This window comes from Oncorhynchus mykiss, chromosome 8 (genome assembly GCF_057628025.1).
Source record: "Oncorhynchus mykiss isolate SJ-2025 chromosome 8, ASM5762802v1, whole genome shotgun sequence".
In the NCBI taxonomy this organism is placed as follows: Eukaryota; Metazoa; Chordata; class Actinopteri; order Salmoniformes; family Salmonidae; genus Oncorhynchus; species Oncorhynchus mykiss.
Genome location: NC_143029.1, coordinates 24,352,725 through 24,422,690, shown reverse-complemented (window position 1 = coordinate 24,422,690; position 69,966 = coordinate 24,352,725). Strand labels below are relative to the sequence as shown.

Below are 69,966 nucleotides of genomic sequence, written 5' to 3'. Positions count from 1 at the left end.
TCCAACTTACGCAATGTGACTACAAATATCTCAAAAGTTATCTGTAAACTTTGAAATGTTTTGGCAAACTACTTTTGTAATGCAACTTTAGGTATTTTTTAACGTAAATAATCGATAAAATTGAAGACTGGATTATCTGTATTCAATACAGGAGGAAAACAAACTGTAGCTAGCTTTCTGGTCACGCGCCTCTAACAGTACACTACAAGTGACCCTCGTTCTGAACAGGGCTACTTCTTCATTACACAAAGGAAAAACCTCAACCAATTTCAAAAGACTGACATCCAGAAATCTGGATTCCCAATGAAAACCCATTGAAAAGAGTGACCCCCCAAAAAATCTGAATTGGTTTGTCCTCTGGGTTTTGCCTGCTAAATAAGTTCTGTTATACTCACAGATATGATTCAAACAGTTTTAGGAACTTCAGTGTTTTCTATCCAAATCTACTAATACTATGCATATCTTATCTTCTGGGGATGAGATCTTGTTCGCATAGAACCGTCCTATTTTACATCCTCGCCTCTCTTCAATTTAGGACTTTATTTAGGTTTGGATCTATGAATTGGATCTATGGTTAATTTACCATGTTAACCATTTAAGTTATCCTATTTGCACAAAATCACTGCCCTATCTCATATCCCTTGTTAATAACCTCTCAGCCTTTTCTCACAGACCTCAATTATTAAGCTAGTTTTATTTATGGTAGTGCACAGGTACCTCAGGTCTTTGCGGACCTGATTTGATTTTGTTAATACACAAAGTATTAAACAGTCACGGTGAATCTGTTTAGAATACCTAAGTTCCTATCCTTGATTAATTCTAGGTGTTTAGAATATCAAGTCCAAGATGTCTTAAAATATTCCCCCAAATTCGTGAATAAAGATTTACTGACCTTCGTCTTGTAGGCTGGGAAAAGCAATGTTGGTTGGATTCCGTCACTGTCTCTGTCGACCTTAGAAATGTATACCGGCCTGTTATGGAACCCCAATGTCAGGGGACAGGTATTTAATTTACGGGTCAACGACCTGCCCGTGCACGGTTTTCAGCATGTTACCTTCGGACGACATGGACCGGTATCGGAATCCGGCTCGAAGGACCAAATTGTTATCAATGTTCATAAACCTCAATTAATCTACTCCACAACCCAGAGTTTGTAAGATTTTGGTTTAAATGAAACAGACATATTTATCAGCTTACAATAGTCAAAATGTTTATTCACGAGGACATCCTAACATAAAAAATGCAAACCCAGTCTTTTGAACTTGTTTGTGTGTTATAATCTTTAGCTACGCCTTGCTTAGACAGTCTGTTTTTCCACTACATAGATACATTGTTTAATATGCAACATATTTAATAATTTTCATAATATTTCAACATAAAATAATTTGATCAGTGACAACATTTTATTTTAATCCATTTGAAATCCAGGCTATAACAAAATCTGGAAAAAGTCAAGGGGTGTGAATACTTTTTGAAGGCACTAATTGTCAATGTAAGCTAGGAATGGAAACACTGTGCACCATCATGAGACCAAAAAAAACATTTTCTGATCCATCAGGGTTACAGGACATACTGTGTGTATGTGCACCATATCATGCCAAATATTTCAATATAAATACCATCCATTCAGGAGCTATTGATATTCCAGAAAATGAATTTCATGCCAAGAAACTGCATCTCGGGGAGGGGGACATGTTAAATAGGAAAATATTCTGAATGTATCAGCACATATTTATAGTACTGTATGCCATTGCTTCACTAGTCTGTGCTGATGTCGAGCATTTTTAGACTGAGCAATCCCTCATTGGCATGGTGCATTAGGGCAACAGCACAGTGTAATAGCTTGTCTCTGAGTTATTTGGAGTAGTACATTGATATTGACATAAGAACCCTGAAACCAATGAGATTTCTGTCTTACCCATCTGTGCTTCAGTTGAGGGTGTCTGCCAAATGGTAGCATTTATATTGTTCACAATGGAAAAGAGTTCTGGTTCAAATTAGAAAATGGATTATGTCAGTGTGAGAAATCATCCTACAAGCTCACTCATCTCCCTCAGAGAAGGAATCCTTAAGACAGACCAATTTACAAACGGAGTTGGTCGATTTAGTTTTAGCATTGTGGGCTGTGTTCATCTATGCTCCGGGATATGCCCTAGGCAGATATAGCAAATAGACTGGCTGATACTCACAGTGCTATATTCCTCATTTGAAACTCACTGGAGGTAGGCTACATTGGAATGTGTTGAATTACCCCTCCAGTTATGCAGTTTCGTCATCATAGCCACGCCTGGACGTTTTCTTTCACTGGTTTGGGATGACACAAGCGAGAGGTCAAATGAACGAATCCCATCTCTATACTCCCACCTATCCACATTCTCAAAAAGCGTACCCATACACACTCCTCACCCACTCCCACGCTGTCATAGGCCTTACATGCCATGGAGCTTTGCCCAGGGTTTTTGTTTGTAGTTCCAATGCCTCCACACTGCCTCAACAACCTTCCTACATTCCAGAGAGGGTCAGTCAGTCAGCCTTCTACTCCGTACCTATACACTCCCACCACATGCGAGCACGCACACCTGTCAGCATCATAAAAACAAACCAGCAAATAATAGTGCATCTCTTCAGAAAACGTACAGTGATAAGTGTATTGTACAAAAAAAGTCCAACCTGTGACACGCTGACACTTTGAAATATAAATGGCACTCGCCATTCTTGTTGTACTTTAATGCCTGCAGCCAAGTGTCAATATTGTAACCTGCACTGAAAATTAACAGAAATGGACACATTCTTCACCGAACACTTGCATGAGTGTTTATCATTCAGATTGTGTAATAAGGATATCTTCATACGACTGCTCAAATGACTATTTGGGAGGGATTACGCTTCTAAATGTCACTGAACTATCCGCAAATCTATTTGGATCACTTTTGATAAAAGGAAAATATATATTAAATCAAATGTAAATATTTTATTTTCATTTGTGAACCATATGGAAATGGAACAAAGCAACAGGTCAAAACAACAGGAACCAACTGCCAGTGTATTACTTTTGGACCAGAAAGTGGTTATAAAGCATCTTTCACCCAGGCAAGTCTACTCAAATTTAAAATAAATAACATTTTGTTCACCAACTAAGTGTAATGTTTCAGAATGCTGTCTTGTATTGTATGAAAATTGCAAATATCAGTATTGTTTAAGTGTAAATTAATTTGATTTATTGTATAAAATCAGTCTGAAGTCTTGTGTGTAAATGTTTGGTGATATATTCAAATGAGTGGTTGCTGTTTGATATTTTATTTATTTTTGGTGAGATTTTTGTAAAACTTAAAATAAAAGTGTGCAGATGATAACTGGTGGCTATGAATTATTTCATTATTTTCAGAGCTGTAAACTTTACAGGCCAATACTATTCTTCATTAGTGTGATCCAGATAATGCAGTCATACATCTCCAGTCATAATCAGGACAACTAATTACATCATGAGATTACTGTAGTTTACTGTACAGAGCAGCAGCAGGAATTATTCACATATCACCATTACTACGGCTTTGTTCGAGAGCATCAAATCAATGATGTATCGTGGGTAAATTGTGACTGACTGATTTGCAAATAGTAATGAGTCGGTCAGTTACAATGTCAAACAAGGCCAGAGGTGGCTATCACTTCCTCACCTACCTACACTTTGGCCGTGTTCGAGAGCATCAAGGCGACTGCCGACTGACTGATCTACAAATCACCTTGCATCATAAATAACGACTCATTATTATTTGTAGATCAGTAAGTCAGAATTGACTCATGATACATTGTGGTTTTGATCCTCTCGAACATGGCCGTAGTCATGGTGATATGTGACTCAGTGGCGGTCGGTGCCGTTTAAGATGAGCGAGGTTGATATTTTTGTTAATGAGCATGGCCTTAGTTCTATTATAGCATATTGGATGACTGTCAGTCATATTCATTCACCCAATTCAATGTAACATCGATAGGTTTAGGCTACTACATGATAATCAAATTTTCCCTGCACCCACCATGAGGTTGCTACAACCTAGCCTATGGATGAAAGTTTACAACGTAGGTGCACAGTTCGAGGGAATTTTGAGTAATCTGTACCCCTTGTATATAGCCTCACTATTGTTGTTTTACTGCTGCCGTTTCATTATGTGTTAGATACTTTTATTTGAAAAAATATATTTTTTTTACTTAACACTTATTTTTCTTAAAACTGCATTGTTGGTTAAGGGCATGTAAGTAAGCATTTCACTATCTATACCTGTTGTATTCGGCGCATGTGACAAATACAATTTGATTTGATTTAATGGTGACCGACAGTTACACATTCAATACCGCCGTGACGCCGTGAACACTCTGGCCTGCATCTAGCTTCTCTAGGGTGTAATCATTAGTCCATCAGTTGCAAATGAGAATATCTATTGGACAATGTTTATGCCCGTTTACTTCCATTTAAGAAAAGTTTTTTAACCGTATCGGTGGAATGAATACACCCCTGATCACACGCAAACAGTTCACTTTCATAGTAGCCACATAAAATCAGAATGATCACTTTGCTTATTGTATATATAATTCCTTCTCGCAACTATCTACGTGCTCTCCTCCTCTCACCTTTTCACTTTGTTTGTGGACTTCAGTGCACAACACATCAGCTGTCCGTGACCAGGCAAGCCAAACTTTCATATCATGACCGCTAACCGCTACACATCATTGTCACGTCATAGTCAACCAGAACTACTAGAACTAACACATTAGCAAACCCGCTACAATCATGCAGTACAGTGTACAGTCAGAAAGCAGTTTAGCAGGCCCCAGTGGCAATACATTAATACAACCAAAAGCTTACCTTGACTTGGAAGAGTTCCAATGCTGGATAGCCATAGCCAGCTAGCTAACATAGCATCCCTCTCTGTTGGATAGCCATAGCCAGCTAGATAACATAGCATCCCTCTCTGTTGGATAGCCATAGCCAGCTAGCTAACATAGCATCCCTCTCTGTTGGATAGCCATAGCCAGCTAGCTAACATAGCATCCCTCTCTGTTGGATAGCCATAGCCAGCCAGCTAACATAGCATCCCTCTCTGTTTGAGCTGGGTGTTTCAGTAGACTAAACTTGCTAGCTGTATTTTTTTAGAGGTGAATTTTTAAAAGTAGAAGTTCAAATTGTTTGGGTACGTACAGTGCCTTGCGAAAGTATTCGGCCCCCTTGAACTTTGCGACCTTTTGCCACATTTCAGGCTTCAAACATAAAGATATAAAACTGTATTTTTTTGTGAAGAATCAACAACAAGTGGGACACAATCATGAAGTGGAACGACATTTATTGGATATTTCAAACTTTTTTAACAAATCAAAAACTGAAAAATTGGGCGTGCAAAATTATTCAGCCCCTTTACTTTCAGTGGAGCAAACTCTCTCCAGAAGTTCAGTGAGGATCTCTGAATGATCCAATGTTGACCTAAATGACTAATGATGATAAATACCATCCACCTGTGTGTAATCAAGTCTCAGTATAAATGCACCTGCACTGTGATAGTCTCAGAGGTCCGTTAAAAGCGCAGAGAGCATCATGAAGAGCAAGGAACACACCAGGCAGGTCCGAGATACTGTTGTGAAGAAGTTTAAAGCCGGATTTGGATACAAAAAGATTTACCAAGCTTTAAACATCCCAAGGAGCACTATGCAAGCGATAATATTGAAATGGAAGGAGTATCAGACCACTGCAAATCTACCAAGACCTGGCCGTCCCTCTAAACTTTCAGCTCATACAAGGAGAAGACTGATCAGAGATGCAGCCAAGAGGCCCATGATCACTCTGGATGAACTGCAGAGATCTACAGCTGAGGTGGGAGACTCTGTCCATAGGACAACAATCAGTTGTATATTGCACAAATCTGGCCTTTATGGAAGAGTGGCAAGAAGAAAGCCATATCTTAAAGATTTCCATAAAAAGTGTTGTTTAAAGTTTGCCACAAGCCACCTGGGAGACACACCAAACGTGGAAGAATGTGCTCTGGTCAGATGAAACCAAAATTGAACTTTTTGGCAACAATGCAAAACGTTATGTTTGGCGTAAAAGCAACACAGCTGAACCCACCATCCCCACTGTCAAACATGGTGGTGGCAGCATCATGGTTTGGGCCTGCTTTTCTTCAGCAGGGACAGGGAAGATGGTTAAAATTGATGGGAAGATGGATGGAGCCAAATACAGGACCATTCTGGAAGAAAACCTGATGGAGTCAATTATCAACACAATTATCAACACAAAAAGCAAAATCTACAATGGAATGGTTCAAAAATAAACATATCCAGGTGTTAGAATGGCCAAGTCAAAGTCCAGACCTGAATCCAATCGAGAATCTGTAGAAAGAACTGAAAACTGCTGTTCACAAATGCTCTCCATCCAACCTCACTGAGCTCGAGCTGTTTTGCAAGGAGGAATGGGAAAAAATTTCAGTCTTTCGATGTGCAAAACTGATAGAGACATACCCCAAGCGACTTACAGCTGTAATCTCAGCAAAAGGTGGCGCTACAAAGTATTAACTTAAGGGGGCTGAATAATTTTGCACGCCCAATTTTTCAGTTTTTGATTTGTTAAAAAAGTTTGAAATATCCAATAAATGTCGTTCCACTTCATGATTGTGTCCCACTTGTTGTTGATTCTTCACAAAAAAATACAGTTTTATATCTTTATGTTTGAAGCCTGAAATGTGGCAAAAGGTCGCAAAGTTCAAGGGGGCCGAATACTTTCGCAAGGCACTGTACATACCTGGATAGTAGGACAGAACTCTGCAGGCTATCTTTGCAGTAGATTGCAACACCGCCCCCTTTGGCAGTTCTATCTTGTCTGAAAATATTGTAGTTTTGGATGAACATTTCAGAATTTTTGGTGGTCTTCCTAAGCCAGGATTCAGACATAGCTAGAACACCCGGGTTGGCAGAGTGTGCTAAAGCAGTGAATAAAACAAACTTAGGGAGGAGGCTTCTAATGTTAACATGCATGAAACCAAGGCTATTACGGTTACAGAAGTCATCAAAAGAGAGCGCCTGGGGAATAGGAGTGGAGCTAGGCACTGCAGGGCCTGGATTCACCTCTACATCGCCAGAGGAACAGAGGAGGAGTAGGATAAGGGTACGGCTAAAAGCAATACGAATTGGTCGTCTAGAACGTCTGGAACCGAGAGTAAAAGGAGGGGGCGATAAAATAGCTTCAAGGTATAATGTACAGACAAAGGTGTGGTAGGATGTGAATACAGTGGAGGTAAACCTAGGTATTGAGTGATGATGAGAGAGATATTGTCTCTAGAAACATCATTGAAACCAGGAGATGTCATCGCATGTGTGGGTGGTGGAACTAATAGGTTGGATAAGGTATAGTGAGCAGGACTAGAGGCTCTACAGTGAAATAAGCCAATACACACTAACCAGAACAGCAATGGACAAGGCATATTGACATTAAGGAGAGGCATGCTTAGTCGAGTGATCAAAAGGGTCCAATGAGTAGTGAGGTTGGTTGGGGTCACGGCGATTCAGACAGCTATCCGGGCCATCGGTAGCAAGCTAGCATAGGATGGAGGTCTGTTTTTAGCCACCTCGTGCATTTCCGTCGGTAGGATTAGTGGGGTTCAGAGTGGTAGATATAGTTATAGAGGCCCAAGAAAAAATAAAAATAAAAATACAATTGTCCGATAGGTCTATTCAGATAGCAGCCGATAAGACAGCTAATGATTAGGGGACCGCAGATGGGCGTTCAGGTAACGTCGCGACGGAGAAGCCAGCCGGATAACTCCCTCGGGCAGATAACGTCAGTAGTCCAGTTGTGAAGGCCCGGTGGGGCCTAACTAGCTTCTGATTAGCTTCTGGTTAGCTTCTGAATTAGCTTCTGGCTAGCTTCTGGCTAGCTTCTGGTTAGCTTCTATGGAGGATTACAGATTTGAGGTAAATAATGCTTTCTTTTTTTAAAATATAAATTGGTGAGGCGGGTTGGAGGGGAGTATTTTGAAGATGAGTTTATGGAAAATAAAAAAATATTTACAAAAAGGTATGCAAAGAAAGTTGTAAATATATATATATATATACGGGACACGACAAGACAAGGACAAAAGACGTCTGACTGCTATGCCATCTTGGAGATGTGATATTTGCTAGCGAAGTGAAAGTAAACAATAATACAACCAAAACCAACCAGCTCTTTCCCTCATGCTTCTCCTTAAATTCAGAAGGAATTAATTTGTTCAAAACTGTTCAACTATTTCTCTCTCTTTGAGTCAACAACTCATCACATTTTATGCTCTGCAGTACTAGCTAACTGTAGCCTATGCTTTCAGTACTAGATTCATTCTCTGATCCTTGATTGGGTGAACAATATGTCAGTTCATGCTGAAAGAGCTATGATAGGTTGGAGGACGTCTGGAAGTTGTTATAATTACTGTGTACATCTATGGAAGGGGGTGAGAACCATGAGCCTCTTAGATTTTGTATTGAAGTCAATGTACCCAGAGGAGGAGGAAGCTAGCTACACCTGACAGAGTGCTTATGTGGCTACTGTAGATCTTCCTTGCAAAACAATATTTTAATCAATTATTTGGTGATGTGAATATATTTAGTATAGTTTTACCTAAAAAGGATAACTTTAACGTTTCACTATTTAGTTTTTTATTAAATTCAATGAGGATGGTCCTCCTATTCCTCCTCTGAGGAGCCTCCACTGATGTGAAAGCTTTCATACTATCATTACACCTTAGCTAGTGTAAAGCACCGGCAGCAGTTTTTCAACTAAAATGTTTTGGGTGATACTTAATTCTCAACCTGGAAGTTACCATTGTCTTCTCAACTACTATCGCTAGTTTCAGATGGAACTTTGGAATTAAAAAAAGGCTCTGTCGCTAAGGGCTCTATTCAATCCGCATCGCGGATGTTCAGCTTCACAGTGTGTTAGAAATTTACAGGCAATGCTCCTGCTTTAGCCCCAAATGAAATATATGTTTGCCCCATGAGGTAATCCAACAGTATAGAAACTGCCATTTTAAGAGTAGGCCTATCATTGGGCTAGTTTGAGTGGTAAGACTGAAGCAACTGACTGCAGACGGAAGTCGAGAAGTGAAAGTCGGGAAGGTGCACCTACAAAACTGATGTGGTTTTCAAACAGCGAGGCTCAGTGCAACATGACAGTGTTTTCATTGTTTATAAGAGTATTTCTTCGTAATGTTGAAATAAACATGTTTCCAACCCTATTTCTCACCCCAATCACCAATGTCCATTTGGTTGATCAGTGTCAGTGTTTTTGTCTTCCATGCTGAATAATGGACATAAAGTAAAACATTGAGTTTCGATTCAATCTGCTGAGAAAAGATCAGGCTTCACCACTGATATGCAGCAGCATATACAAGCAGGCTGGTCTCATATGCTAGACGTAACATAGTAAAGGTAAATTTGAGACGCTCAATTAGTAGGATATGTTATGTTTGGTATGATTGCATAAGACAGATGGTCACTTAAAGGTGCTACACATGATTATATCAAAACAAGCATTGCAATTTCTGAAAATGTCCCTAATACATCTGCATTAATAGTGGAATGATAGTGTTTCACAGTATTACTTACCCTCCAGTGTTGTGTGATATTCACCTATTGATTTCTCACGCCGGAGCAGCATCTGTTGTCAAAATGGGAAAGCTGTTTTGACTTTGTGGCTGGGTTATCTAGTGGAAATCGGGTCAAGAGGCCAATGTAGAAATCGTCTACCCCTGAGTCCAGGTTGATATAAGGCAGTGCTGCTGATAGTATTATACTGCTGCTTTATTACCTCCAAGTCCATTCCTCCCTGGACCCTTTCCCACCATCAACAGCTCTCAAATGGGGTAGAAGTCAAATGGTGGCTACATTCAATCAGACAGGGATGGATCACTGCAGATAGCCCACGATTACACACATTAGGCGTTCTTTACAGTTAGTTACTCACTACAGGCTTAACTACAGACTTTCATTACAATCACTAACTCCCGGAGGCCTTGACCTAGGTCCCTGGTACTACACTATAGGGGAATTGGGAATACGAGGAAAAAGGGCTCAGAGATTTAGAAAGGACAGAAAATATGTATTTTTATAAAATTAGATTGACAGACAAACCCTCAGACAAAGTATTAACTCATTGGCTCAGAGACAAATGTAAAACATGGTGTATGCCTGATAAACAGAAACGGTGCACCTGAAAGTGTGAGATAGAAAAGGAACGGTGGCAAGAAAGGCAGAAGATAAGAATGAATGACCAGAAAAACCCTAAAGTGCCATGGCGTTGCAATGACGCAGTGTATGGGTTCTATAAGAACCTTCAAGTGAGTCCTCAGTTTACAATGTATTCATATACAAATAAAAGTTCTAGTAAAATAGCATTTATTTTTCCTTCTCAAAAAAAGCTCAATATAAAACAATTGTGGTCCTTTGTAGCTCAGTTGGAAAAGCATGGTGCTTGTAACGTCAGGGAAGTGGGTTCAATTCCCGGGACCAACCATACGTAAAATGCATGCGCGCATGACTAAGTCACTTTGGATAAAATAATCTTCTAAATGGCATATACTATTATAAATTAGAATGGGCTTACTGTCCAAACAAAGCAGCCAAGTATATTCCTTGGGGGCTGGATCCTACCTTGAGATCCCCTCCTGTAACTCAAACTTCCATGCAAATCTTATTTTGACATGTATGTTCCATGTGTGAATTCCAATTTAGAATGCAGCCCTAATATTATTCTTTAGGAAGTGGAGAGAGGAGCACATTTCAGTACTGAGGGGGAGTTACAAGGAGCAGAACTCCAGTAACCTATAGCTTCTCTGTGGTGTCTGACGGTGCTGGCGTCCCCCTGGCTGTTTGTGGCTTCCAGGCTGAACATGGTGCTGAACTAGGCCTGGGTCTCCTGCACCATCTTGTTAATGTGGGAACTGTTCAAGGCCCTGAGGCAGTGGTCTCTCACCAGGTCTGCCTGGCCCGCAGACAACACCCAGCTCCGGGCACACAGGCTGGGGTTGATACTGATCTACAGAGAAGAACAGGGTGAGAACAGTCAACGCACACTGGGATGATGATTTATGTTGATTAAGAGATGGCTCAGTAGTATGGTTGTAACGCCAGACCTGTAGGTTTTATTCCTGCATGGGCGACTAAGTCAACTGGATAAAAATGACCATATTATATTTGTCCTTTCAAGGAGAAATTATGTCCTCAATTCAACAGTCACACATCCACAACTAGAAATATCCCTCACAGGCTAAAAGTAACCAAACATGTACACAGAGATGAGGGATTAAGGGAAAACCTGTCAACCTCGATACCAGGCTTCCCCAACTGGCGGTGGTTTTATTTGGCCCTCTAAGTTTAAAAAAATATTTTTTTGTTTAATTATCATTGTTGGACATAAAATACTGTAAAAACACCAGAAAATCAGCTCCAAGTGATTTTAATTTAAGAAATCTGTACCCAAATATTCCCACACATAAGAGAGACACGTGATCGTATACAAATGTAAGCAAAGTTGTAAATGATTATGTTTTAGTCAAATATGATACATGTTTGGGCTTCTTGCAGTCAATTTGCAGTCTACAAATTATTTTTAATTATGTTGTTTTGGCCCACGACCATTCGCTCAAGGAAAAAAATGGTCCCGCAGGTGAATCTAACTGCTCTATACAGTACCAATAAAGAACAGTGCTTGAGAGACAGTAGAGATTGAGTCTATCCCGTTAATGCAACCAAATTGCCAGCTGTGGTCTCTGAAAGTATGGTCTCTGAAGGCATGGTCTCAGAAGGCAATGACTGTCAGAGTTTAGCCAGAGGGCTAACACATCCTGACAGTGCTGAGCTCCAGTGCAACTCTTTACCCAGCCGATCGATTACAATCAGAATATTTGCTTAATCCACAGTCTCTGCTTCCCTACATGGTCAAGATCTAACACTAAGCTAGAGTGACTGGCTCCATGACCAAGCTATGGGTTGCTATCACTGTTATAGCACTAGGCCTACATTATTGTAAGTCGGGAAGCAAGTTCAGGTAGTGAATCATTTAATAATGAAACATAATTACAAAACAAGAAACACGACCAACGTACAGACGGGAAACTGAAACAGAAGCAATGACACCTGGGGAAGGAACCAAAGGGAGTGGCATATCTAGGGCAGGTAATCAAGGAGGTGATGGAGTCCAGGTGAGTGTCAATATGCGCTGATGCAAGTGTACCGATGTCGACAGGTGTGCGCAATAACGAGCAGATATGACTGTGCCTTGATGACTAGTGTCCCCACCCGCTCCCCTCCCCTGTGTCACTTGGGAGAGCGCCGCTCATCTCCATCACTCTATCTGTCACGACCCAGACACCACGCATCATGACTATAGCACTCTATTGTCCTCTCATCCCCCCATCTCTCCACTGAGGCCCAGGGTGACATTTTCCTCATTTTACAGCTCATTACTTTGTGTCTCTCTTTATTTCTGCCTGGTCATCTGAGAGTATCTCCTCCTCTCCTCCCTATATCCCAGCTGAGCCTAATACAGACCGGGGGGGGGGGGGGGGGGGGTCTTCAGATGATAACTTCAGTCCCATAGATCACATTCACACGGCTTTCAGCCTGGCCGCTCCAGCAATGAAGAACATTACTATGGAAGAGTCGTTTGGTTTTGTGATATCAGGCAGTATTAGATTCACCTTGGTTAGTGAAGCCAAAGGCATCAGGTCCAGGCTTAGTCTCCATGTGGTCTCTGCAGCCTGCATGTGTTTCAAAAGGAGCTTGGTTCTGGACATTCTTAAAAGTCCTCTGGAAGAAAAATAGTTCAATCGAGTCTGATTACAGGCTAAAACATAAAAATAAAAAAAAAGCTATTATATACTACTGTATCATAAACTAAAAGTAAGATACATTTTCTTCTCTCTCAGCATGAATACGCCTCATCTTCCCTGGCCTATACCTCTGAACTTTGTGAAATAGGGAACCTTACCCTAGCATGTTCCCACACTGGAGAGAAGGGTAGACAGATTGAGGCTAGGGTTTTTCTCCTCTCAGGGGTTGAGTGCGAGGAGCTTTAAGTTTATTCCTATTAAGAGCTTCCTACCCTCACCTTAATCCCTTACTGTCCCAGTGAGGTGACACACCAGAGGTAAGGGGGCCCTAGCCAGGTGAGTTGTGGGTAATGGTTGTGCTTAGAAGGCCATGGCCCCATAGCTATGCTGCATTGGGAGACTCATGAGTGGTGTGTGTGTGTGTGTGTGGGGGGCAGTGACAGGGTCGGTGGAGCGGAAGGCAGGGTAACAGATGGAGGAGCCCTAGAGAGAGGAGGGCTGGAGAGGGAAAAGGGGAAGGATGGATGGTGGTTCTTAAATGAATGAATGAAGGGTGCAACACTTAAAGTCCTAACCCGGGAGCCTGCTGTCACTAGGGGCCACTGCTGGGTGCACTGCTGAGTTGTCGTGGAAACCAACGCCACAATTGTGAGCAGGGAGAGCATTTGCAGATGCTCCCTGGGCCCTCCAGTTTACTCAGGTGTGTCTGAGACTAATCTAATAAATCTGTCGGCCTAGCAAGCCACGCTGCGTATACAAACACACTGGGTGCGTGTATTGGTGTGTGGCATCGGTTGCTCAGGGACTGCAGGCGGGTCCTGACACACATAAAAACACACATACAATTCGCTACAATGCAGAGTTTAGGCAGTTGTGTGCACATATCTCGAAAAAGCAAAAACATTTTGCAACACATTTGTAATACTCCATGGTTTAACACACACAAGCAGCCAAATATGTTTGTGCTGTGATGTAGCAGAAACAGACAGCTGAGACAATCACAAAGTGAGAGAGTCAAAGGTTAACAATAAGCATGGCAAAAATACTGTCCCCTCACTGCTACTCTACCTCAGTCAGTCAGCCACTCACTGATCTCATCTCAGTGCTCTCTAAATGTTGCTCTCTAAAAGACACTCACCATAGCAGATCCAAAGCAGCTGTGAGAGTGAGATTAAGACAGGCGGTGAGTGTTCCCCCCTATAGAAAGTATTTTCATTAACTGCAGATAGCCTAGTGGTTAGAGCGTTGCTGGATTGAATCCCCGAGCTGACAAGGTAAAAATCTGTCGTTTAGCCCCTGAGCAAGGCAGTTACCCCACTGTTCCCCGGGAGCCCGAAGACGTGGATGTCAATTAAGAGAGCCCCCTCGGACCTTTCTGATTCAGAGGGGTTGGGTTAAATGCGGAAGACACATTTCAGTTGAAGACATTCAGTTGTACAACTGACTAGGTATCCCCCTTTCCCTTACTCCCTCTGTTCTAACTCTGTCCCACTATGTAAATGTCATGTTAGTGGAAGTAGTACTTCCGTTATTCATTTGCCATTCACACAGCTCAATATAACATGGCTAGGTTTAGGCTACTACGTGATACTCAAATTTTCCCTATACCCATCATGAGGTTGCTACAACCTAGCCTACGAATGAAAGATTACAAAGTAGCTACACAGGTAGAGAGTCAAATTGGAGTAATCTGTAAGCAAGCAGTTTAGCAGTTACACCGGCGGGCTCCCATGGCAATAAATGAATAAAACCAAAAGCTTAACTTGTAAGAGTTCCAGTGTTGGATAGCCATAGCCACTTAGGTAACATAGCATCCCTTTCTGTTTGAGCCGGGTGTTTGAGTAGGCTAAACTAGCTAGCTGCATTCGCTAGCTAAGTAAAAAAAAAAAAAGTTTGTTCAACTATTGTCTCTCACTCTCTCTGAGTTAAACACTCACCACATTTTATGCACTGCAGTGCTAACTGACTGTAGCTTATGCTTTCAGTACTAGATTCATTCTCTGATCCTTTGATTGGGTGGACAACATGTCAGTTCATGCTGTAAGAGCTCTGACAGTTTGGAGGATGTCCTCCGGAAGTTGTCATAATTACTGTGTACATCTATGGAAGGGGGTGAGAACCATGAGCCTCATAGGTTTTGTATTGAAGTCAATGTACCCAGAGGAGGACGGACACTACCTTACAGAGCGCTGTTGAGGCTACTGCAGACCTTCATTGCAAAACAGTGTGTTTTAATCAATTATCTGATTACATGTGAATGTATTTAGTATAGTTTTATCTAAAAAGGATCACTTTAATGTTTCACAATTTTTATTTTTATTCAATTTACTGAGGAGGATGGTCCTCCCCTTCCTCTAAGGAGCCTCCACTGACATGTACCCATTTTGATTAGCATTCATACTGTATTCATTGTTGTGCAAGTCAGTGTATTTTGGAAGATATCGTGTGTGGTGTGAGGCAGGGGCGGAAAAGGTACACACAAATCTGCGCTCAATGAATTGTTTGAGGTAGCAAGGGTTGTTGAATAGGTTGGGTAGTAGGATCATGATCAAACTCCCACCATGTCTGCAGTCACAGCTGTTTAGCCAATCAGATATAGACAGGCTCTGCAGAAATACCAAGGTACACCAATCAACACAAGAAAGGTGGTTTTGACTAGGCCATTCCAAGATATTCAAATGTTTCCCTTAAACCACTTGAGTTTTGCTTTAGCAGTATGCTTAGGGTCATTGTCCTGCTGGAAGGTGAACCTCCGTGGGCGGCCCTGTCTTGACAGGTTTGTGGTGCCGCCATATTCTTTCCATTTTCTTATAATGGATTTAATGGTGCTCCATGGGATGTTCAAAGTTTCAGATATTTCTTTATACCCAACCCTGATCTGTACTTCTCCACAACTTTGTCCCTGACCTGTTTGGAGAGCTTCTTGATCTTCATGGTGCCTCTTGCTTGGTGGTGCCCCTTGCTTAGTGGTGTTGCAGACTCTGGGGCCTTTCAGAACAGGTGTATATATACTGAGATCATGTGACAGATCATGTGACACTAAGATTGCACACAGGTGCACTTTATTTAACTAAATATGTAACTTCTGAAGGTAATTTGTTGCACCAGATCTTATTTAGGGGCTTCATAGCAAAGCGGGTGAATACATATGCATGCACCAGTTTTCTGTAAAAATAAATTGTTGTATTTTTTTAAACAAGTTATTTTTTAAATTTCACTTCACGAATTTGGACTACTTTGTGTATGTCCATTACATGAAATCCAAATAAAAATCTATGTAAATTACAGGTTGTAATGTAACAAAATATGAAAAATGCCAAGGGGGTGAATAGTTTTGCAAGGCACTGTAGGTACTCTCCTGAGAAATGGAGACCCCAGGCCAGTAGCCTAGGTACTCTCCTGAGAGATGGAGACCCCAGGCCAGTAGCATAGGTACTCTCCAGAGAGATGGAGACCCCAGGCCAGTAGCCTAGGTACTCTCCTGAGAGATGGAGACCCCAGGCCAGTAGCGTAGGTACTCTCCAGAGAAATGGAGACCCCAGACCAGTAGCCTAGGTACTCTCCTGAGAGATGGAGACCCCAGGCCAGTGCAGGGGCCAGGCCGTCTCAGTAGAGAAGAAGAGCTTGAAGGACTGTCAGGGCTCCCAGGTCCTCCTCAGGTCCCACATCTTCACCCTCCTATCATCCCCCACCATCACCACAAGGTCTCTAGAGAGGGAGGGCAGAGGAGAGGGGAGAAGATATGAGGGGATAAGGAGAGGACAGGGGAGGAGAGGAAAGAAAAAGTAATAGAACAGGAGGGAGGACAGGGGAGCTGATGGAGAGTAGAAAATGTGGATATAAGATGGAGGGAAATGAAGGAGGATGAAAAGGTGGGAGTGGACCGCTCCAGTCTGCCTGCCCAGGGACGATACCATTGTCGCAATATTTTTTTCCATGGCAAAAATGAAAACACGAAGCAGATCATAATGTTTGGTCATTTAAAAACCTGCTGTTTGTCAAATATTGTGGAAAATAAATACGTGTGACTTTGGATGACAACATAATGATGTATATTTCCAACATTAGGGCTGTTTTCCCTCAAGAAGTTAAATCCACTTCGCGTTTTGTTTCCCTGCCACGATACTAATGAGTATCGCGAAACTGGTATCTTCCCGGCCCTAATTAAAACCCACCCAGCCAGACAGACAAGATGGATGCCTGCCCCTTGCCAAACAACCCAGAGCAGGGCCCCAAGTGCCTCGACAACACCAGCCCATAGACTGGAAAATAACCTGCGGTTATGGCCTATCAATGTTATACTCTAACCCGTGACTCCTGATATCTTTACAGCTTTCTAATAAAGATGAATCTCACACATAACCCTGGTGCTTTAAGCTGCTGGTGGTTGTTCAGTATGCAGCAGACTGAGGAGTGAGATGAGATGGGGATCACAGAGCCTTTAACTCTTCTAGCTAATTAGATTTATCTGCTCTGTTACACAGGAGATGCATGGCCCGGGAGGCTACAGTTCTTTTAGACTTTACTACAGGGGTAAATAAGTGTTTAATTAAAGATGTGTGCGTGAAGGTGTGTGTCTGCCCTACAGCAGACGCAGACAGCTGCTAGGTGCAGCATGGCGCTCACAGTCGGATGGTCACTGCTTTTTACAGTCCACGGCCTTATTGGATTGTTGGAGATGAAAACAAGGCTACATGTTCAGAATGACAATGGTTGGTTGGTTGCTCTGATGCAGGCGGTAATGTAGCCTACCTCCCTGGGTCTCAGTCTGATAATGTAAGTCATACCGCATATGGGCTTATTGCTACAACTGCAGTGCAGTTGGTTGTGATCCTAGGGTGACTTTGAGCCTCAACTAGTGGTTTGAGACAGGTCCTTGAGTCCTTCGTTCTGATTGGCCATTTACCTGGATGCGTGGCAGAAGCTGAGGGCGCAGGTGGCGTTGTCGTGGGCAACGAAGCAGTGGTAGGGGTAGAGGGCAAAGGAGTGGTGTGGAGCACGGACCCGCTGCAGAACAGACTTACTGGACAGGTCCCACAGGGCCACTGTACCTGCAGGGTAAAGACAACAGGACATGTACTACAGCTGAAAGATTAGAACAATGTATAATGTACACAAAAACCCAGACATGTCTGTCAACCACACTGACTATAAGAATGGGGCTCATAACCCAATGTTTACACATTTAGTTTGAACAGAATCAGACTAGTACTTCTAGACTACATGTAACCCCACCAAATCGCTACCAATCCTTGATTAAATGAATAACAATCAATCAATGAGCCACAGATGTACAGAAGGCTGCGGTGTTGTTGAGTACCATCCTAGAAGCCAGCAGCCAGTCCGTGGAGAAGAACTGGTTATTCTTTTCATCATGGTTGGCCTGGAGGGAGCCTCTCTTCAGGGTGATCACACCATGCACCTACAGACACACATGGAAGGATAATAATGAGATGTGTACACATCAGCAGGACAAGCATATCATAAGATTAAAATAAAACATTGTGTGCATGTGGCTGGACAGTGTTTTCTCTTTCTCAGAATTGCTGAGAGTTGAAGATTACAGTTAAACTTTCCATACAGCTGTAGTCTTTTGTGTGAGGATGAGAGAACAGATATTAGCCTACCTGGCAGATCATCAGTGCTGGTCTGGCTCCACCTATTGGGAAACACATAAATAGTCTTTATTAACTCTTTATGATTATTGATGGGAAGATTATAACTCAATCCATGAACACAGATTTATTACGGACTGTAATTAAACAAACTTGGCTATTTGGCATGCGAACACACACACACACCATCTAATTCAACTCTTATTCACCCTGCAGTCAGTGCAGTCAGAAAGCACTAAGACAGGAAGAGAGAGACATGGAGCTGAGGAATCACAGTCCCTCTCCAAAGCCAGTCTGTCGTTTAAGATGGAATCGGCTAGCCGTCAGAATCCCAGGCCGTGTCTGACCACTCTGTGATATGGATGTGCAAAGTCAGGGCCCAGGGATGTTCAATCACTGAGAAAACATGGCCCTACTCGTCCATCTGTAATAACAGCATGGGGTTAGATAGATACAAGGACATGGCCACTATGTACAGTACAATACTGGAGAAATGCTAATAGCACTTCATAGCTAACAGGAGGAATACGGCCATGGATGGGTGTCTGACAGAGTAGTGTTAATCTCTGGGGGATTTCAGGTCCTCCATTGGTCTCCACATTGAGCAGTCCACCTCTGCACCCACCCCCCTACAGGTCGATAAAGCATCGTGCCTCACTGTCCCCGCAACCCCACCATCGCCCCCTCCACCCACACCTCCCCAATCCCAGCATCCTCCCTTCCCCATAGGCTGATTTAGGCCAATGTGAGTGACAGGTTTGAGTGAGAATGGTGTCAGGTACTAGACTGAAATGTATGCCTTCCAACACTAATAACTGCGTTGCGATGCATCTTCTTTGTCATTTCAATTATAGATCCTTGTCTAATGGAAACTAAATTATCTCCATTGAGCGAGAAGGAGACAGGTTCTTTGTTTTCACCCACCAGGTTTTTTTATTTTTATTACTGGTACTCTCACACACACCAAAAGCCATTTATAATTATCTGCCCAAAACAGTTTATCAGACGGAGAGCACACACTCACGTGCACACGCATCTGAACCCTTAACCATCTCACTTCTGCACAGAGACAAGGCTGACTCACATCATTAGTAAATTACAGTGATGGCATTACAGATTGGGATTTTGATGAACTCATTTGCATTTCATCCAGCCACCGTGGTAGGTTTCCTATCAGTCTGCTAAAAACCCCCATTTCTCCCCTCTCTCGCTAGCTCCATGTAGAGTAAATTCTCCACATTCCCTCTCCCGATTTCTCTTTTAGCCTCACACCTGGCCCTCCATACAGGCAGCACCAGGGGCCCTACATGTCACTCGTCCCTCAGGTGTGGCTGCCCTGACCGCTGTGAATCTAAAGGGGAGGGGGTCATAGTTCAGCTTAGTGACCCAGCTAGGCTCTCCCAGACGAGGTATTGGCAGGACATGAAGGATGTCTAGACAGAGCCCAATGTTCCCTCAACGGTAAAAACCTCAATGTAACCTCCCAGGGCACTGACCATGGCATGTACTGTAATCTCTCCATCCCCCAGCTCTGAGCCTGGGCGAGGGGGAGGCTGCTGTGAAAGGAACTGTGTACAATGAGGCAGAAAACTATTAACTGGATAGAAAGGGCACTAAAAGAGGAAAAGAACAGTCAGGTATTTTAGGCTGTGAAAAAAGAAAAACGTAATGCTGCATCCACAAACTGCTCAAAAAGCGCACCATAAAAGTTTACCCCAACCTGATATACTGAAGGGAGCATTCTAAACCCATGGTCAAAAGATGTCTGCAGCTTTCTGAGCTGTCTATATAAGGCTGACAAACACCTAAAGCTGTGATCCTACAGACCTAAAAACCTTTGATGCGGATCGATGATAACGAAGAGTCTGCACAAAAGAACCTTCAAGTTCATGAATCAGACTCTCTCTGCAGTGCTGCTCTCATCTCCTGGAGTGAGTCCGCCCTTTGTGTGTGTGTACCAGTGTGTGTAATTTGACTGTTTCCTGCTGAAATGGTTCATTTTTTTGTTGTTGTTGTTTGAATAGTCTAATTAGAATATGCATTCAAACTGACTTTAAGTTGCCAAAACTGTGAGGGATGCAGCAAGAATTTTCTAGTGTGAATGATGGATGGACCAGATAAACATGTCATCAACCCAATGACCGAAGTCTTTATTACACTGCCCCGAGGCTGATGAGTCTCATAAGGGAGTAGTAGACTGTAGGAAAGAGTGGTGGCGTCATATTACATCCCTAATCTATCTATTATAACTGTTGGTACTGCCAAGTACTGTGACCTTTAACACCCTGTGAATCAATTACGATGGAGGGAATGGATACCCTAGGGCTTAATGCATTAATGATCACAGGCTGAAGATCGATGTCTCGTAAAACATATGTGCCTCATGATGAACACGCTGTAATGCAGAGTTTGATACTGCTATGGAGTACATGTGGATGGCACTCTGGAGTGTATTGTCTTGTAGACAGATTTGAACGCTCCAGTAAATGGGGGAAATGGGAGCCCTTACAGACCGCTTGGGATGACAGAATGTGGTTGGAGAGCAGAATCAGTGAGGGATGACTTCAGGCGAGCAATTGTCTCTTTTTCTTTCTCTTCTTCTCTCTCTCTCTCTCTCTCTGCCTCCCTCTATTTATCCTACCATCCACTCTTTGTATCACCTCCCTCCATCGGTCTCTCTTCTGCAGAGATGAATAGAAAGTCATAGGAGGATGAGCATGCGCGCACACACACTGATAGATGTGTGAGGATACACTGTTCGTGGTGTGGAGAGTCCATGCACCAGCAGAACAATGCAGTGGGGGGAAAGCCCAGTGACTATTCCCTTGGTTACAGATCATGTGATCCCAAAGGAGAGGGTATGGAATATGGATCATACAAATATTCCGGTAGTAAATAGCCTAAGGCATACATGGATGGGTTGTTTAGCAACAAAACCGATGCATGCGCAACTATGGGGCAAAACAGAGGGGTTGGCTTAGATTATTGACATGTAAACTATATTTTGTCTCCATTGTTTATTGACAACATAAATAAAGTTGCACAATGAGCATTTGTTGCCTCTCAAATACATCATTACAGTTATTGATTAGCTAGCTAGCAAATTGAAGCGTGCGATTCGTTTTTGTGATGTTCTCAGCTAACCCCTCTATATGATGTAATAATAATAACAACACATGAATTTGATGTGCCCTTGCATGAAACACAAAGATGAAGCAAATATGAATTTATTTGACTTGAATTTGTTTTACAATTGCGTCTTCAATGAGCAGCATGAAAACTGATTTTAAAAAAACTTTTTTGCAGGACCAAGCTCAGGCTGTTGAATGGCAATACTGCTCCCTTCTGGAGCAGCACATACATTGCAACTACAACACCAGAGTATAAGGTTTGATTCAGGCATAATCAGGCATATATCTGTTACATCTAAATATTCTGTCACAAATTACTAATATGAGTGTTAATTTTAAGTTGCTTAGGTTCTATCGTGTGTTAAATGAGCATGCTAACCTTTAGCGGTGTGTTTCCTGCGGGCCTGCAGTGTGTTGGGTTGAGGCAAGCTGTCGATGGTGATGTGACCTGACGTGGAGGCAGCCAGGAGACACAGTCTGGGCATGTGAGGGGCCTGACAGAGAGGGAGGAGAGAAAGTTAATTAATTTATTATTTTGCTCAGTGTCTTGAGGTTTTCTTTCACAGTCATGTTGAGGCTTTAGCTGCCATCATGCAGTGCCAAACAGGTATTAATGATGTGGGTAACATGTCCCTGCGTCTCCGTGTGCTTCTGTTCCTACCTTCCTGTTAGTTGTGAGCAGCTCCCAGGCTCCTCCTGGGCACCACTTCACATTCCACACAAAGCCTTTATCCTGGGCAATACCAAGGCCAACATTGGAGTGGACTGGGGAGAGAATAGGGATGGAGACAGAGAGCTGGGGCGGTGGGGGGGGGGGGGGGGGGGGGGGAATAGCCCAGAGAAAAGGGAGAGAAAGACCAAGAAGATAGTAGATGGAGAAAGAGAGTAAAGAGAGAAAGAGAGCAGATGGAGAAAGAGAGTAAATCAAGAGAACTGGGAGCGAAAAAGAGATATTACACTGATCCCCTATTACCTGTCTGGTTCCTACCTGGTGTTGTCCCAAATCAGGGTGTTCAACCTGTACTGGTAGTCCAGGTTTCAGTAGCAGTAGATGGCAGCGTACTGGCTGACAGGGGTGCCATCTGGGGTGGGGCACAAGTTCATGGCCCACACCGGAACACCCATATAGAACAGCATGTCCCAGCGTTCAGGGTGGGCGGGAAGGCACTCAAACCTGAACAGTAAACATCAGTTAGACACACCAAGACCTTGGTGTTGCTAGCACCACACTATTACAAGTTGAGCTACACAGGACCTACCTCTTCAGTTTGTGCAGAGGAGGTTGTCTCTCTGAAGAAGGTGAAGGCTGTAGACACCATTTCCTGCAGCAGGTACTTCTCAGCCTCACTGGGAGGGGAAACACATACCAAACATTTGATGTATTCTTGGGTTACTTGATATTTCCTGAGTTAGATTCAGATTTTTTTCCCCAGAAGATCAAGTATAATGTAATAATCAAATGTGTATTGATATTTCCTGTCCGACAAGCAATGCCAAACCTTCTCTGAAGATATCCACTTAGCAAAGACCCATTCATTGCGGTGTTCATCACAGCTGCAAATGACAATCAGAAAGAGCCAGGACCAAATACAAAGTATGTATATAAACCCCGGATTGCTGATGCTATGTATTGGCCATTGAGAGGCTTTGAAGCCATTGGTCGGCCATATTGGCACTCCTCAGTAGGAGCAGTCCTCCATAGGAATGAATGTTATTATACAGTATTTCAATTCAATGTTTCAAGGACAAAAATACATGTATTACATTTTTTTTGTTGCTGAAGTGGGGAAGTATCATTAGCCATCTCTAAAAATGATACTTTAAGGATTTTAATTAGTTTTTTTTTATCTAATCGAATAATTGTGGCATTAATAAATGAATTTCTATAAGTTTGAAAATACACTGCTCAAAAAAATAAAGGGAACACTAAAATAACACATCCTAGATCTGAATGAATGAAATATTCTTATTAGATACTTTTTTCTTTACATAGTTGAATGTGCTGACAACAAAATCACACACAAATTATCAATGGAAATCAAATTTATCAACCCATGGAGGTCTGGATTTGGAGTCACACTCAAAATTAAAGTGGAAAACCACACTACAGGCTGATCCAACTTTGATGTGATGTCCTTAAAACAAGTCAAAATGAGGCTCAGTAGTGTGTGTGGCCTCCACGTGCCTGTATGACCTCCCTACAACGCCTGGGCATGCTCCTGATGAGGTGGCGGATGGTCTCCTGAGGGATCTCCTCCCAGACCTGGACTAAAGCATCCGCCAACTCCTGGACAGTCTGTGGTGCAACGTGGCGTTGGTGGATGGAGCGAGACATGATGTCCCAGATGTGCTCAATTGGATTCAGGTCTGGGGAACGGGTGGGCCAGTCCATAGCATCAATGCCTTCCTCTTGCAGGAACTGCTGACACACTAAAGCCACATGAGGTCTAGCATTGTCTTGCATTAGGAGGAACCCAGGGCCAACCGCACCAGCATATGGTCTCACAAGGGGTCTGAGGATCTCATCTCGGTACCTAATGGCAGTCAGGCTACCTCTGGCGAGCACATGGAGGGCTGTGCGGCCCCCCAAAGAAATGCCACCCCACACCATGACTGACCCACCGCCAAACCGGTCATGCTGGAGGATGTTGCAGGCAGCAGAACGTTCTCCACGGCGTCTCCAGACTCTGTCATGTCTGTCACATGTGCTCAGTGTGAACCTGCTTTCATCTGTGAAGAGCACAGGGCGCCAGTGGCAAATGCCAAACGTCCTGCACGGTGTTGGGCTGTAAGCACAACACCCACCTGTGGACGTCGGGCCCTCATACCACCCTCATGGAGTCTGTTTCTGACCGTTTCAGCAGACACATGCACATTTGTGGCCTGCTGGAGGTCATTTTGCAGGGCTCTGGCAGTGCTCCTCCTGCTCCTCCTTGCACAAAGGCAGAGGTAGCGGTCCTGCTGCTGGGTTGTTGCCCTCCTACGGCCTCCTCCACATCTCCTGATGTACTGGCCTGTCTCCTGGTAGCGCATCCACTACGCTGACAGACACAGCAAACCTTCTTGCCACAGCTCGCATTGATGTGCCATCCTGGATGAGCTGCACTATCTGAGTGTGGGTTGTAGACTCCGTCTCATGCTACCACTAGAGTGAAAGCACCGCCAGCATTCAAAAGTGACCAAAACATCAGCCAGGAAGCATAGGAACTGAGAAGTGGTCTGTTGTCACCACATGCAGAACCACTCCTTTATTGGGGGTGTCTTGCTAATTGCCTATAATTTCCACCTGTTGTCTATTCCATTTGCACAACAGCATGTGAATTGTATTGTCAATCAGTGTTGCTTCCTAAGTGGACAGTTTGATTTCACAGAAGTGTGATTGACTTGGAGTTACATTGTGTTGTTTAAGTGGTCCCTTTATTTTTTTGAGCAGTGTATTTTTTACAACGGTGAGAGAGTGCCAAGATGGAGGCACGGAGGCTTCAACACAGCACCCCTATCAGTCATCTAGATTATAGATCATTGCCAAAGTATATGGATAATGTAATTACATTGAGCACCCCCTACTGGCAGTGAGCAATAAAACCCACTTCTACACTGAGTGCACAAAACATTAGGATCACCTTCCTAATATTGAGTTGCACCCGCTTTTGCCCTCAGGTCAGCTTTAATTCGTCAGGGCATGGACTCTACAAGGTGTCGAAAGCGTTCCACAATTATTTTAACCCCTCTTCGGAGAACAAATATTTCAATTTATTTATTTTTTGGTATAGCTTTTCTGCTACATATACATACATTTTACATATACATTTTACATATAAACTCAGCAAAAAAATAAACGTCCTCTCACTGTCAACTGGGTTTATTTTCTGCAAACTTAACATGTGTAAATATTTGTATGAACATAACAAGACTCAACAACTGAGACATAAACTGAATAAGTTCCACAGACATGTGACTAACAGAAATGGAATGATGTATCAAAAGTAACAGTCAGTATCTGGTGTGGCCACCAGCTGCATTAAGTACTGCAGTGCATCTCCTTCTCATGGACTGCACCAGATTTGCCAGTTCTTGCTGTGAGATGTTACCCCACTCTTCCACCAAGGCACCTGCAAGTTCCCGGACATTTCTGGGGGGAATGGCCCTTGCCCTCACCCTCCGATCAAACAGGTCCCGGACGTGCTCAATGGGATTGAGATCCGGGCTCTTTGCTGGCCATGGCAGAACACTGACATTCCTGTCTTGCAGGAAATCACGCACAGAACGAGCAGTATGGTTGGTGGCATTGTCATGCTGGAGGGTCATGTCAGGATGAGCCTGAAGGATGATAAACACATGAGGGAGGAGGATGTCTCCCCTGTAACGCACAGCTCAGTCCGATGATGCTGTGACACACCACCCCAGACCATGACGGACCCTGCACCCCCAAATCGATCCCGCTCCAGAATATAGGCCTTGGTGTAATGCTCATTCCTTCGACAGTAAACACGAATCCAACCAAGAGCCCTTTTTGCCAGTCCTGTCTGGTCCAGCGACGGTGGGTTTGTGCCCATAGATGATGTTGTTGCCAGTGATGTCTGGTGAGGACCTGCCTTACAACAGACCTACAAGCCCACAGTCAAGACTCTCTTAGCCTATTGCAGACAGTCTGAGCACTGATGGAGGGATTGTGCATTCCTGGTGTAACTCGGGCAGTTGTTGTTGCCATCCTGTACCTGTCCCGCAGGTGTGATGTTTGGATGTAATGATCCTGTGCAGGTGTTGTTACATGTGGTCTGCCACTGTGAGGACGATCAGCTGTCCATCCTGTCTCCCTGTAGCACTGTCTTAGGCATCTCACAGTACGGACATTGCAATTTATTGCCCCGGCCACATCTGCAGTCCTCATGCCTCCTTGCAGCATGCCTAAGGCACGTTCACGCAGATGAGCAGGGACCCTGGGCATCTTTATTTTGGTGTTTCTCAGAGTCAGTAGAAAGGCCTCTTTAGTGTCCTAAGTTTTCATAACTTTGACCTTAACCGTTCCCCAGGTGCATGTTCATTAATTATTTATGGTTCATTGAACAAGCATGGGAAACAGTGTTTAAACCCTTTACAATGTGAAGTTATTTGGATTTTTACAAATCATCTTTGAAAGACAGGGTCCTTTTTTTGCTCAGTTTACATGTTACATTTTGCATACACATTTGACATACAGTACATGGTACTTTTATATAAAGCAGTCACATAACAATACATTACTAAACATAAGCTCTTTAATCCCAATCCTCAGCCACTCTCAGCCCATCCCACCTATCACCATAGACCATGTGCCATATATTTTTCAATTGTGCTGTGATGTTTTACATACCTTTTAATTTTACATTTTTACCCATTTTTCTCCCCAATATCGTGGTATCCAATTGTTTTAGTAGTTACTATCTTGTCTCATCGTTACAACTCCCGTACAGGCTAGCGCATTAAACCCGGAAGCCAGCTGCACCAATGTGTCGGAGGAAACACCGTACACCTGGAAACCTTGGTTAGTGTGCACTGCGCCCGGCACGCCACAGGAGTGGCGCTGGTCGATGGTGCGCGATGAGACAAGGATATCCCTACCGGCCAAGCCCTCCCTAACCCGGACGACGCTAGGCCAATTGTGCGTCGTCCCATGGACCTCCCGGTCGCGGCCGGTTGCGACAGAGCCTGGGCACGAACCCAGGGTCTCTGGTGGCACAGCTGGCGCTGCAGTACAGCGCCCTTAACACTAACAGGGATATAAACAAAATTGTGCACAAAATTTGAGGGAAATAAGCTTTTTGTGCACATGGAACATTTCTGGGATCTTTTATGTCAGCTCATGAAACCAACATTTTGGGGAATAATCAGAATTGGTTGGTAACATAGGTAAGATGTTTTATATTCATCATATGTTTGTAAGTTACTTCTCATCAGAATGTTATTTTTGTATAATACTGTGGCGGGGTTGCAGTATCTGTTCTATGTCAAGACTAAGTTGCTTGGGCCGGAGAGAGGGGAGAGGTCAAGCGTGTATCTCTTGGCTCCACAATGTCTGTGTGCCAGTCAGGGTGTCTCTGTGATTTTGTCAAGATAGGATGGATTTGATATATTCCTGTTGATATGGAGGATTGTTTTATGGTTCTGAGTTTGAGAAAATAACATAGTTTAGGAGACAAAGCTGAATGATAAATTATGCCTATGCTGTCTGGATATGTGTGTCTTTGCTATAAAGGATCTCAGTAACAATGTGTGAGGGGCTCTCAGAGAATTCATTGATAGACACTGAATTGATCTTAGTCACAGGGTTGTGATAGAGCTCATATAATTAAAGATGGACTTTGTGATAACTAACTCTGACTTGTGTGTGGTTTGCTCTCATGATTTGGTAAATAGAGGAAATTTCCACGACAAACACCTCACATGTTTGTTTATATTTTTGTTCAGTAATATATTGCCTCGCTGCATGGCTGTGACACACATTTCTGCCACAGGTGGAGGCCAAAGTACTGAAGTGAATAGAACCAGAGCTTGTTCAGGCGACGCATCACTTATCTTTAATTTAACACCTGCAGTTATTAGAATATGGTTTGTTTACTGTGTAAACAATGGCAAAATGAGAATGGAAAATTAGTAGAATTATGTAAATCTTTTTATTTCACCTGTTGATATAGCTAACACTGCTGGTAGTAAAAAAAAAAAAGGAGTACATTACAGTACTTCTAGAAAAAGGTATAATGCAGTTTTCTAATCTTGAAACAATAGTTTTTCCATTAATAGAAAAGCAAATGGTGAATTGAAGTGTGTTCCCTTTCATTTGACTAACAACAGTTGGTTCATTAAACACAAGTCATCTCAAGAAGCAGTGTCTAATGCCAGACAAAAATGATGGCACACTTGTCAACTTTCACAAGGTTGGGTTACGGGAATATGCCTATGATTAGACTGAGCAGTTAATTTCAGTCAATATAGAAGTGCATGCACTATGCCCGTTTCTGTTCCAGGGATCACGGACGCAAGCAGAATCTTTGATCTGAAAGACATTGGTTGTCTTTGTAACATTTTCTAAGCCATCAAATAGGGAAACCCAATTGTTAACAATCAATGTGTTAGGGATCGTTAAAAAAAATTAAGGGCAGCTTCATTATTCAAAAGTAAGTAAAACAGATGAATCTATTCCAAACCTTAAACAGAAGCGCACTGACAAATCTCAACAGGAGAAGAATAAACTAAATACAATCTTACAGCAGAGGGGCACAAAGAGAGTAAATAAAATGACAAATGCACCTATTTCCATCTGGCCCGTACATCCACAAACAATGCAGCGTTAACACATCACGGACAACTATAACCGACAACCACCGTATTCCAAATTCATCCTGCGTTAACATTTCACAATCCATGATATAAAATGCAGGCTACATTAACACCACATGCTTTGGTTAAATATGCATTGTAAAAAGAGGTCTGATAACAGTTCAGTTATAATAAGGAGTTGTATGAAATAATAAATCCATACACTAGGCACAATCTGTAGAGGAACACAAGTCTACCGATAATAGGGGTTAAAAAAAAGTCTAAGTAAACACGTCAGAAAACAAAAAGTTATAAATCTTATTAAAATAATAAGACACATTAAAAGTTGGCTAAGATGATCTCATAGTTACAGTTGAAACACAGACTACACATCCCAGGACCAATGCAGAATGCATTTCTATTTGAACGTTCTGTAACGTTGCACCCTCCTGCACGGACCCCTGATCGGAAGTCAGGTGATCAAACCGAACTAGAGGTTGCTTCTGGGTCGCTTGGCGGCTTCAGGGTGGGTCTCGATGATACTGGGTCTCTGCAGTGCCCATTGGTCAACGTTGTGTGTCTGGCCCTCAGGCTCCTCTGTCTCTGATCCACTGCTGGAGCTGCCACTGCTGCTACTGCTGGAATGATCACTGCCAGTGAAGTCATAGCAGTCCTTCTCCTTCCCTCTCCCCTTCCCCCTCCTCTTCCCCTCTGCTGCCTCAGGGTTGACCTGCAGGGCTGACTCGGGCACCGCTGGTGGGGGTCCCATCTGCATGTCCTGCCAGGGCTCTAGGACGGGGGTGAAGACATGGAGGGTCTGCTGCTGGAGCTGGTCAGTGGGGTCATTCACAGTGCTGTGCACCTTGGGTTTGGTCTTTAGGACCTTATCAAAGTTCTTGGATTTTGAGGTCACCACAAACCAGTCCTAAGAAAACACAGGACAAAGGAAATTAGTATGGTATGCCACCAAAAAGCACTACAACATGACTTTTTGCAGTACTTTATTCATATGGCAAAACATTATACATTAATATGATACAGTAGGTCATCATGGAGGTTAAAAGTCTAAAACAAATACATTTCTGACCTGGGAGTGGACAGAATTGATGTGGTACTTCACCCCACTCTCTGAGTTGAACTCTTTCTTACAGATTAGGCATTTGTATTTCCCTGCTTCAAAGTCCCCCTGCATAATGAGAGAAAAGATTTGGTTGAAATAGATGCTTAATAATGGAATTAATTCCTGTGCATACATCAGATTTTTATGCTGAAGAATTGACTCAGTTTCAGCTGAATAACTTTCCCTGTCTTCTGGATACGTTGCAGTACTTGGAAGTGAAAGACAGCAGAGCAGTGAGAGTAAATCTATTCCATACCCTTCCACAGAGCCCAAGGTGAGCCTTCAGTCCAGACACACTGGTGTAGACCGAGCCGCAGCCCTGAGGGAAACCAGAAAGTTTCATAGTCACATTATAACACAAGTATAGTACAGTGAGCAACATCTCAACTATACGCAATATGGGATAAAAGATCATTTAAAAAACGATGGGTCGTACCAGGTTTGGGCACTGAACTTTTTTTTGCAGCTTCACTTCGTTTTTCCACTTCCGAAGGACCTCCTGACTGAAGGCAGGCAGCCCTGGCCGGGCATATCTCAGCTGTGGAACCCAACAGAAAAAGAATGGTACATCTGGAGGTCAATGTACCCACAGGAATAGATACAGTACATGAGCACACATCTAGGACTATCTTAGTGTTGAAGTGTCCTCACCTTCTTATCGTCTGGGACAAGGTCTCCGATGACCTTCCTCTTGGGCCACTCCTTGGCCAGCTCGTCATTAGCAATCTCCTGTAGGTGGAAAAAGGCCACCTGGGCTGACATGCGTTTGACCCGGCCGCTGGGTGTCCTCTCAGGGTTGGGCTCTCTCTGAGCCTTCACCTCCTCCTCCTCTGCATTCTGAGGCACCTGTGGGGAGACAGCTGTCTAACATCACCCATTCAAGAGAAGCTCAAATAATTTAGAGAGGAGAAATTAGCTAAAAAAAATAAATAAAAAAAGAGACCAAGGAATGGGGTGCTCTGGGAAATGGGTGGGTGGATATACTGAGAAATGTTTGTGACATTGAAGTTGCCAGAATGTAACTGCTACAGATTGTGAGCACAATGGCATGTTGTGCGATGGAATGTCACCCAGTGAATTGTAACCTTGAAAGACTGTCTTATTAGTTAGTGGACAAGTGTATAGTGTAAAACAGGATTCCCCAACTGGTAGCTCCCAGGACGAATTTGGCGCACAGGTGGTTATATTTGACCCCACCAAGTTCTGGATTGTTGGACATAAATGCCAGGCATGTTACAAATCATGTCATTGCTACATTGGCTGGACATACTATAGAGCAAGTTAAAGTGTACAAATATTTGGGTGTGTGGGTTGATGATAAGCTGAGCTTCACTGTGCATGCAGAGAACTTGATAAGGAAGCTCAAGCTGAAAATAGGATTTTATTACCGGCATAAGGCTTGTTTTTCTTTTGAGGCCAGGAAGGAGCTGGTACAATGTACATTATGGTCGGTTTTAGATTTTAGTGATCTTATATATATGCAGGCCTCAGCCACTACCCTGAGAGCACTTGATTTAGTGTATCATGCAGCCCCCAGCTTCATTACAAATCAGAAACGTCTAACACATCATTGTGATTTCTACAGAGCTGTTGGCTGGTCGTCATTGACATTGCGTAGGCTTAAACACTGGTATAGACTGATTTATAAGGCCATGTTGGGTAAAATGAAATTTTATCTCTGTTCTTTTTTAGTCAGGTCAGTAAATAAATATAAATGATGGTCCCATTCTGATTTGCTTCTAACAGTACCAAAAATTAGAACAGGTCATGGTAGAAATAGTTTTAGTTACTTAGCACCGTGGTCCTGGAATCCTCTCCTGAACATTTTAAAATGTGATGATCTAGTTTCGTTGGTGGAGTTTAAACACTTGATCGATGTATATATCATAGAAGAGTGTAATTGTTTTTAAGCCAGCTGTTTTTAGTCAAGATGTTTGTGTTTTTAATGTAATATGTAATTGTTGTACTGTATGTGTGTTTATAGCTTTGTTTAATGTTGTGTTAGTGTGTGTAAGTTGTTATGTCTGAAACGTTGTTCCCCCTGCTGCTATTGGACCAGGTCTCTCTTGGAAAAGAGATTTTATCTCAACGAGAAAAAACCTGTATAAATAAAGGTTAAATAAATAAAACACCGTAAAAACACCAGGAAATCAACTCCAATTGATTATAATTTTGGAAATCTGCTCCCAAGTATTCCCACGCAAAATGTGATCATATACAAATGTAAGCAAGGTTTAAAATGATTGTTTTATTCAAATATTATATCCATTTCTGATTATTGTGGTCAATTTGCGGTCTACAGATGATTTGCAATTTTGTGCCTCCCCCACCCACCCCTGAATCTAGTTGAAGATCCCTGTTGTAAAGGCAGTGCAATATAGCGAACTCACTGGTGCGTGCTCCGACTTGAGGTGGTACTCCAGGCCTGCCTTGGACTTGTAGACCTTGCCACAGTGTTGGCAGTTGAGAAGCAGCTTCTCCAGCTCAGACTCCTCTTTCCCACATTTCTTCATGTGGTACAGGTAACCCATGATGCTGGTGAAACTACCAGTGCAGCCCTGTAATGTAACACAGTCCTTTAGAGTGAAACACATCTATAGTTCCCATGTACCAACGATGTAGACTATGAAATCCCAGACCTACAGCACCAGTCAAAAGTTTGGACACACCTACTCATTCTAGGGTTCTTCCTTATTTTTACATTGTAGAATAAAAGTGAAGACATAAAAACTATGAAATAACACATATGGAATCATGTGGCAACCAAAAAAAAGTGTTAAACAAATAAAAATATATTTTGTATATTAGATTCTTCAAAGTAGCCACACTTTGCTTTGATGACAGCTTTGCACACACTTGGCATTCTCTCAACCAGCTTCATGAGGAAGTCACCTGGAATGCAATTCAATTAAAACAGGTGTGCCTTGTTAAAAAGTTAACTTAATGCTTTTGCGCCAATATGTTGTGTTGTGACAAGGTAGGGGTGTATACAGAAGATAACCCTATTTTGGTAAAAGACCAAGTCCATATTATGGCAAGAACAGCTCAAATAAGCAAAGAGAAACAACAGTCCATCATTACTTTAAGAAATAAAAGTGCAGTCGCAAAAACCACCAAGCGCTATAATGAAACTGGCTCTCACGAGGACCGCCACAGGAAAGGAAGACCCATAGTTACCTCTGCTACAGAGGGTAAGTTCATTAGAGTTACCAGCCTCAGAAATTGCAGTCCAAATAAATGCTTCACAGAGTTCAACAGACACATCTCAACATCAACGGTTCAGAGGAGACTGCGTGAATCAGGCCTTCATGGTCGAATTGCTGCGTAGAAACCACCACTAAAGGACACCAATAAGAAGAAGACTTGCTTGGGCCTAGAAACACGAGCAATGGACATTAGACTGGTGGAAATCTGTCCTTTGGTCTGACGAGTACAAATTTGAGATTTTTGGTTGCAACCGGCATATCTTTGTGAGACGCAGAGTAGGTGAACGGATGATCTCTGCATACGTTGTTCCCATTATGAAGCTTGGAGGAGGAGGTGTGACGGTGCTTTGCTCATGACACTATCTGTGATTTATTTAGAATTCAAGGCACACTTAACCAGCATGGCTACCACAGCCTTCTGCAGCGATATGCCATCCCATCTGGTTTGCGCTTAGTGGGACTATCATTTGTGTTTCAACAGGGCAATGACCAAACACACTTCCAGGCTGTGTAAGGGCTATTTGACCAAGAAGGAGAGTGATGGAGTGCTGCATCAGATGACTTGGCCTCCACAATCACCTGACCTCAACCCAATTGAGATGGTTAGGGATGAGTTGGAACGCAGAGTGAAGGAAAAGTAGTCAACAGGCGTCAGTATATGTGGGAACTCCTTCAAGATTGTTGGAAAAGCATTCCAGGTGAAGCTGGTTGAGAGAATGCCAAGAGAGTGCAAAGCTGTCATCTAGAAAATATATTTGTTTAACACTTTTTTGGTAACTAAATGATTCCATATGTGTTATTACATAGATGTAATGTCTTCACTATTATTCTACAATGTAGAAAATATTAAAGATAAAGAAAAAACCTTGAATTAGTAGGTGTATCCAAACTTTTGACTGGTACTGTATGTCAGAACATTGTTAATGTGAGAGGCAACCAGACTGCCTAGGGAGACTACCAACAATGGTTAATGTGACTGGAATTTCAGATACAGACACCATCAAGGAATCATACCTCTTTCGAGCATTTTAATTTGCCCATCCTTTTCAGCACCTTCCTCAATTTTTCCTTCATGGACTGGTCATTCAGGCCATTTATGTCATCTGGTGAGGGCTGGAAAAACAAGACAGTTAACACCAATGTCAACATGGAACACACCAAAACCAGCGTCAGATGGGAGAATGGCCTTACCAGGTTATTGTGGTCTGCCATGATGTGGTACTTCATTCCCGTGGAAGACTTCAGTTGTTTCCCGCATTGCTGACACGTGAAGGGATTCTACAAGAAACACATTAGTTTTGTTTTTGAGATTCAGTTGAACCAAGTGCAACATGGGAGGCTGTTATTGTAAGTACGGCACACACACCAATCGGCAGCTCTCCATATGTTTCTTCAGGCCATCCACAGTCTTCCTGCTCACACTTTTACACTTGGGGCACGTGACTCGGCCTTTGCCCAGGATCATCAGCTGCCACCTCTCTTCTTGACTTCCTGTTCCACACAGGAAGTGGAGTGTTTTTTGTTATTGTACAAGTGGAATAAGGAACAATACATTACAATGCAATTACCAAAGTATTACGTAACATTGTTAATACAACATGGTTACTAAAATAATGCGTGTTATTACACAGGTATAGGATGAACTGAACTAATGTAAAGTGTTGCTAGGGATTGAATCTATGGTGATATTTTATTTGCTAATCTTTTCACCTGGGGAGTCCTCTCACCTGGGGGGTAGACTGGGGGTTCCTTCTTGGTTGTGAAGGTGAAGACTTTAGATTTCTCTTCCTCGGTAGGCTCTGCTGGGTGACTGTGACTGCTCTGGATAGTCACACCTCCAATAGTGTGACTTTTATGAACATGTCCACCTACAACAGAGTAACTGCTCTGGACAAGTTCACCTCCAATAGGGTAACTGCTCTGGAGATGCCCACCTCCAAGCAAGTGACCGCTTTGGACATGGCTATGGGCATGTCCACCTCCTACCAAGTGACTGCTGTCAAAATGGCTATGGACATGCCGACCTCCAACCGAGTGACCGCTGTCAAAATGGCTATGGGCATGTCCACCTCCTACCAAGTGACCGCTGTCGACATGGCTATGGACATGTCCACCTCCTACCAAGTGACTGCTGTCGACATGATTATGGGCATGTCCACCTCCTACCAAGTGACTGCTGTCGACATGGTTATGGGCATGTCCACCTCCTACCAAGTGACTGCTGTCGACATGGTTATGGGCATGTCCACCTCCAACCGAGAGACTGCTGTAGATATTGCTATGCCCACCTCCCACTGAGTGACCGCTATGGACATGGCTATGGACATGCCCACCTCCAACAGGAACTGGAACTGCATCAAAGGAAACATTTAACATGAACTAAAACTTGAGAGAGATAGGGTCAGAAGACAATAAAGTGATGGTTGCAACATAACTACCTGACTGTCTCACTTCTTGAGGGAAATTTGTAGCAGAAGGTGTGCTGTTGTTGTCCACCTCCACTCTCCTAATTTTCTTAATCGCAAAATCGGAGGGCAAGTGTGGTTCCTGACCCCGGCCCTGGGCCCTGCTTGTGTCTGGGGCCTGGTTGGGCCAGCAGTCATTAGCCACCAGCTTGTGAGGCAGTCTGGCAGAGAGTGGTGGAGGAGGAGGCAGCTCACCGTTGGCTACAGCCAGGCTGGAAGACACCACGGAGCAGCAGGACGTCTCGCTGGTTGAATCCTCCACACCAGAACCCAGAGAGACAGTCTGAAGATCCTCATACCTAGACAGTGACACACAGCACCAAACTCACATGACAACAACTACTCTGGTCAGCTTTTGCACAGTGAAAACTGTGCACAAGCATAGACTATTTCCCAGATCAAATGCCTCTATCACCTACACACTTTGAACTTGTGGAGATCTGAGAATATTGGACAGGTCAGTGATGGGAAGGAAAACATACAGCAATCGCCAATTAAAATAAAGGAAACTCACAGTGGGCCCATTGACCTTTTTCTGCCATATGATCTTTTCATCTTTTGGGTCGCCTGGGCATGGGGGTCATCATTCTATAATATTCAAGTACAGAACTGTAAAGAAGAGATCCAGTGTCCCACAGGATCTTACAAGGTTTATTGTGAACACTGCACTAAGGACCATCATATGTTGATGTAGAAGGGCTTAATGCTAAATAATTTCTAGATCCTCATGATGGTTGTTATATTTTCATGTTGAGGACTGGAATAGTGCACCCATGCTTTGGTAGGAACACTCATAATGGCCAAGTAGAACTGAAAGACTATGTATTTATTCTTACCTTAGGTGGAACACCAATCATGCTCATCACACTCATATCTGGCATCTTCTGGATAGCTGTTGGATTATGGTCACATTTTCATTAGTTAATCTCTTTCCTTACAAAACACTAGTGAAGGAGCGTTTCCAAGACATTCTGCATGAAATACATCAATGAAGATCATACATGAATCATAATGATGATTCAAGACATCTGCAATTGCAACTGGCCAGATACAAATTTGGACATAATGTAATTTATCAGTACTCCAAAGTTTGCTGAGTAAACTGACAATTTGTCAATCATCTAGTGACAGTGACGGTTTAGTGACATTTACCTGGTAGTGGAACACCACTTTTTTGTTTTGGTTGTGAAGCCTTCCTCTTCCTTGGCACATATGATGGTGACATGCTTCCTTGTGTGTGATGATGAAGTTGACGATGATCCATGATTGCAGTTGACCTGACCGATCAGTACTGCAAAACAACACCAGGCCTGAATTATTCTATGACATAGTCCATCAATAGACATCATCACCGTCACATAATTGATAAAAGGCCTTTAATATTATTTCGTCTGGGGAACATCCATTCTGTTAGTCATTTGATGTCCACATTAAGAAGAATCACGTGGCATACCAACCCTTATGTAAACGCAGGATGAGCCCGTGTGAATACAAAGGTAGGCCTAATATGAACTCATTGGTTCTGTTTTATTCAGTGCAGCAGTGTACCTTACTCGAGCAGTGTTGCAGTAGCAGTGTTTCTAGAGCCACAGCCACCATCATTTTCCACGAATAGCCACACAAAAAAGGGGAACGCTTGCTTTGCAGTGACGTTGCAGCAAATCTACACTCTGGATGCTGATATAATGTAAACGTTCTAACCGTTGCACTACACGCGCTCAAACAACTTGGCTACAATGTAGCCACCTACTAATTTAATTGTTTGATGCACTTAACGTTACATTGTGAAACGTCTACCCGTACCGCACACTCCTTAGCAAGGTTAGCTGCCATTCCTTCCTGTTTTAGTCCCCCTCTGTCATTTCCCCCCGACAACGATCCGCCTAACCACTCGTTGGATTCGGTTATTTGAATAGAAAGACCATCAAATGGCCATGCTGAAATTTTCAAGAGGATATCTAATTAAAAATAATGCTCCGACAAAACCTATAGTATCAATTATCTATATTGCATACCCTCTTTGAGATTACTTCATTCCCGAAACGCCCTCTTTGCCGAGACAACAAATGAGATTCCCATCTCATTCACCACGACTGTAAAAGGGGCGGTTACTTACAGCCATCCAGTACGAACAGGTTTTGTTGAGCAGAACGCAAAACAGATTCCAGATCAGTTATGTCTTCATATTACCTTACGATGGCTCCGCCTCCTAGTAGTACTCTACCTGATCCAGACACAGCAGCTGGATGTAGGCAAAAAAAAATAATGAAAACTAAAATTAGTTTTTTTGGTCTTAATTTAAGGTTAGGGTTAGGCATAAGGTTAGCAGTGTGGTCAAGGTTAGGTTTAAAGTTAGGGTTAGGTTTAAAATCACATTTTAAGAAGATAAATTATAGAAATAGGCGGGGTTTATGACTTTGTGGCTGTGGTAACTATTGACGACCTTATAGGTGAGACTGGTGCAGGCAGGCTTCTGGTGCCACCTGTGCTTTATATTGTGTTTGAACATTTCAAAGAGGGTGACGCCACACCCACCCTATTGTATTTCCCTTAGGGTTGTTGTCAGTGGCAAAGCAGTGATGACTGTAACAACGGAAGCAGGGCCGCGGCTGAAACATAGAGAAAGGGCCAAGTATAAAGCCACAATATACGATGCACCAAAAAGTGGTTTCTAAGTGTGTATAGAACCCAAATACCACCCGCAACTGCGCTGAAAGATCAAGTGATGATGTCTAATGGACAGCAATTGGGGTATCATTTTGATTACCTGGCCTTTAGAGTGAAGCTCTATAGACTTTAGGAGTGAACTACGGGCTTGAAGACTGGCCGGTTTTTCGCAAGGTTGTGTGTCCCGAACAGAGAGTTAACACAAAGGGGTATAGCTTGATCACGGGCTACGAGACCCGTTGGGAAGGTGCCCCTGACTCCTCGGGAAGAATATTTCACAGGTTGAAAATACAAAGAAAGAATGGACTTCCATGTGGATGCGTGGAGTTCTATATCAGCAACGAGGAAACCCGCAACCAAAACATTCGTGATGGTGGCCTGACTGGGGATTTTATGTTGCGCATGCTTATTCCTTTTAAAAAAGTTGGGATCTAATGGAATTGAAAATGTTAGAGTTGTTGAAAGCTTTTTTTGTACAGAGCCAACAGCGGCAGAGCATTGTTCATTCTAAGGAAGAGCATAATATATACAAATCCTGAGGATTATGATTCACAGGAACCCCAAGAAGGTACATCCTTAAAAGGGTCAGCCCCCGAAGAAAACTAAGTACGCGGCTGCGTTAACCACGCTCTGAAAGGACTGGTTCAACAATAAAAGGAGGGCCCTTAAAGCCTTCAGTTCTTCATTTCAGCATATACCATGGATATTCATACAACATACCAGGACTCCGATACGTCATGGGGGCCAGACCCTAAGGACTCTATGCCTCGCAGCCCACCATTCTACTCCCCACAGGCAAGACCCCCGACACCTCCTACATGTACACAGCCTGAGGATGTGTTTGATGGGGTGGTCAGTACAATTTTTTTGGACACCATCAAGGCCTCTGTAGCCACACTTTTAGATGTTGTGATTTGAGAGTATATAAGAGAAAAATGCATCGGTTGTGAGATCAATCACCCCAGCCAGCACCGTCATCCGTGCCTATACGAGCCCCCAAGATACTACTTCTTCAACCATTTTGAGGAGCTGGTGAAAAGACTGTGGTCCTGCAGGTTTATACCTTCGCTGGTCAGAGCCCTGGAGTCTATGGGTCTTGTGCCATCTATTCCCAGAGTTTACGGGGTCACGAGAAACTCAAAGAAATACGACACACCCTGGTGGGCAACAAATACAGGGAAGCTGTGGTGGCTGATGTGATGACTTTCTGGCTCAATAAACCCCAAGAGACCAAGTGACAATACATATTTGTTATTTAGATGTAAAGCAATGGGCAACTATATGCATACGATGTTATAAATTTTTTCTTTTGAGAGAACTTACAAATGTTATGCATCAAATTATTGAAAATAAAGTGAACATTGTATCGTTCTACACAACACACAATGCCTGGGCTAATGTAGAGCGTGTGCTAAAAATGGAGCAAACGGGCGAGAGTCTACATTGGACACAACTGGTATCCCGTCTTGTGGATGATTCTAAAGAACTAGAAACAACTTTGTCTAAGATTTTACTTTATTTGAATGAAACACCATTTAATTGTAACATATCATATTTGGTGTTTATATAGTGGATGTGTGTGTTTTAAAAATTCAGCGACACAAGCCTGTAAATCTATACCAAATATACAGGGTGTTGCATGCTGGGATTGTTGAGAAAACGGGGACAAGTATCCTGCAACGAATCCTGAATTGTCTGTATACGTAATACTTGATGTTTGCAAAAAAAAAAACATCTAAATTCAAAATGAAAATGAAATGTTGTCGTTATTTGAATGTGGCTCATTAACATTATTGTACCTCAGAGAGGCAAGAAGGATGGCGGAGCAGATGTTGAAAACATTTATTATAACCCCTCTAACCCCGGGTCTTATGGTGGTAAGGAGCGTTTACAGAGAGCTATAGCCGAAGAAACAGGTAGCTGCTAAAGTGAATGAGTGGTTAGCCGAGCAGGATGCTCTACATAAACCTGTACGAAAACAATTTCCAAGAAAGAGTTTTTTCTACTCATCCCTTGTCCAGTTTCAGGTGGATCTATGTGACATGCAGGCCCTTGCAGATAGAAATGATGGAAATCGCTATATGCTAACGGTTATAGATATTTTCTCTAAAATAGCATTTGTAAGGGGCTTTAAAAATAAGAGAGGGGCAGAGGTGACCCTGGCCTTCGACTCTATCTTGAAGGAAGGAGGAGCCCCCAGAAAGTGCAGACTGATTGCGGAAAATAATTTTTTAATAATACTTTTCAGAAACTCATGAAGAAGCACAATATAGTACAGTTTGCTACAGGCTCGGATTTGAAAGCTTCAGTTGTTGAACGCTTTAACAGAACTCTGAAGGAGCGGATGTGGCGATATTTTACAGCTCACAACATGCATAGATATATCAATATAGTTCAAGATTTAGTAAAGGGGTACAACAACAGCTACCAAAAGAATATACAGATGAAGCCCTCCGAGGTCTCTTCTGAAAACTCTTTCCGAGTCTTTAAAAATCTGTATGGTTTGTTCCCCCTTCGATGTAAGAATTTTTTTACATTTTAAATTCATAGTGGGGGACTTGGTGTGTATATCCAAGTTGAGGGGTGTTTTTTCGACCAAATATATGAGCAAGGTTACAGCGAAGAGGTGTCCACCGTTACCGAATGTCTACCGCGCATACCCCCTGTATACACGTTTAAAGATTATGACGGGGAGCTTATAGATGGATATTTTTATGAGAAGGAATTACAGAAGGTACAGTTGGGTAAAGACAAAGTCTTTCACATGGAGGAGATTCTAGATCAAAAGAGAGAAAGGGGTAAAAAATGGGTGTTGGTCCGCTGGAAAAACTGGCCCCAAAAGTTCAACAGTTGGGTATTAGAGCACGATGTGGTGGAGGCATCAGGGGTTAACTTAAACCCTCATGCATGATAAATACAACAACATTCGTGTGTACACAGGAGTGCATCATGGAACACAGCGGCTTCTACCTGACTCTCCCCAGTAATGCGTTTTCACATATATATCGTAATAACCAAAGTTTGAATTATACAACCAATTTTCCAAAGCCTATAGAGTTATCAGAGGCCTGGGAAGTAGGTCTCAACGAGCTTACATACCCCCATAGTTGGTATAATATCAAAGATAAGGACCGTGATTTTTTTTGCAAAAGGATATCGGAACCTGCAAAACTTATTAAGCTTAAAAAAGGGTTTTATAGAACCGTCGACCGGATCGTCTCAGAGTTGAATGAACTCCTAACCCAGAACAATATGGAAATACTCTTGCTCTACAACCCTATACATAAAAGTCTACAAATCTCAGGGGATGCTGATGGGGGTATAAAGACCAGCTGTAATTTAGCCTACATGTTGGGGATGGGTCCCAATAAATGGACGTATGTGAAAGATAAATTATTCCCATTCCCTGCGGATATACATGTAGGATTTTACAACATATTTGTTTATACCGACATCCTATCCTATCAAAGGGTCGGAGACAGTTGTGTGCCCTGTTAGGGAAGATTCAGAATTGGTTGGTAACATATGTAAGATGTTTTATATTTATCAATGTGTGTAAGTTAATTCTCATCAGAATGGTATTTTGTATAATACTGTGGGCAGGGTTGCAGTATCTGTTCTATGTCAAGACTAAGTTGCATGGCCGCTGAGAGGGGAGAGGTCAAAGTGTCATCATGTGTAAGCATATCTTTTGCTCCACTGTGTGTGTGCCAGTTCACTCCCTAGTTTTCCCATCGGAGATGGCAGTGTCTGGAATCATTCTCCTCTCCGTGAGCTTGTCCAGGATTGGTTGTATTTTGAGTTGGTTGTATCTAAATGACAATTTGATATATGCCTGTTGATTTGGAGGATTGGTTTATAGTTCTGGGGTTTGGGAAAGGAGACAAAGCTGAACGATGAATTATGTCTATGCTGTCTTATCCTGTGTGTGTGTCTTTACTATAAAGGACCTCATTTACAATGTGGAAGGGGCTCTCAGAGAATTCACTGAGAGACACTGAATTTATCTGAGAGTCACAGGGTTGTGATAGAGCTCATATAATTAAAGATGGACTTTTATAACTAACTCTGACTTGTGTGTGTGGTTTGCTCCCATGATTTGGTAAATAGAGGAAATTTCCACGACAGCCCCTCCTGAGAACAGTTCATATAGATGGAAAGGATGGTGATATAGTCACTGTCAACTACGACACTACATACCTGTAAGCAAGAAATATATTGAAAACATTCTGGTTGAGCTTAAAACGGATCAGAACGAAAACATTTAATTTACTTATGGTAAAACGATTGTAAAACTCCACTTTAGACCCACAAAAACCTCTCTACAAATACACTGCTCAAAAAAATAAAGGGAACACTTAAACAACACAATGTAACTCCAAGTCAATCACACTTCTGTGAAATCAAACTGTCTACTTAGGAAGCAACACTGATTGACAATACATTTCACATGCTGTTGTGCAAATGGAATAGACAATAAGGCGAAATTATAGGCAATTAGCAAGACACCCCCAATAAAGTAGTGGTTCTGCAGGTGGAGACCACAGACCACTTCGCAGTTCCTATGCTTCCTGGCTGATGTTTTGGTCACTTTTGAATGCTGGCGGTGCTTCCACTCTAGTGGTAGCATGAGACGGAGTCTACAACCCACACAAGTGGCTCAGGTAGTGCAGCTCATCCAGGATGGCAAGAAAGTTTGCTGTGTCTGTCAGCGTAGTGTACAGAGCATGGAGGCGCTACCAGGAGACAGGCCAGTACATCAGGAGACGTGGAGGAGGCCGTAGGAGGGCAACAACCCAGCAGAAGGACCACTACCTCCGCCTTTGTGCAAGGAGGAGCACTGCCAGAGCCCTGCAAAATGACCTCCAGCAGGCCACAAATGTGCATGTGTCTGCTCAAACGGTCAGAAACAGACTCCATGAGGGTGGTATGAGGGCCCGACGTCCACAGGTGGGGGTTGTGCTTACAGCCCAACACCGTGCAGGTCGTTTGGCATTTGCCAGAGAACACCAAGTTTGGCAAATTCGCCACTGGCTGTGCTCTTCACAGATGAAAGCAGGTTCACACTGAGCATGTGACAGACGTGACAGAGTCTGGAGATGCCGTGGAGAACGTTCTGCTGCCTGCAACATCCTCCAGCATGACCGGTTTGGCGGTGGGTCAGTCATGGTGTGGGGTTGCATTTCTTTGGGGGGCCGCACAGCCCTCCATGTTCTCGCCAGAGGTAGCCTGACTGCCATTAGGTACCGAGATGAGATCCTCAGACCCCTTGTGAGACCATATGCTGGTGCGGTTGGCCCTGGGTTCCTCCTAATGCAAGACAATGCTAGACCTCATGTGGCTGGAGTGTGTCAGCAGTTCCTGCAAGAGGAAGGCATTGATGCTATGGACTGGCCAGCCCGTTCCCCAGACCTGAATCCAATTGAGCACATCTGGGACATCATGTCTCGCTCCATCCACCAACGCCACGTTGCACCACAGACTGTCCAGGAGTTGGCGGACGCTTTAGTCCAGGTCTGGGAGGAGATCCCTCAGGAGACCATCCGCCACCTCATCAGGAGCATGCCCAGGCATTGTAGGGAGGTCATTCAGGCACGTGGAGGCCACACACACTACTGAGCCTCATTTTGACTTGTTTTAAGGACATTACATCAAAGTTGGATCAGCCTGTAGTGTGGTTTTCCACTTTAATTTTGAGTGACTCCAAATCCAGACCTCCATGGGTTGATACATTTGATTTCTATTGATAATTTGTGTGATTTTGTCAGCACATTCAACTATGTAAAGAAAAAAGTATTTAATAAGAATACTTCATTCATTCAGATCTAGGATGTGTTATTTTAGTGTTCCCTTTATTTTTTTGAGCAGTGTATAATATAATATTAGTATTATATCTTTTTATAAACATAATACAAATACATTTAAAGGGTTATGGACCACCAACATCTCGACCCTAACCGCTATGTCTCATACTATGTTGCTCAAGTGGGTAATGGGTTACCCGGCTATTATGGATCCCTGACCATGTAGGGTTCGGGGATAGGAGGTATACTTCGTAACCTCTTTAGAATGGTTTTACCGTTTATGAAGAGAGGCCTCAGCATAGCCAAACCACAGTTAAAATCAGTGGTTAAAAATATAGTGAGGTTGTAGCCAATGCTATGACCAGAAGGGGCTTATGTTGTCTCGAAGACCAACAAAAGAGACCTCCGGGTATAAGGCGCAGGCCTGCCCCTAAAAAGCGGAGGTTAACCATTAAAAGAAACTCAGTAAGTCAAAGACGTGGTAAAGTGAGGAGGTCTGGACCAAAAACGACAAAAAGAGTACTCTGTGCCGAATCTCGAGAGTGTCATCTGCTAGGGCCTATACACTAACATTTTCTTTCAAGAACGTTTACTCTTAAATTCGGTTGATTTAAGACTAAAATTAACCAGGGCCAATTATGAGTTTTGCCTGATGTCTGCCCAGGACGGGGACTTGTTTAAACGTGTTGGGGGCAACACTTTTTATTTACAGTGTCTGTATCTCCAACAGTTTGTCTGGGTCACTCACAGGCTTTGATGAAAGGAAAGGCCATTTACCCCTCCAAAGAGTTACCATGAAAACCTTTAGCATACCTGTGGCCAGTAGAATCTGCAGTCAAGAAAACCTTTTTCTAGGCCCTCTACCCTGACACATTGTTATAGGATTGGGGGATAACGCCTCTAATACGGGCAGCTTACATAAAAACCCATTTAATTTTCAACACTTCAATGCAGAGTATGTAGCTCTCTGTCAGGACGGACGTCAGGTCCCTGCTAAGGCTTTCCAACTGCAATTTAACATATCTGTGCGAGAATTTTACAATCTATTCCTGGCTACCGGGAGGCATCTAAAAGATCTCTTTAGCTATTGACAGAAATTATTTTTCAGAGGGTTACACATTGTATGCTTTCAATTTATCACCTGATGACACCTCAGGAAATCTGTCTGTGGTGTCCCAAGGTAACCTCAGGCTGGAAATGCGTTTCCGTACACCTTTAGTCTGTACCGTTAGCATGATTGTTTATGCATGCTCTGATTCAATCTTGGAAGTGAATGCCCGAAGACAGGTCTTAGTGGATTATTATTAAGGATCGTTGAGCAAAGACATGAATATCCAAGAGTTGGAAGGGCTCATGAACCGATTGATTGGAAAACAACTTTGTGGAGTGTTTGTCACGGCTGTTGAAGGAACTGGACCAAGGTGCAGCGTGGTGAGCGTACATATTATTTTATTTAGAAAAGACGCCGAACAAAACAATAAACACTACAAAACAAACCGTGAAGCTACAGGCTATGTGCCATAAACAAAAGTAAACTTCCCACAAAGACAGGTGGGAAAAGGGCTACCTAAGTATGGTTCTCAATCAGAGACAACGATAGACAGCTGTCCCTGATTGAGAACCCTACCCGGCCAAAACATAGAAATACAAATAATAGAACAGAATACCCACCCCAAATCACACCCTGACCAAACCAAATAGAGATAAAAAGGATCTCTAATGTCAGGGTGTGACAGTACCCCCCCCCCCCCCCCCCCCCCCCCCTCAAAGGTGCGGACTCCGGCCGCAAAACCTAAACCTATAGGGGAGGGTCTGGGTGCGCATCTATCCGCGGTGGCGGCTCAGATGCGGGACGCAGACTCCGCTCTACCACAGGCTCACCCCACTTTGGTGGCACCTCTGGTGCGGGGACCCTCGTTGTGGGCTCCGGACGGGAGGACGTCGCTGGGGGCTCCGGACTGGAGGGCGTCGCTGGGGGCTCCGGACTGTAGGCCTTCGTTGGAGGCTTTGTACCATGACTCCGTGTCTTCGCGCCATGGATCATCACACGAGGCTTCTTGCCATGGATCATCACGCGAGGCTTCTTGCCATGGATCATCACGCGAGGCTTCTTGCCATGGATCATCACGCGAGGCTTCTTGCCATGGATCATCACGCGAGGCTTCTTGCCATGGATCATCACGCGAGGCTTCTTGCCATGGATCATCACGCGAGGCTTCTTGCCATGGATCATCACGCGAGTGGAGAGACACACAGGAGGCCTGGCTCTGGGAGAGCTTGCACAGGGCTTACCGGGCTGGGCAGATGTACAGGAGACTGGGTGCGTGGACTGGGTGCGTGGAGCTGGCATAGGATATACTGGGCTGTGGAGATGCACCGGAGGTCTGGAGCGCAGAGCTGTCACAACCCATTCTGGCTGGATGCTTACCCTAGCCCGGCAACTGCGGGGCGCTGGCACAGGACACACTGGGCTGTGGATGCGTACCGGCGACACAGTACGTGTAACCACAAAGCATGGTGCCTGAAGGGTCACATGCTCCTCAAATCGACTGTCTTGCTCCACACTCCAACCCCTCCAAACTCTTTCGTCCCTCTCCACTGCCAACCACTCCTCGCTCAAACGGTCCAAGAATTCCTCCTCGGTCTCGGACTCACCCCGCAGCACTGACACCCACGTCATCTGCCCCCCCCCAAAAAAATATTTTGGGGCTGCCTCTCAGGTTTCTGTCGTGTCCTCTCCTCCTGACCACACTGCTTGGTACTTTGGTGGTGGGAAGTTCTGTCACTGCTGTTGAAGGAACTGGACCAAGGTGCAGCGTGGTGAGCGTACATATTATTTTATTTAGAAAAGACACTGAACAAAACAATAAACACTACAAAACAAACCGTGAAGCTACAGGTTATGTGCCATAAACAAAAGTCAACTTCCCACAAAGACAGGTGGTGAAAGGGCTACCTAAGTATGGTTCTCAATCAGAGACAACGACAGACAGCTGTCCCTGATTGAGAACCCTACCCGGCCAAAACATAGAAATACAAATAATAGAACATAGAATAACCACCCCAAATCACACCCTGACCAAACCAAATAGAGACATAAAAAGGATCTCTAATGTCAGGGCGTGACAGTGTTGGCTTGTGATGAATTGCTTACTGAGAAATGGCCGGAGCGGCCGGCCATGCTTATTGTCAATACCCATCCTAAACACATGCCGGGTGAACATTGGCAAGCTGTGACATTAGAAGACGAAGGAGGAAGAAAAATATATTTTTTTTTATTCCTACGGCTTTCCCCCCGGTTTTTCACATTTCCCCAAATCTATTAAAGAATTTTTGACCAAAAATGACCAAAAACGGATCAAAGATATACTACAGCATCATACAAGTGCAAGATATGTGTCCTTTAAGACCGTGTAATCAAGGCCTATGCTCAAGTCAAATGTTTCAAGAATGCCACAAATGTTCAATTGAATTTAATCATAGTCATTCAAAAGTCATTCAAAAGTCTAACAACCCTGAGAGATCGGGATTACTGGGTTTGTGCAGATAACCAACAATTTACGATGTTTGGAATGAGACTTACTTTGAGGTAAAGTAAATCATTCTTGAATTCAAAGACTTATTGATCAGATAAAATATCTGAGAAGTTATTTTAGGAAATGATAACTTTGTAATCTGAATATTTTTCCTTGGTGTCCCGACTTCCTAGTAATTACGGTTACATGATTAATCAGTCTAATCGCGTAATAACTAATTACAGAGAATCTTTGATAAAAACTATCAGTCTTCAGTTAATGATAGTAAAGACACGACAACACCCAGGGTTGAGTAAATATGCTAGGCCTATTGCAAAGCATAGCTTATTACCATTGCTTATTGCTTATGTTTTCTGATTGCATTAGGCTATCTAGCTTCCTTCTCTGACCCCCACCACCCTGGGGTTGACGTATTATTTGCACTACAAGCTCGAGGGTCCTATCGGCTATGACGGATAAATTTGACTGAACAAGTCGTTCCAGCAGGGCTATAAATTGTTCAAGATCTGCTTCACCATTGGGTAAAATAAGAGATACAGTGTTATGCAGGCTATCTCCACAAATTTCCAACTGTAAGACATCACGAGGTTCGCCATAATCTCTTGCCCTGTCTAACAGTACGTTCAGAGTATCCAATATCATCACATAAAACACCACATAGTCAAGGTTCTGATTCACCCATGTGAAATTAAAAAACTGTCGAATCTCTGTATTGTTGAATTTCTTTCGGTACACAACCTGGACACTTCTATCAATACCATCTCCCTCCTGATTTATTAGACAATTTTCCAATTCCTCAAAAACATTGTATTGCGTTTCAGACTCTTCGGACATGGGCTTTAATGGCGGGGGTCTATGGGGTGTCCTGTGTAGAAGATCTAATGCTCTCATTCATCTGGTTAATTAACGATATCTGTGATAACCGGTTTTCATCGGTCGCCCCTGACTCATGCCTTTCGTGCAGAGGGGTTAGTAGCTGTTTCACTAGCCACTAGCCGGCATTGTTGAACACACACCCCTTCCCTTTGTTTTTGAAACACACACATCTCTTCTATCTGTTCTATTTCCATATCAGAGTTGATGTAGATTGAACATCAGTGAGCGCAAGAGTGGGGTGACCTGGGGAGTTCTGAGGTACTGGAACGCATGAAAAAAAACACCTTTATAATAAAGCATTGCATTCATGTCCTCACATTTCCGAAGTGATATAGAGCAGTAGAGCAGAGGCACTTACAGAAGTTGCAGACATAGAGAACATTTTAGTAGCCTTGCATCCGAGAAAAATGTGGCCTTTTATAAATGCATTTCATGCAATTCTACTTCATTTTACATGACTGGAGATTTTGGCAGAATATATTTTAATAACGCACAAATTATGGAAATGGCAGGCTACTTTGACACTGACAAACTGATAATCTGAGATCAATAAAAACGACCTTGTCTTGAATCCATCAATAGCCTAGGTTTATGTGTGTGGAGACTCATAATGCAGGCTACACTGTGAGGATGAAATTATAGTTCTAAAATTCCTTACTCACCCAATGATGTACAGTTTACTTACTGGAGATGGCCAATTCTTTCATTCCAAAAGCCTATCCTCTTTTGTAAAACAATATTTTGTTCTCCTACAGCAGACGGATAAGTCTTCTCTTTTCAGCAGGAACGATTTGCTTTACAACCTGTGTTTTCCCTCAATTGTATTTGACATTTTGCTAAAGGTCTGTTTTGTCTGCATGCTGAATAATTTTGCACGCCCAATTTTTCAATTTTTGATTTGTTAAAAAAGTTTGAAATATCCAATAAATGTCGTTCCACTTCATGATTGTGTCCCACTTGTTGTTGATTCTTCACAAAAAAAATACAGTTTTATATCTTTATGTTTGAAGCCTGAAATGTGTCAAAAGGTCGCAAAGTTCAAGGGGGCCGAATACTTTCGCAATGCACTGTATTTCTGATTAGACAGCAGTAATTCTATAACTTTGTCAAATGTATTTAAATTCATCAGGGGTGCTGCAGTTCCTTCAGAACCCTTTGCGCGGCTATTGCACTATTAGGAAAGAAATGACAAAGTGCAACGCTGGAGAGATGAGAGTTGTAGGCTCATGTGTATCAGAGCAGAGAGGGAGATAGATCATAGAAAGTGAATCTCATTATAGTTATGTGAGAGATACTGGCTTCCACTCAGAAGACACTGTACCTGACAGCAGCAGACTAGTGACCAGAGGTGATGTAATACTCACAGTGGACTGTCTCTTCCAAGAGAGCCAGGGACTATTGGAGTGTCATCGCAATGAAGCAGCAGTCAAAGAGATTTTGAAGAAGCCCAGTATACATCCTAAGGTATTAATTCATCACCAACATTTTGAATTTCACTCTGCTAATTTTGTACTATGAGAGCTAAAGATAATGTTTTAATCTTTCTTTTACAGACTGAATCTGGATCTGTATGTATGGGTCTGCTCAGGGCATGGAAAAATATTGTAAATTACAAAATACATCAGAAATATACTGTATTATACCCTCTCAACCAACTTTCATATTGGATATTTTTTTTACAAGCAGGGTCTCTTTATTTTCATGATTTCTTCTTTTGTATTGTTGGTCAAAGTCCCATTCAGAGGTCTACGTGTTGCTAGTAATGTAGTAAATATACAGTACAACCTCCATACTATTCTGAGGGTTCTGAAGCCAATGTGTCTTTTTCCAATTGTTTTAATTTCCAGATGGTGTGTTCCAGGATCCTTGGTTGCATCAGGGCAGTCAGGTGTTGTAAGTCTATTATTATTAAAACAAAATTCTACAACATTACACTATTTTCAGTAACTTTTATACGGTGCATTCGGACAATTTTCAGACCCCATGACTTTTTCCAGATTTTGTTACAATACAGCCTTATTCTAAATTGGATTAAATCTTTTTTCCCCCTCCTCAATCAACACACAATACCCCATAATGACAAAGCAAAAACAGGTTAAATAAAAAAATGTAAATATCACATTTACATAAGTATTCAGACCCTTTACTCAGTATTTTGTTGAAGCACCTTTGGCAGCGATTGTAGTCTTGAGTCTTCATGGGTATGATGCTACAAGTTTTTCTCTGCAGATCCTCTCAAGATCTGTCAGGTTGGATGGGGAGTGTCGCTGCACAGCTGTTTTCAGGTCCCTCCAGAGATGTGCGATTGGGGTCAAGTCCGGACTTTGGCTCGGCCACTCAAGCACATTCGGGGACTTGTCCCGAAGCCACTCGTGCGTTGTCTTGGCTGTGTGTTTAGGGTCATTGTCCTGATGGACGCTGAACCTTCGCCCCAGTCTGAGGTCCTGGGTGCTCTGGAGCAGGTTTTCATCAAGGATCTCTCTGTACTTTGCGCAGTTCATCTTTCCCTCGATCCTGACTAGTCTCCCAGTCCCTGCCGCTGAAAAACATCCCCACATCATGCTGGTTCCAGGTTTCCTCCAGACGTGACGCTTAGCATTCAGGCCAAGCAGTTCAATCTTGGTTTCATCAGACCAGAGAATCTGTTTCTCATGGTCTGAGAGTCTTCACGTGCCTTTTGGCAAACTCCAAGGGGGCTGTCAAGTGCCTTTTATTGAAAAGTGGCTTCCGTCTGGCCACTCTACCATAAAGACCTGATTGGTGGAGTGTTGTGAAGATGGTTATGCTTCTGTAAGGTTCTCCCATCTCCACAGAGGAACTCTGGAGATCATCAGGTTCTTGATCACCTCCCTGGCCAAGGCAAATCTCCAACAATTACTCAGTTTAGCCAGGCGGCCAGCTCTAAGAATAGCCTTGGTGGTTCCAAACTTCTACCATTTAAAAATGATGGAGGCCACTGTTTTCTTGGGGACCTTCAATGCTGCAGACATTTGTTCGTACCCTTCCCCAGATCTGTGCCTTGACATAATTCTGTCTCTGAGCTCTACAGACAATTTCTTCAACCTCATGGCTTGCTTTTTGCTCTGTCATGGGCTGTCAACTGTGGGAACTTGGTGACAGGTGTGTGCCATTACAAATAATGTCCAATCATTTTTTTTATTTTTTATTTGTGTTATTTAACCTTTATTTAACCAGGTAGGCTAGTTGAGAAAAAGTTCTCATTTTCAACTGCGACCTGGCCAAGATAAAGCAAAGCAGTTCGACACACAACAACACAGAGTTACATATGGAATAAACAAACATACAATCAATAATACAGTAGAAAAATCTATATACAGCATGTGCAAATGAGGTAGGATAAGAGAGTAAAGGCAATACATAGGCCATGGTGGCGAAGTAATTACAATATAGCAATTAAACACTGGAATGGTAGGGTGTGCAGAAGATGAATGTGCACATAGAGATACTGGGGTGCAAAGGAGCAAGATAAATAAATAAATTAATACAGTATGGGGATGAGGTAGATTGGATGGGCTATTTACAGATGAGCTATGTACAGGTCTAGTAATCTGTGAGCTGCTCTGACAGCTGGTGCTTAAAGCTAGTGGGGGAGGTAAGAGTCTCCAGCTTCAGAGATTTTTACAGTTTGTTCCAGTCATTGGCAGCAAAGAACTGGAAGGAGAGGCGGCCTAAGGAATAATTGGCTCCTTGTGGGGCTCCAGTGTTGAGGATCAGCGGGGTGGAGATGTTGTTTTCTACCCTCACCACCTGGGAGCTGCCCGTCAGGAAGTCCATGATCCAGTTGCACAGGGCGGGGTCGAGACGAGTTTGGAGGGTACTATGGTGTTAAATGCTGAGCTGTAATCATTGAACAGCATTCTTACATAGGTATTCCTCTTGGCCAGATGGGTTAGGGCAGTGTGATTGCGTCGTCTGTGGACCTAGTGGGGCGGTAAGCAAATTGGAGTCGGTCTAGGGTGTCAGGTAGGGTGGAGGTGATATGGTCCTTGACTAGTCTCTCAAAGCCCTTCATGATGACGGAAGTGAGTGCTACGGGGCGATAGTCATTTAGATCAGTTACCTTAGCTTTGTCTGGGAACAAGACATCGGTGTCCTCGACGGGGATTCTTTTCTTTTTGTAATCCGTGATTGACTGTAGACCCTGCCACATGCGTCTCGTGTCTGAGCCGTTGAATTGTGACTCTACTTTGTCTCTAAACTGACACTTTGCTTGTTTGATTGCCTTGCTGAGGGAATAGCTACACTGTTTGTATTCGGTCATGTTTCTGTTTGCCTTGCCATGATTGAAAGCAGTGGTTCGCGCTTTCAGTTTTGCGTGAACGCTGCCATCAATCCATGGTTTCTGGTTGGGGAAGGTTTTAATTGTCACCGTTGGTACAACATCGAAACAATCTTGAAACGTGGAATCTGACTGGTCAGACCAGCGTTGAACAGACCTGAGCACGGCCGTTTACTGTTTTAGTTTCTGTCTATAGGCTGGGGGCAACATAATGGAGTCGTGATCAGATTTGCCAAAAGGAGGGCGAGGGAGGGCTTTGTATGCGTCGCGGGAAGTTAGAGGAGCAATGATCCAGAATGCTGCCTGCCCGGGTCGCGCATTCGATATGTTGTTAAAATTTAGAGAGCCTTGTTTTCAGATTATCTTTGTTAAAATTCTCACTCACCTAATTTATTTTACTAGGCAAGTCAGATAAGAACAAATTCTTATTTTCAATGATAGCCTAGGAACAGTGGGTTAATTGCCTGTTCAGGGGCAGAATGACAGATTTGTACCTTGTCAGCTCGGGGATTTGAACTTGCAACCTTTCGTTTACTAGTCCAACGCTCTAACCACTAGGCTACCCTGCCACACCTAAGGGCTCTGTTTACCTTGGCTCCCGTGCAGGCCCATCCGGATCCCTCTTTGGCGTTCACAGTGGAGGTGGAAGCGTCCAAGGCTGGGATAGGAGCCGTGCTCTCTCAGCGCTCGGGTACGCCACCGAAGCTCCACCCTTGTGCCTTCTTCTCGAGGAAGCTCAGCCAGGTGGAGCAAAACTATGACGTGGGGGACCGGGAGCTGTTGGCTGTCGTCAAGGCTTTGAAGGCGTGGAGACATTGGCTTGAGGGGGGTAAAGGGCAGCATTCGGAATTTTGGATGAAAAGCGTGCCCAAATTAAACTGCCTGCTACTCAGGCCCATAAGCTAGGGTATGCAGATAATTAGTAGATTTGGATAGAAAACACTCTAAAGTTTACAAAACTGTTAAAATAATGTCTGTCAGTATAACAACTGATATGGCAGGCGAAAACCCGAGGACAATCCAACCAGGAAGTACTATTATTTTGAAAGGCTGTTTTTCCATTGAAAGCCTATCCACCATACAAAGACATAGGACTCAGTTCACACTCTATGGCTTCCTCTACATGTGACCCGTCTTTAGGCATTGTTTCAGGCTTTTACTTTGAAAAATGAGGGAGATACACCGCTTTCAATGAGAGGACAGTGGAAATTTCCAGACATGAACCAAGCGCGTGATCAGGAGTGTGCATTTCTTGTTTACCTTTTCCATTGAAGAAGCTTTTGTCCAGTTGAAATATTGATTATTTATGACAAAAACAACCTGAGGATTGATTTTAAACATCGTTTGACATGTTTCTACTATCTTTTATTGTACTTTTTTTGACTTTTCGTCTTGGTGTTATGAGCTCGCATTGTGCCTTTGGATTTCTGAACTAAACGCAGGTATTTGGACATAAAGATGAACTTTGTTGATCAAAACAAACATTTGTTGTCTAACATGGAGACCTGGGAGTGCCATCTGATGAAGATCATCAAAGGTTAGTGATTCATTTAATCGCTATTCCTGACTTTTTTGAGCCCTCTCCTTGGCTAGAAAATGGCTGTATTGTTTTCTGTGTCTAGGCGCTGACCTAACATAATCACAAAGTGTGCTTTCGCCGTAAAGCCTATTTGAAATTGGACACTGTGGTTGGATTTACAAGAAATGTATCTTTAAAATGGTGTATAATACTTGTATGTTCGAGGAATTTTAATTATGGGATTTCTGTTGTTTTGAATTTGGCGCACTACAATTTCACTGGCTGTTGTCGAGGTGGGACGCTAGCATCCCACTTGTATCAGACAGGTTAACCAGGATGTGGGTAGGTTTCTGCGGTCTTATTGCTAGGACCGGCCGGGGGAGTGGGCGGCGTTCGTGCCCTGGGCAGAGATGGCCCAGAACTTGTTTCGCCACTCCTCAACTAACCTCTCCCCCTTCCAGTGCGTACTGGGGTATCTGCCGGTTCTGGCTCCTTGGCATCAGAGTCAGAGACCGAGGCTCCTGCGGTGGAGATTCCAGCGTGCGGAGGAGACATGGGACGCCGCCCATGTCCACCTTCAGTGCGCCGTGCTGCGCCAGAAAGCCAGCACAGACCGTCACCCGAAACATGCCCCTCAGCCTGCCCTGCCGGAGGCGGGGTCCGGGGTTTGTGGGGCCATTTAAAGTCCTGAGGAGACTGAACGAGGTGTGTTTCAGGTTACAGCTCCCCCCGATTACCGTATTAACCCCTCGTTCCATGTGTCTCTCCTCAGGCCGGTGGTGGCTGGTTCGCTCCAGGAGTCTGAGGTGCGGGAGGTTCCTCCGCCCCCCTCTGGACATCGAGGAGGCCCCGGCGTACACCGTTTGCTCCATTCTGTTCCCCCCATGTCTGTGTGTGGAATTGTTTGTTGTAAGTGTATTGTACATTTCAGACTGGTGTGCGACGGGTTATTTCTACCCGTATTTTGCTGTTCTGGGTGCAGTTTGGGTTTTTGCAACATTAAACTGCTCCGGTTGTTACCCATTTCTGCTCTCCTGCGCCTGACTTCCCTGCAGCCAGTTACGCACCGCTTACAAGGACTAACTTATTCCTTGCCACCCACTCTGAAACTAACTGCAACTCTTTGTTAGGTGTGGCAGTCATTTCAGTCGCTGTAGTAGCTGACATGTATAGAAACTCTGGCTTTACTCAAAGCCAGTGGCATGTCATTAGTAAAAATTAAAAAACGTAATGGGCCTAGACAGCTGCCATGGGGAAATCCTGATTTTACCTGGATTATGGTGGAAAGGCTTCCATTAAAGAACACCCTCTGTGTTCTGTTAGACAGGTAACTCTTTATCATAAATATAGCTGGGGGTGTAAAGCCATCACACATACGTTTTTTCAGCAGCAGACTATGAGCTCTATGACACTGCACTAGCTATATCCACCTGCCCACCGCTTAGTACTGCCTCTCAGGGACCTTGTTGCATTACTCTCTTTGCATTCTTCACGGTACTACTGGACTCTGACATTGCTTTTCAAAGTCTGATTAAGGAAATGTTTCAGTTGTACATGTCTACCTCAGTAACCTCATTGCTGCTATCCCTGCAATTCAGTTGCATGCATCTTTTCACTTTCAATTTGCCTTCATTGCACATTAAGACTTGTCATTTGTACTTTCAATTTGCCTTCATTGCACATTAAGACTTGTCATTTGTACTTGCCATTTGCCTTCATTGCACATTTGTACTTGCCATTTGCCTTCATTGCACATTTATACATCCCACTTAATAACATACATTGTATTTAATTGTTTCACTTGTACATTTTTTGCACTCTTTTATTTGCACTTCTGGTCAGATGCAAACTGCATTTCGTTGTAGTGTACTTGTTCCATGACAATAAAGTTTAATCTAATCTAATGATCAATAATGTCAAAAGCCGCACTGAAGTCTAACAAAACAAATGAACAATACTGGATGCGATTTCTGTCTGAATAATACTCATAGCGTTAGTGACAAGTTATCCCTTTTTCTTTTATTTTTACAACGATCGTTATAGATGCTTTTTAGGTTGTTTTGGATGCTAATGGTTCACTATGGCATACCAATCTTTAACTAAATGCCAGTTGAAAAAACAGGTGATGCTGTAGTTTTAAAAGCCTGCTATAGTGTCTCTTGAATATGAAAGTGAAGCTGTTTCTGATAAAACCATCTCTCCTCCTCTTTTCCCTCAAGCTGTGAACTTTTCACTTTCCTCTGGGCATCAAAGAAGGTAGTCTGATTGTCTTTCAATAGTCATCATCCAAAGAAATTCACACACCATTATGGTTCAGTAAGTCAATTTTCCTCTTTACATTTAGCACGAACTTAGACATGATACAGTTAAAGGCAGATCTGATCTGTGTATCGTTTGTTCAATTGATATCTGTACTTAAACAACTAAGTATTTTGAACAATAAGATCAGCTCTTTTTTAAATAAATTGTCAAAACTTCAGAATTGGTCTGCCTGTGTAAATGAAGTCATTATGTCTCAGATTAGTTGTTCTTAGGAGTGCACCTGTCTGAAAACTCAAGGAAGGATGAACAATGAGCAATGCATGAGTTATCGTAACACCACTATGATTTATGAATAAGTCAAATTGATGTGGTGTGTATAGGCTATTGGTGCATATTGGAAAATATAATGAGGTTTATGATACTAATTATATGGGTGTAAAATAGATGTGAGCAATCCACTTTCACTTTATGTTTTCTGTAGATCACATGGTCCAATAAATGCAAGAGGGGATGTGGGTGTGAGACTGCACAGCTTATCTCAGAGGGGTCTGTCATAGTCAGAATGAAAGTGAAAGATGACTTGAAATACTTATATTGTCTGCACACTGGTTGTTATGTTATACAGTAAGATATGTATTTTATTGTCTGTTACATGATTAATAAATATGTTTTCCCTGTTCACTCCCCTTGCATATCTACAATGGAACGCAGAGGTAATTATTTTAACAGGACACAGACCTACCACTTATTTAAATAATGTTTAAGGTCAGATCTTAGGTTAGGCTTATAGCTGTCTGGGCAGTGATCTAAACCAAAACATTGCTACTTTTAGTTTTAGAGTCTGTACTTGACTTTTCTTTTTTTGTCCATTATTAAACAGAGGTACCAAGGTTGATGAGGTACTACACCATCACCACTGGCAAGACTATGAGTTCTCATAATCAGTTTATGAGACAACTTGGAGGAGGATTCACTGAAGTGCTGTCACCAGAGCAGAGTGATATCATCATGGCTTTCTGTCCCATCGTCTCTCGTGCTGGTACTGATATTGAGGTAGCACTGCAGCAGATTCCAGGTAGCCAAACCCCAAAGTATCCTCTAAAACTATATTACTGTCTCTTCTATCTCCATATCAGAGTTGATCTAGATAGAACATGTATCAAGTGGCTAATGACATGAATAAATGCTTTGTCCCTCATTCTTTTGACAGAGGGTAAAGATGTCATTCTGGTAGTCCTGCATCACTATTTTAACCCAGAGTGCGCTGTACCTGACAGCAGCAAACTAGTGACCAGAAGTGATGTAATACTCACAGTGGACTGTCTGTTCCATGAGAGTAAGGGAGGACTACTGAACTGTCCTCGCAACAAAGCAGCAGTTGGTAAAATTCGGAACCGGCTGAACATGAAGCCAAAGGTAGTTCACCCATGTTCTATGTGTATATCTGTCATTCAGTCATGATCATTCATGAATTGGACACACAAACCAGACTCAGCTGGTTAGCAAAAACTATGTACTATGTACTATGCAAAAGCAGACATTTTAACTGAAGCATTTTATTAGACAGGGTCCAAGAGTGTAAATAAGGTTTTAAATTAAATTTGAGTATTTGTTATTTTTTATCAAATTATACTGAACTTCTTTATTCAATACATTTAAATATTGTATTCATAGGTGATAGATGCCATCGTGGACATCCCTGATCACAGAAACAGGCCAGTATGTATATTTTCATTTTAGGAGCTGCCACTTAACTCAACAGTTTTATACCACTGTATGATGTCATATTTTAGTCTGATGCATCTTTTTATTTTATTTTATGTAGTTTATAGAGATCCATTTTTTTTTGTAATTTGTAAGCTCTCTGTCGCAGCACACATTTATTGGAGGTAAGTACTAGCTACAAATCATATATTAATATGATATATACATTATGTATAATATTTACATTCCCTTGTCATTTAAGAAAACTGCTTTTGGGGGATCAGTGTTGATGCCTGTAAGAAAAACAGACTGTTAACAGATGGAAGCAGTGTTTGACCGCATCCACCACTTTCTCATTTCAAGTGCCTTTACAAGCAGGGTCTATCTTTATTTTCATGATTTCTTCTTTTGTATTGTTGGTCAAAGTCCTATTCAGAGGTCTACATGTTGCTAATAATGTAGTACATATACAGTACAACCTCCATACTATTCTGAAGGTTTTGAAGCCAATGTGTCTTTTTCCAATTGTTTTAATTTCCAGATGGTGTGTTCCAGTGTCCTTGATTGCATCAGAGCAGACAGGCGTTGTAAGTCCATCACTAAGTAAAACTAAATTCTACAACATTACACTATTTACAGTTGCTTATATACATGTTATATTCATAACTAATAACTATATAATCCATATATGAAGTTGTTGGTAATTATGACATGTTTTTATAGAGGTTATATTGTTTGCATTTCAGAATCATTGACTGTTGTGATAATTGTACTTTACTGTGGCTAACTGACATACAGCTTTTTATGTTTTCTACTCTCTTACAGGTTGCCAGAGATCACCATTTGCATGTGTTGTTGGGCTCATTATGTTTCTTGTTTTTTTGTGTTTGGTGGTATTTTTGATTGTTTCTTTCTGGAAACAATGAGGTTTATCATAATAACCTAATGGAAATGGCGCAAGTAGGTCTAAACATCAACAGATGAATAAACCATATACATTACACAGACAACACAGATAAACTGACTTAATTATACATACAAAATAATTAATAAAGCCTAATAAAGCACCTACTCTACATACCTCTATCTATCTATCAGGATAGTATAGTAGTTTAAGATGGCACGATGCTCATGTAATATTGTAGGACTACTCTGATAGTATATTCTGTGTTGTCACTTTGTTCTGCTTTGACTGCCCTTCTTTTAAATATTAAAGTCATTTAATTTCAGTTGCTTTATGAGTGTGTGATTGATGAAGCACAAATAGTCATCATTACGCTTTGACATTAAGAACATGAACCTGTATTGGGGTAGGAGTGATGCTGCTTTGTTAACCAAGTGGGAAGGTGGTATTTACCAGTTGTGTAGTCGTAAAAATACCAGTTTGCACTGGTTGAGAAACGCTGATTGACTAATGGCCAACAAGTTGTGTCAACCATGAACTAAAACTACCGCTATGCATAGCCGCAGGAAGTAGGGGTCCTGGGGGTGCTACTCCTGAAATATCAGAATGAAAATATATGAGGGGGTGTGGTATATGGCCAATATACCACGGCTAAGGGCTGTTCTTACACATGATGCAACACAGAGTGCCTGGACAAAGCCCAGAGGTGCCTTATAGTTATTATAAACTGGTTACCAACGTAATTAGAGCAGTAAAAATAAATGTTTTGTCATACCAGTGGTATATGGCCTGATATACCACGGCTGTCTGACAATCAGCATTCAGGGCTCGAACCACCCCATTTATAATCTTTGTTTAAATGTGGGCTTCCTGTATACAAAAGTCATTTTCTTTATTTGTTGTTATTGTTTAGGTAATGAAACGATGCATAGCCAACAATGTGCCCTGACCTTAGAGAGCCTTTTATTCTCTAATTTGGTTAGGTCGGGGTGTGACTAGGGTGGGTACTCTAGGTTCTTGAATTTCTATATTGGCCTGGTATGGTTCCCAATTAGAGGCAGCTGTCTATCATTGTCTCTGATTGGGGATAATATTTAGGCAGCCTTTTCCCACTGGGATTTTGTGGAATCTTGTTTTTGTGTTGATGCCTGTGAGCGCAACAGAACGTCACGTTTCGTTGCTCTTTATTATTTTTGTGAGTTTCAATTAATTAACATGTGGAACTCTACGTACGCTGTGCCTTTGTCCGTTAATTCATTAGACGATCTCCAGAGGGTAGTGAGGTCTGCACAACGCATCACCGGGGGCAAACTATCTGCCCTCCAGGACACCTACACCACCCAATGTCACAGGAAGGCCATAAAGATCATCAAGGACAACAACCAACCCGAGCCACTGCCTGTTCCCCCCACTATCATCCAGAAGGCGAGGTCAGTACAGGTGGATCAAAGCAGGGACCGAGAGACTGAAAAACAGTTTCTATCTCAAGGCCATCAGACTGTTAAACAGCCACCCCTAACATTGAGTGGCTGCTGCTAACACACTGACTCAACTCCAGCCACTTTAATAATGGAAATTGAGGTAAAAACATATCACTAGCCACTTTAAACAATGCTACTTAATATAATGTTTACATACCCTACATTACTCATCTCATATGTATATGTACAGTGCATTGCAAAAGTATTCGGCCCCCTTGAACTTTGCGACCTTTTGCCACATTTCAGGCTTCAAACAAAGATATAAAACTGTATTTTTTTGTGAAGAATCAACAATAAGTGGGACACAATCATGAAATGGAACGACATTTATTGGATATTTCAAACTTTTTTAACAAATCAAAAACTGAAAAATTGGGCGTGCAAAATTATTCAGCCCCTTTACTTTCAGTGCAGCAAACTCTCTCCAGAAGTTCAGTGAGGATCTCTGAATGATCCAATGTTGACCTAAATGACTAATGATGATAAATACAATCCACCTGTGTGTAATCAAGTCTCCGTATAAATGCACCTGCACTGTGATAGTCTCAGAGGTCCGTTAAAAGCGCAGAGAGCATCATGAAGAACAAGGAACACACCAGGCAGGTCCGAGATACTGTTGTGAAGAAGTTTAAAGCCGGATTTGGATACAAAATGATTTCCCAAGCTTTAAACATCCCAAGGAGCACTGTGCAAGCGATAATATTGAAATGGAAGGAGTATCAGACCACTGCAAATCTACCAAGACCTGGCCGTCCCTCTAAACTTTCAGCTCATACAAGGAGAAGACTGATCAGAGATGCAGCCAAGAGGCCCATGATCACTCTGGATGAACTGCAGAGATCTACAGCTGAGGTGGGAGACTCTGTCCATAGGACAACAATCAGTCGTATATTGCACAAATCTGGCCTTTATGGAAGAGTGGCAAGAAGAAAGCCATTTCTTAAAGATGTTCATAAAAAGTGTTGTTTTAAGTTTGCCACAAGCCACCTGGGAGACACACCAAACATGTGGAAGAAGGTGCTCTGGTCAGATGAAAACAAAATTGGCAACAATGCAAAACGTTATGTTTGGCGTAAAAGCAACACAGCTGAACACACCATCCCCACTGTCAAACATGGTGGTGGCAGCATCATGGTTTGGGCCTGCTTTTCTTCAGCAGGGACAGGGAAGATGGTTAAAATTGATGGGAAGATGGATGGAGCCAAATACAGGACCATTCTGGAAGAAAACCTGATGGAGTCTGCAAAAGACCTGAGACTGGGACGGAGATTTGTCTTCCAACAAGACAATGATCCAAAACATAAAGCAAAATCTACAATGGAATGGTTCAAAAATAAACATATCCAGGTGTTAGAATGGCCAAGTCAAAGTCCAGACCTGAATCCAATCGAGAATCTGTGGAAAGAACTGAAAACTGCTGTTCATAAATGCTCTCCATCCAACCTCACTGAGCTCGAGCTGTTTTGCAAGGAGGAATGGGAAAAAATGTCAGTCTCTCGATGTGCAAAACTGATAGAGACATACCCCAAGCGACTTACAGCTGTAATCGCAGCAAAAAGTGGCGCTACAAAGTATGGGAAAGGGGGCTGAATAATTTTGCACGCCCAATTTTTCAGCTTTTGATTTGTTAAAAAAGTTTGAAATATCCAATAAATGTCGTTCCACTTCATGATTGTGTCCCACTTGTTGTTGATTCTTCACAAAAAAATACAGTGTTATATCTTTATGTTTGAAGCCTGAAATGTGGCAAAAGGTCGCAAAGTTCAAGGGGGCCGAATACTTTCGCAAGGCACTGTATATATATATATATATATATATATATATATATATATATACACACACATTTACAAAATAACATGGGTAACTATTTACACACTTTCAATATTTGGAAGACCCTCAGTCCTCTATCAAATCAAATCAATTTATATAGCCCCAGCCTAAAACCCCAAACAGCAAGCAATGCAGGTGTAGAAGCACGGTGGCTAGGAAAAACTCCCTAGAAAGGAAAAATCTAGGAAGAAACCTAGAGAGGAACCAGGCTATGAGGGGTGGCCAGTCCTCTTCTGGTTGTGCCGGGTGGAGATCACAGTGGTTGTAGAGGGTGCAACAGGACAGCACCTCAAGACTAAAAATGAACAGTTTAGGGTTCCAAAGCCGCAGACAGAACAGTTGAAACTGGAACAGCAGCAAGGCCGGGTGGACTGGGGACAGCAAGGAGTCATCATGGCAGGTAGAAGCATGGTCCAAGAGCTCAGGTCCTCCGAGAGAAAGGAGAGAAAGAGAGAGCAGACTTAAATTCACACAAGACATCGAATAAGACAGGAAAAGTACTCCAGATATAACATACTGACCCTAGCCCCCACCCACTACATTAGAGGGAGCATCAAGGACTTTGCTGGCTACAGCACCAAGCCCTGTTCCTTCTGATCCCGGCACAAGTGTTCATTTGCACAAATATATTTGTGCAGGCATGGATGTGCCTAAGGGCCAAAAGTATATATATACACACACACACAGAGACATAGGCTATGGTCGTTCTCATACAAACAAACAGACCCTCACTCACAATGACTAGCTAATGTGTACTTTACCCATTTCATTACATCTTTATATATTGCAAATAAAATGTAAAAACAATCACAAATAATATTTTATATTAATTTAATTTCAAACAACGGCATTAGCATGAGAGCAACTTACCAGTCCAAAACAATGTCCTCTCCCGTTCAAAAAATATGCCTCAGTTTCAGTCTTCAAAATTGAGTCTTTAAAAAAGCAGATCTGTCTCACTTTCACGATGAATTTCCTCTAGAATTGTTTCTACATTCGTATATCTAGTCTTAGAATTAGCGTTCCTTGACTTATTCGCCATGATGTTGGATAAATAAACAGCTGAAGATGCAAGTCACCGAAATACTGCGTGCGTAATAAGCTTTGCTCCTTCGAGGTAGAATTGTCAATGGCGAAAGAACGGTCCTTACGCCAGCGTTCAATGGAAAGGTTTGTCTTACAACAAAGAATCATGGGATATTACCGTTTACCTATGCTCATTGGCTATCTACCCAGCTAGATTTCAAGACGATCAGTGGTAATTGGGTTAAAAGACAGTCAATCAACGAGACAGTGGTCATATAATTGGTGCACAATGGGCTCGTCGCTTGTTGTCTTCCAATTGTTTTTTCCGGGTCAATACGTCCCGCAAAATGACCCATCAGGTTTGGTTGTGTTACAAACAAACAGTTGATTGCAAGGAAACCAAACATGACTGGATAAAGTCAGGGTTAAGTCTGTCTATTTTACGTTGGATGTTACGTCGAAAGTTGAATGAGAGCCGAAATTCAACGAGATAAGCGTTCACAAAATGTTTTGTGTTAGGCTATAAAAAATGGATTTAACCGAACAAAAGACCATTCATTGTGTAACAATGAGCCTTGGGATTGCAACCAGAGCAAGATCTTCAAAGGTAAACAATTTATTTCTATGCAATCTGTGATTTCGTTACGCAAGTGCTGGCTGAATAAGTAGTTTGATATGGGGGTCTGTGCTCAGATAATCGCAGCGTATTCTTTCGCAAAATTCATTTTTTAAATCTGACAACGCAGTTGGATTAGCAAGATTCTAGGCTTTCAAACCATGTGAGACACTTGTATTTTCATGAATGTTTAATATGACTATTTATGTATTTATCACCTATGTTGTCGAATTTAATACCGCTAACGGGTTCAGTGCGCAGAGAGGTTAATGAAAACCATCTAGCCTCTACAGCAGAGCACTTTCGACACACCCACTCCTTTCCACACGCCCAGTACTATCCTTTCGACACACCCACTCCTTTCCACACGCCCAGTACTATCCTTTCGACACACCCACTCCTTTCCACACGCCCAGTACTATCCTTTCGACTCACCCACTCCTTCCCATTTCGACTCATCCACTGCTTTCAGTTCAACACACCCACTCCTTTCCACATACCCACTGCTTTCCTTTTGGACACACCCACTTGCCCATACTCCGATCGCCATATTGAGCTGCAGATTCCCCTTTCTTGTTCTGAGATCACTCACTCTAGACTAATGAAATAAACGTCATTAGGCTACCACCATAGAGATACTGTAATCAACAGCTACCACCTCTTCACTCCCTCCTCACACACCCTGTATGTTTAATTTTATCTTGTAATCAAACAGATCAACTGGCAAGAACAGCTACAAGGTATGTCATGTGTACTTTTAAAAAATGCATTGCAACTTAAACAATTAACATTAGGATGTTGTAATCAAACCAACTTTGCACTTGTTGTTGTTGAGTGTATGTCAAGGGAAATGTAAAATGTTACGCTGTTATTTATGCATTGCGATACTCCTCTACAGAGAGGAGTGTCGCAATACACTTGGGATATGTGAGGTGAAAGGCGTGAGATACATCACCATGACACCATGAGATATATCACGCTGGCATAGATGTCCTCTTTTGGGAAGGTCACCACAGGCATGGTTCCAATGGCCAGTACGCAGTTGGTTTCGCAGAGAATCGCGACAGGGCTGAAGAGTGGTCTCGCCTGAAGAAAGGTGTTGGAGTCTTCTGCAGACCGACACAAACACAAAGAGAAAAACAAATATGACCACAAAGACAATTCACACTCTTTGTATGTTATGGTTAAGTAATGAAAATTCTAATACATGCACACATTTCTTACCTCAAGGATGTGAAGCATAGCCTCACTTGCATGTCCTAACTTATTCAGTGGAGCCACAGGTGATGGGAATATATCTGGTAAAGCCTTCATCATAGCGTTTGAGTGCTTCAATACAATGGGATTTTCTGGATTTTTAAGAAGAAATATCTTATTAGACAAAAAAACAAGCATATATTGCCTTTATTTAAGATATTTAATCTTACTTAGATTTCAATTTTTGCAGTGGAAGCCTGAATTATTCTAAGACAAATCAACATTTCAGATAATTAATATAGTACTGAAAGCCTAAGCTATAGCTAGCTAGCACTGCAGTGCATAAAATGTTATGAGTAGTTGCCTCAAAGAGAGAAAATGACAATAGTTGAACAGTTTTGAACAAATTCATTTCTTCCAAAATTAAGGAGAATAGAGAGCGAGATAAATTTGGTTGTATTTTTTTTTACTTTCATTTTCACTTAGCTAGCGAATGGAGCTAGCTAGGTTAGCCTAGGGCTATTGTGGTGACCATATTACCGCCACACAATCAGTCATTTTTCACCACACCAGCAGTCATGAGTCATGACCACAGTAAAATTCCACGTGACCATTGAGTCATGGTAATCTCCTTTTATGCACTCTGGACATGTCTTTGTAGGAACCAACTTGCTAACAACCATCAGGTCGCTAATGGCCTGGTACTCAGGGCTATATTGTCCCTCAACCACTCTGACAGCAACGCAAATACATTGAAAATCACATACAAAACTTATCATCAAAACAGTAGGACTATCGTACTTTTAAAACTCACCTCACTATGATGATCCATTTGAAGAAAGAACTTCAACAGTAGGTTGAAACATTGTAAAACATGTTTCCCCCCCCAAAAAAATGTTGAATTCAAATTATGATTGTGCCATTATACAATACATAGTCTACCACATATTGTACATGGCACAAAAACACAAAACAAAATTGATTTAAGATGTCTTTGGTACATAATTGGTCTAGCCTATACTCAAAAATTAAACAATTTGAGTAATCACCATTGAGTGTGGACTGTATTGTTAGGAATACTGGATGGGCTGGTTACCTTATGATACACTCCAAAATGTATATCCATGAGTCTGGGAGAGAAAGTTTAGGCCTAGGCAATGCTGTTGGTTCATTGATTGTGCATGGCGGATTACAGTTATCCTACAATTAGTGAATTTGTATTTGATTTTGAATATCCTAGTAATATGGAATCTTTTTTATATTTTCATAATTAATTGATGACACATTAGCTATACAAAATATTTCCCCACCATGCATTTCCTCCTCTCTCTCCTTTATTCATTTCTTGAGCGTGCAGATGGGCTGTCAACAATTTAGTGAAATAGTGTTGTGTTGCTATTGATTATTCCAAACATATTTCACTTGATTTCCCAAATTAAGCACTGGGCTTCAGGAACAGGGTTGGAGAGCCCATGGCATACAGAGTTTGGGCGGTATATCACGTCACGCAGTGAGAGCATGCTCCTAAAACAGTGATTGATGCGTGGCGTGAAATAAGTCTTCTTATATTTATTTCTCAGCTGCTTAAATTAAGCACATGATCTGTTATAAAACCGAAGTAGCCTACAAAACGGACCTGCGGGAAAGCGCACAGCCTCCATTCAATGGGCTATTTGAGTGTATACTGATAGCACACTTGATGAGAGATACACACTTGATGAGAGAACAGCTGTGCAGCCTAAGGCAAGGAACAGAGCGCAAGGTTTTTTTTCTACTTTCTCAAATCCTCAATGGCCTATATTCGCATCATGCAGCCAATATATGTTTTGATTTCTAAGACATTCTAATGTTTGTATCGTTCAAAACTAAAGTTGCCAAATAAATCTAACATATAGGACCTGCTTCAAATTACAATTTTTCGCTCAACTTCGCCACTGCATATGCGCACCTGCTCTGTAATGGGAAAAGTATCCTTTCTATTTTATTCAGCTAAATTTAATTATGTTCTTCTTACTATAAAATCTGATACAATTAAATAATGACATGGGACTTCTAAGCATATCTTTTCAGCTAAATGAACAAGTCCACAGCCTATGGCATGGAGCATAACCAGATAACATAGGCCTAATGTCAGAGTCGAGTGTATAGGTGGCAGGGAAGTCAGGCGCAGGAGAGTCAAACGGAGTGTAAATGGAGTCTTTTAATATAAGTCCACTTAACATGCTCCAAACACTAAATACGTACATACATACATACATACATAAACGAACATGGGTATGAGGACCCGTCGCGCACCTATACACCATAAAACAACACTTGACATAAAACAATCTCTGACAAAGACATGAGGGGAAACAGAGGGTTAAATACACAACATGTAATGAATGGGATTGAAAACAGGTGTGTGGGAAGACAAGACAAAACCAATGGAAAATGAAAAATGGGATCAATGATGGGCTAGAAGGCCGGGTGACGTCGACCACCGAGCACCGCCCGAACAAGGAGAGGCAACGACTGACAGAAGTCGTGACACCTAAAGTAGGCCAACTCATATTCTGTTCTTCTGAAATACATTATCTTCATTTCTAGAGATGCTAAACCTGTTTATGTTAATTCATGTTCAATTACCATGAGACCAGCAATCGTTTGCATGACAATAACTGGCTGACAAAATTGAATGACCACCACAGCCCTAGTTTAGCTGTCACGTTGGTATAAAGGGAGCAGGAGACAGGCGCAGGAATGCGTAATAGGGTTTTTATTGACCCAAATTACAGCGTGCCATGTCTCCCGCGTGCCATGTAAACTCACACGACCAAAGGACATTGGAACAATAATCGACCTCGCAATGAAGAAGCAAAGGGCACGTTATTACAAACACAATCAGTGAGGAATTGGAACCAGGTGTGCGTAATGACTAGAGGTTGACCGAGTAATCAGCATGGCCGATTAATTTGGGCTGATTTCAAGTTTTCATAACAATTTTTGGATGCCGATTATGGCCGATTACATTACATTCCACAAGGTAAGTGCGTGGCAGGCTGACCACCTGTTATGCGAGTGCAGTAAGGAGCCAAGGTAAGTTGCTAGCTAGCATTAAACTTCTTACAAAAAAACACATTTTTCTTCACATAATCACTAGTTAACTACACATGGTTGATGATATTACTAGGTTAACATATAATCAATGCAGTGCCTGTTAATTTATCATCGAATCACAGCCTACTTCGCCAAACGGGTGAAGTTTTAACAAAAGCGCATTTGCGAAAAAAGCACACTCTGCATGAATGTACCTAACCATAAACATCAATGCCTTTCTTAAAATCAATACACAGAAGTATATATTTTTAAACCTGCATATTTAGTTCAAAGAAATTCATGTAAGCAGGCAATATTAACTAGGAAAATTGTCACTTCTCTTGCGTTCATTGCACGCAATGTCAGGGTATATGCAACAGTTTGGGCCACCTGGCTCATTGCGAACTAATTTGCCAGAATTTTACATAATTATGACATAACTTTGAAGGTTGTGCAATGTAACAGCAATTTTTAGATATAAATGTAACAGCAATATTTAGACCTTGGGTTGCCACCCGTTTGATAAAATACGGAATGGTATTCGTGGTTCGTCGGATGGGCCATTCCCGCTGTCTCCCTTAATGGTCGATTATTTTGTCACGTTGGTATGAAGGGAGTGGGAGACAGGTGCAGGAATGCATAATAGGGGTTTTATTCACTCTAATTACAGCGTGTCATGTAACGGCACGGGGACGAAGACCAAACAAACACGTATACAAAACACAGGGTTGAAACCCAAACAAAAGAGTGAGGAGTACCTCGAATAAATACACCGGGGCGAGACCCGTAACATACACGCACACAATGATACCACACGGGACGAGACTTGTAATCATCTATGCAATACAAGCGGCATGAAACAACACAGCACAGGTACTCTCACGACCAAATCAACACAGCACAGGTACTCACACGACCAACGGACATTGGAACAATAATCGACCGCCTAATGGGGAAACAAAGGGCACATTATTACAAACACAATCAGTGAGGAATTGGAACCAGGTGTGCGTAATGACACAGTTCAGTGTAGCCTAGAAGGCCGGTGACATCGACCTCCTGGACTGGTGAACAGAATGAACAGCAGTACCTGGGGATCCGTGACATTAGCTTAGAGAGGGATGCTATGTTAGCTTGCTGGCTATGGCTATGGCTATTCAACACTGGCTATGGCTATTCCAAGTCAAGGTAAGCTTTTGGTTTTATTCATTTATTGCCTCCGGGGCGCGCCCGGTGTAACTGCAAAATTGCTTTCTGACTGTACTGTACACTGTAATGCATGATTGTAGCAGGTTTACTAATGCGTTAGTTCTAGTAGCTATGTTGACTATGACTTGACAACAATGTAGGCTGTGTGTTCTAGCCGCCACCGATCCATTTTTTGTTGTCTGTTTGTTTTGTCTTATTAGTTGCACTTGTCTATTTGTGTGCTTGATTGGCTTCCTTATTTATAGTACGTTTACCCCCCCCCCCCCCCCCCCCCCCCTTGTTTCT

The 69,966-nt window shown here is 42.5% G+C and overlaps 2 protein-coding genes and 1 pseudogene across 12 annotated transcripts; 1 reads left to right on the top strand and 2 right to left on the bottom strand.

Moving 5' to 3' along the window:
- Positions 1–10,909: 10,909 nt before the first annotated feature.
- LOC149981463 (general transcription factor 3C polypeptide 2-like) lies at positions 10,910–23,122 on the bottom strand (annotated as a pseudogene).
- Positions 23,123–28,219: 5,097 nt separating this feature from the next.
- On the bottom strand, positions 28,220–37,788 carry znf512 (uncharacterized). 10 transcript variants are annotated; one of them, XM_021612034.3, is made up of 15 exons: positions 37,688–37,788; positions 36,825–36,963; positions 36,509–36,564; positions 36,187–36,260; positions 35,646–35,971; positions 34,935–35,558; positions 34,574–34,698; positions 34,399–34,485; positions 34,222–34,320; positions 32,392–32,559; positions 30,653–30,847; positions 30,438–30,539; positions 30,258–30,320; positions 29,969–30,067; positions 28,220–29,806 (listed from the first exon to the last, which is right to left on the bottom strand). In XM_021612034.3, exons 2-15 carry the CDS (start codon positions 36,934–36,936, stop codon positions 29,372–29,374), a joined length of 2,565 nt encoding a protein of 854 aa, XP_021467709.3. In that variant the 5' UTR covers positions 36,937–36,963; positions 37,688–37,788; the 3' UTR covers positions 28,220–29,371. The 10 variants fall into 10 exon arrangements, with proteins under 10 accessions (XP_021467709.3, XP_021467708.3, XP_021467713.3 ...); XM_021612033.3 differs by having other exon boundaries at positions 37,221–37,782; XM_021612038.3 differs by having other exon boundaries at positions 35,868–35,971; positions 37,221–37,782.
- Positions 37,789–56,590: 18,802 nt separating this feature from the next.
- Positions 56,591–59,569, top strand: LOC110529645 (uncharacterized). 2 transcript variants are annotated; one of them, XM_090242994.1, is made up of 7 exons: positions 56,591–57,349; positions 57,517–57,711; positions 57,847–58,052; positions 58,311–58,355; positions 58,497–58,525; positions 58,882–58,927; positions 59,166–59,569. In XM_090242994.1, the coding sequence occupies exons 1-7, from the start codon at positions 57,268–57,270 to the stop codon at positions 59,241–59,243; spliced, it is 681 nt and encodes a 226-aa protein (XP_090099120.1). In that variant the 5' UTR covers positions 56,591–57,267; the 3' UTR covers positions 59,244–59,569. The 2 variants fall into 2 exon arrangements, with proteins under 2 accessions (XP_090099120.1, XP_090099121.1); XM_090242995.1 differs by lacking the exon at positions 58,497–58,525.
- Positions 59,570–69,966: the final 10,397 nt, after the last annotated feature.

Bases quoted from the DNA above. Each gene is read 5' to 3' on its own strand.
- znf512 (XM_021612034.3), bottom strand. From the start codon at position 36,936: ATGGATCATCGTCAACTTCATCATCACACACAAGGAAGCATGTCACCA. The intron at 35,972-36,186 runs GTGAGTTTCCTT...GTCACTGTCTAG, and splicing joins AAAAGGTCAATGGGCCCACT to GTATGAGGATCTTCAGACTG. The intron at 30,848-32,391 runs GTGAGTTCGCTA...GTCTCCCCACAG, and splicing joins TCAAGTCGGAGCACGCACCA to GTGCCTCAGAATGCAGAGGA.
- LOC110529645 (XM_090242994.1), top strand. From the start codon at position 57,268: ATGTATTTTATTGTCTGTTACATGATTAATAAATATGTTTTCCCTGTT. The intron at 57,712-57,846 runs GTAGCCAAACCC...TTCTTTTGACAG, and splicing joins AGCACTGCAGCAGATTCCAG to AGGGTAAAGATGTCATTCTG. The intron at 58,053-58,310 runs GTAGTTCACCCA...TTGTATTCATAG, and splicing joins GGCTGAACATGAAGCCAAAG to GTGATAGATGCCATCGTGGA.